Source organism: Pleurodeles waltl, chromosome 7 (assembly GCF_031143425.1).
Source record: "Pleurodeles waltl isolate 20211129_DDA chromosome 7, aPleWal1.hap1.20221129, whole genome shotgun sequence".
NCBI classification, from domain to species: domain Eukaryota; kingdom Metazoa; phylum Chordata; class Amphibia; order Caudata; family Salamandridae; genus Pleurodeles; species Pleurodeles waltl.
The window spans coordinates 1,499,232,491-1,499,299,322 of record NC_090446.1 but is presented as its reverse complement, the minus strand read 5'-3'; the positions used below and the strand labels follow the sequence as shown (position 1 = coordinate 1,499,299,322).

General features: G+C 50.0%; 1 protein-coding gene across 11 annotated transcripts; it reads left to right on the top strand.

Moving 5' to 3' along the window:
• Positions 1 to 6,729: 6,729 nt before the first annotated feature.
• LOC138246582 (uncharacterized) lies at positions 6,730 to 64,280 on the top strand. 11 transcript variants are annotated; one of them, XR_011194316.1, is made up of 4 exons: positions 6,730 to 6,955; positions 23,966 to 24,138; positions 32,754 to 32,836; positions 63,471 to 64,280. XR_011194316.1 is itself a non-coding variant. In XM_069201269.1 (4 exons), the coding sequence occupies exons 1-4, from the start codon at positions 32,287 to 32,289 to the stop codon at positions 63,543 to 63,545; spliced, it is 369 nt and encodes a 122-aa protein (XP_069057370.1). In that variant the 5' UTR covers positions 31,781 to 32,286; the 3' UTR covers positions 63,546 to 64,280. The 11 variants fall into 11 exon arrangements, 1 of the variants encoding a protein (XP_069057370.1); XR_011194313.1 differs by lacking the exon at positions 6,730 to 6,955 and adding an exon at positions 39,865 to 39,903 and having other exon boundaries at positions 22,333 to 24,138; XM_069201269.1 differs by lacking the exons at positions 6,730 to 6,955; positions 23,966 to 24,138 and adding exons at positions 31,781 to 32,458; positions 39,865 to 39,903.
• Positions 64,281 to 66,832: the final 2,552 nt, after the last annotated feature.

The following is a 66,832-nucleotide window of genomic DNA, read 5'->3' as shown; positions in this document are numbered from 1 at the left end:
ACGCCCCCGCTGCACCCTCAACATCCGGCGCGGTCGGGTGGATACCTTACAACACCCACCCCAGAAGCAGCGCACGAGGCGTGAAGCCACCCAGGGACCGGGCCCCCACTTGATGCAGTCTGCACCTCACCGCGGACACACAGACACGGGCGTGAGGCCCCACCGGAGCCGGGCCCTCGGGGACGGAGACACACACTCTGTATCTCACACACACACTCTGTATCTCTCACACACACTCTCTGTCCCTCACACAGTCTCTCTCACACACACACTCTGTCTCTCTCACACACACACTCTGTCTCTCTCACACACACACTCTGTCTCTCTCACACACACACTCTGTCTCACACACACACACTGTCTCTCTGACACACACACACTCTCTGTCTCTCTCTCACACACTCTGTATCTCTCACACACACTCTCTATCCCTCACACACACTGTATCTCTCTCACACACACACTCTGTCTCTCTCTCTCTCTCTCTGACACACACACACTGTATCTCTCTCACACACACACTCTGTATCTCACACACACTCTCTATCCCTCACACACACTGTCTCTCTGACACACACACTCTGTATCTCTCACACACACTCTCTATCCCTCACACAGTCTCTCTCACACACACTCTGTCTGTCTCACACACTCTGTCTCTCTGACACACACACTCTGTATCTCTCACACACACTCTCTATCCCTCACACACTCTCTCTCTCTCTCTCTCTCTCTCTGACACACACACACTGTATCTCTCTCACACACACACTCTGTATCTCACACACTCTCTGTATCTCACACACACTCTCTATCCCTCACACACACTCTCTCTGACACACACACTCTGTATCTCTCACACACACTCTCTATCCCTCACACAGTCTCTCTCACACACACTCTGTATCTCTCACACACACTCTCTATCCCTCACACAGTCTCTCTCACACACACTCTCTATCCCTCACACACACTGTCTCTCTCTCTCTCTCTCTCTCTCTCTGACACACACACACTGTATCTCTCTCACACACACACTCTGTATCTCTCACACACTCTCTGTATCTCACACACACTCTCTATCCCTCACACACACTGTCTCTCTAACACACACACTCTGTATCTCTCACACACACTCTCTATCCCTCACACAGTCTCTCTCACACACACACTCTGTCTCTCTCACACACACACACTCTGTCTCTCTCACACACACACTCTGTCTCTCTCTCTCTCTGACACACACACACTGTATCTCTCTCACACACACACTCTGTATCTCACACACACTCTGTCTCTCTCAAACCCACACACTCTGTCTCTCTCACACACACTCTCTCACACACTCTGTCTCTCACACACACTCTGTCTCTCACACACACTCTCTCTCTCACACACACACACACTCTGTCTCTCACACACACACTCACTCTGTCTCACACGCACACACTGTCTCTCACACACACACACTCTGTCTCTCACACACACACACACTCTCTCTCACACACACACACTCTCTCACACACACTCTCTCACACACACACACTCTGTCTCACACACACACACTCTGTCTCACACACACACTCTCTCTCTCACACACACTCTGTCTCTCACACACACACACACTGTCTCACACACACACACTCACTCTGTCTCTCTCACACACACACACACTGTCTCTCACACACACACACTCTGTCTCTCTCACACACTCTGTCTCTCACACACAAACACACATTCTCTCTCACACACACACTCTGTCTCACACACACTCTGTCTCTCCCACACACACACCCACACTCTGTCTTTCTCTCACACACACACTGTCTCACACACACTCTCTGTCTCTCTCTCACACACACACACACACTATGTCTCTCTCACACACACACTCTGTCTCTCACACACACTCTGTCTCTCTCTCACGCACACACTCACTCTCTCTCACACACACTCTGTCTCTCTCACACACACTCTCTGTCTCTCTCACACATACCCGCTGTTTCTCACACGTACACACACTCTGTCTCTCACACACACACACACACTCTTTCTCTCACACACACTCTTTCTCTCACACACACTGTCTGTCTCACACACACACTCTGTCTCTCAAACACTCTGTCTCTTTCAAACACACTCTGTCTCACACACACACTCTCTGTCTCTCACACACACACACACACACTATGTCCCCCCCCACACACACACACACTCTGTCTCTCACACACACACACACACTCCTTCCTTAAAAAATTAGCAGTCCCTCACCTCGGCTCTGTTGGCATGCATGTAGTGGACTCTGTTGATTCCTGGTTCCGCCACCATTGGCATGCTGAGTCTCTGCCCCCGGGGCGCCTGGCCGGCAGCGCCCCATCTCCCCTCTGCGGGTCCGCCTTGTCCCCACTGTGGGCCTTGCCCTCAGAAGTGCAGCCGGCCAGATGCAGCCCTCCGCCTGGCACCATCACCAGGATCCCGGACATGCCCTGAGTTGCCCGAGGCATTTTGGCACCGAGGTGTGCCCGCAGCGCCCGGAAGAGTCCTCTTGGCCGGGGTCTCCGTTAGGAGTCGGCCATCTTGGTGCCCCAGCTGTGGCATGCTTAGGAGGACAGTAGCCACATTTGCATTCATTTATTGCAGCCTTCCTGTGGTGGCTGCAGACCATACAGTATAGCAGGCTATAATTAAACATTCCTATATTACTGATCTCACGGTGGTTTGAGACTGTTTATCCAGTTATAAAATACATTTAAAAAAACCGGACTGGATGAGCTACTCATGCATGGAATCTGAGGACTGAGAGCTGTGAGCGCCCCTCGAGGCCGGGATGTGTACCAGCCGGGCAGTCGATGGCACCAGTCTCCTTCCCAGGATGCAACAGCCTCCAAGCTGCTCTAGCCTGCCATTGGTGCAGCACAACCACCCTGCGGGAGGTGGGATCCAATGCTTCCTCCTGGGGTGGTGAACCATCATGTCCGACAGATGCGTCCTCCAACTTGATCAACATGACTATGCCCTGCCCTTTCTTCTGCTCCACTGAACCGTCCCCCCACCTGGCCATCTGTTGCCGGAGGTGCAAGTATCTCTGAAAGGAGTTGTCGATAGGGTTCTAGACTTTAATATAGGAGAGGGTTACTACTCTCTATAGACTCATGTCGCAGAAGGATGGGGGGCATCTTACATCTTCGTTCTCGGAATGCTTTCCAACGGAACAACAAATTCAGTATGGCTACATTGGTCCAGATTCTGTCTGTCCTTGACCTGAGCGACTGAATGGTGTCCCTAGACCTGCACAACGCACATTTTCATATACCCGCCTTTCAGTCCTAAAGACATGACTAGTGGTTCTAGGTAGGCCAGGAACACTTTTAGTGGGCATTGCTTCCTTTCAGCCGCACCATTTCTGCTTGGGTTATCAGGAACGCCATATTCGTGGTTGCCCACATATTGCTTTCCCCACCCTCGATGGCTGGCTGTCTAAGGCCGGCTCCCCATAGTCAGTCGCGGAGCACCTCCAGACAAGGACAAACCTCCTGGCATAGTTGAGTGTCTGACAATTTGGTGTCTGTTGCGGGGTCCTCAAGACACACCCCTTGTAAGCTTTACTGCCGGATGGCCTGTTGATTGTTTAGTCTGTGGCCCAGCAACGCCTTGCTGTGGTCACGATTAAAAGTTTGCTATTTTTAACGTTTATCGGACCAACTGCCCTTGTTTATACCACCTGCTGTGATGAAGTTTATGAAAGGTTTGAGGAACGTTTCCTCACAAACCGTTTGTGAGGTCACAGTGGGACCTTAACTTGGGCTTGACATTTCTCATGTGTATGCCCTTTGACCCGATGCACAGCTGCTTATTGCACTGTCTGATCTTAAAGACTGCTTTCCTCATTGCAATCGCTTCAGCTCATTGTGTGAGTGAACTTCAGGCACTGTCAGTGCAACCTCTCATCGCCACCTTTTCCCCAACAAATTGGTGCTGAGGACTTTGGTAGCCTTCTTGCCTAAAGTCATGACTCCTTGCTGTGTTGCGCAATCCATCACTCTATCGGTGTTCTTTTCCCCTCCTCACTCCCTTGAAAGAGGAGAGGCTCCCTCGATTGGACCCCTCAAAAAATGTTTTTACATCAGTCCTACGAGGACATTTGAGTGGACGATCAGATTTTTGTGGAGTCCTCCTGGGCGAAGAAAACAACTCTGTTGAAGTAGATAGTCTTCTGCATTGAGATCTGCTACACACTTCCGATAGGAGGGACATTTCACCCATACTGTCCTGGAGGAATTGGTAGTTTGAGCCTGCTTCACAGACTTTCTACCTTTGGAAGGTACTGCTTTGATATCTATTCTAAAGGTGAAGAAGGCAGCGTTAGAAGTCTCTATCACAAGAGCTAGTTACTTACTTTCGGTAACACTTTTTCTGGTGGATATGCTATTTAACCACAGATTTCTCACTATCCTCCCACTTCCCTGTCCAGTTAAATTGGTTATAAGTTCTTAACCTGCACACTAGTACCAATGATTGTGCCACACTCCGCATCTGAGGGCATAGAAAGAGTCAAGCAAGAAACTGGCGTCAGTGCACAGGGGTGGTGCTTATACGCAGCTCTGCTGTGTCACATCAGGGGTGGTACACGGGAATCGCAGATCCACATAGCACCACCTAGTAGCATGTAGGGCCATTGCTAAAAGGTTTTCAGATCCAGTCTGGCACCTGGGGAATATGTTAGGGGTGAGGAGTTAGCAGTTAAATAGAGTATCCACCGGAAAGATCTTCACTGAAGGTAAGTAACTTGTTCTTATGGTCAGCAGCGATTCTTTACAAACCATATCACTATCGGGACTTTGCACACACACCACAATCACTGCAATCATGCGGGTAAGCCCCCACAGCTATATATTCAGCCTGGACACAAACCGGACACGGCCAAAAGGAACTTCCACTCAGGAATGGAAGCCGTCACCACCTGGATGCGAGTAAGCTGCTTTAAGCTCAACTCCGACAAGACTGAGCTAATCATCTCCGGAAACACCACCTCAGTTGGAAAGACTCCTGCTGGCCCACGCCTCTCAGCGTCCCCCCTGCACCGACTGCGCACGCCCACAAGTTAGGATTCATCCTTGACTTCTCCCTATCCATGACCAGCCAGGTAAACTCTGTCGCCTCCTCCTGCTGGCTCACACTCAGCAAATGTCAGAAGATCTTCAGATGTATCCCAACAGACTGTCACAGGATAGTCACCCACGCCTGCAACAAGCTCGACTATCGCAACGCCCTCTATGCCGTCACCTCAACCAGGAACATCAAAAAACTACAACTCATCCAGAACACCGCCGCCAGACTCATTCTGGACCTCCCTCGCCGAGAACACATCTCCCAACACCTGAGAACACTTCACTGGCTAGCTGTCGAGATGTGAATCACCTTCAGCTTCTCACCCACTCATACAAGGCCATACACAACGCAAGACCTTCCTACCTGAACCACTGCGTCTCCTTCCACACCCCTCGGCTCTGCCCAGATGGCCCTGGCCACTGTCCCTCACATCCGCAAAACCACCACCGGAGGACGATCCTTCACCTACATTGCAGCAAAGAGCTGGCACAACCTCTCCTTGCACCTCAGATAAAGCCCGTCGCTCACCATCTTCAGGAATAACCTCAAGATGTGGCTCTTCCGATGAGGCCCCTCCCCTCCGCGCCTGGAGACCTTTACAGGTGAGTAGCCGCGCTTTACAAATACTGATTGATTGATTGAATCATGGCAAATGTCGGCTAAGCATTAGCACTGCCTAGAAGTCCAAGAAAGGGGAGTGCTGCTGGATTAAAAACACATAACTAGCTCAGGGTGTTTCAGTATGAAGCCACATGGGACCTGCATTAGCCATGCTCAAGTTTTCTAGGTCCACGCGTCTGTTTTTTTTTCATTTGAATTCTGGGATTTGCAGCCATGTTTTATAATGGAATAAATAAATAGGGTGAGGCTGTGGTAGAACAGCCAGAGCTGTCGACTTTGGAGCTGAGGAACCAGGTTAGACTTTCGGCCTTATCTCAGCATCCAATGATTCTGGGCAAATCACTTACTTTCCCCGGTGCCTACAAAGAAATGAATGTGTTCTCGTGTAATGTAACTGGTGCTCAAGTAAAGAGCTCCCATACCTTTGGGTCGAGTCTGCGCTATATATAAACTGCAAAACAAAGAAACTACAAGTCCCAGAATTCAGTGGTAAACCTGTCCTGCAGCAGCACATCAAGCATGGACCTGGTAGTCTTGGCAGGGCTGCAGAGTTTCCCCAGGGTGCCCAGCCTGCTTCTCTGTGCCTTTTGTCTCTATCAGATAACCAGTTGCACCACATGTTTAAGGGACCCATTTACACCTCCGGGCTTCCATTAAAACAATGATTGTTTTGTTTGTTAATCCCTTTGCTTCCCCTGTGATGATCCCGTAGGACTACAGCTCCCAGAATACAACAGTTCGAACAGACATGTGCTCGTGAATCGGGTCTACTTGATGATATGCGCATGCGCAGAACTTTGCGCATGCGCAATAATGTTTTTGTCAATTTCTTTGACTTTAACTGCTCCCCCTCACAGCGCACTTGTAAAGCGCATGCGCATGGCTGCGCGCATGCGCGTTTCGCATTTTTCTGCTATTCTAACGGTCGGCTCAATGCGCTGGGATTGTTGCGATCTCAGTGGCGCTACCAGTCAGTACTTGGGCCTATTATTACGACTTTCCTTTTTAACTGTGAGTTTCTCTTTCACCTCTGTCCTCCTGCTTGTTGCATTTTCACATTTTTCGCGTATTTTAACGGTCGTCTTTGCCAGCTCCCTTCGCGTATTTTAACGGTCGTCTTTGCCAGCTCCCTTCGCGTATTTTAACGGTTGTCTTTGCCAGCTCCCCTCACTGCTCACGGTGGTCTCGTTTCGGTCGCAGCGGCGCTACCTCCACCTTCTTTAAGGTCAGAACTCGTGCTTATTATTTATTCTCTCTCTATATATATATAATTAATACTTTATTTTTTAACGGTGTTTCTTTTGTGTCTCTGCTCTCCTGCATATTAACGTTCCTGTATTTCGTCTCCTTACCCCGTTGCGCTTTTAGAAGCAGCTAGGGCAGTGGTCTCCAAACTTTTTAATGCCCCCACACCCCCTTTGAAAAATAAAAATCATTGGGCCCTCCCTCTGAATTTTCACAATTATTTTAGAAAATGTGGCAATGTTTAAATATGCCTAGCCATATTTAAACATTGAAGTTAAGTACTGTTACCTTTTTAAAAGTGCAATAACATGTTTCTGCTTAAAACAAAACACTGTTATATGTGTAATGCTTCTTTTGGGCAGAGCCTGGTGAGCCCCCTCCCCGGGACTACTTCATGCCCCTTCCCAGTTTGAAGACCACGGAGCTAGGGACTTTTCACGCATTTTCAGAGAAGTAAATAAATGGCAGCGCGATTATGATGATAAAATGCGTGCCTTTGCTTAGGTGGCGCGCAGGCATACAGCTATGAATGAATGAATGTTATTGCTACCCGTGTGATCATTATACAGGGCAGGCCTAACGATCATGGGGACAGCAAGACGCTCGCTTATTATTGCTATGTGTGACATTTGTATAATTTAATTCTATGGGTGACTTTTTAATGGCTACACTTTATCTGTATTAAAATCCAGCTATCTGAAATGTTGGCATCTATGTAGCATGCACCATGGGCAAGAGCCTGACGCACGTTGGTTGTCCACGCCACAGCCTATTTTCTCCTCACTCAGCAGTAACTGAGGGTCTTGTTGTCTGGATCCTTAGGCAGGGCAGGTCTGAAAGTATGCAGTTGTAAAATATTCAGTGTATTTATGAGTGCCTTTTTTTTTTGGGAGAAAATATTGAACAATGAAACCCATGAAAAATATAGATTTAAAGATTTTATGGCATGCAAGTATGAATGTGATATTTGCCTGTGGATTTTTGTCAATGTACGAGTTTACTGTTCATTTAAATACAGGTGGTGTTTGAGGTGTTACACTCCCCTAATAAATGTAACAGTTTTGTTTAGGTGATTTCACCAGCACTTTTGTCACACAGACAACAATGCACACACATTATCCCTTCTTGTTTTGCAAGTAGTCGAAACCTTTTATTTTTACAAAATATTGTTTTCTCTCCCACCAATGTGTATTCCTCTCCCCTTCCACTGCCACATACGCCACTCTCATGCACCCTGCTTCTTCTATAATATATTTAAATATTATGGGCCTCGTTCCAGCCTCGCTGTGGTGGTCCTTCCGCACTGGAGCCACCACATTAAGTTGTGGGGCTTGGTAGACGCCTTATATGCCAGCCTGATTGTCAGAGAAGTGCAAAGGTGATTACTCCATTCTGCACGTCTGCCAGAGTTGAGATGCCTATGGTCCCAACAACAAAACCCCTTCAGAGATACCAACTTTGGGAGCCTATAGCCCTCCCATAAGTGTTCTCTCGATCCATTGAGAACACGTAGCCATTTTAAAAAAAAATTATCTTCCTCCAAGTCCTATCCACCAATTCCTTGCCTGGACAGCCTGTCAATTCCAGTTTACACCTGTACAGCCAAAGTAGGATAGCTTTATTTAGCCATATATTGGTGGTCAGCCCAAAATGGTGGCCTTTCCACTGGGGCATATGCACATTGAATAACTACACAAACCTGTCTAGCCTCATAATACTTGTGAATGTTTTGCAGCTCTATCCGCCTCTATATTTAGACTCCCGGAGAAAACACAGACCTACCATGGCTTCCAACCCATGCATAACAGGGTGCACACCTGCGCTTCAACCCATATAAGGAATGTGTCTGTTATATATAGGGTGTGTTTGGAAGAATGTAGAGAAAGCACAAGGCTCTAATAATCTACTCTACCACTCGCTATGGTGCGTTTTATCTGATGCGTTTGATCTATGTTTTGATTCCACTTGTCCATTCTAGCGAGTGGACAAATAAGAGGTGTTCTGTCCAATCAGAAACTGAATTAGCAATTAGGATGCCTTCAAATCTTATTATTGTCACATTTTCTCTGTGTTCAGAGACAGAGTTCAAAAGTCAGTTTGTCTTCTTGGAGTGCAAATAATTTTCCTTGTGACTGCAGAGTTCCTGGATTTTGTAAGGTAAACTGTCTGACCAAAGTGAAATGAGAGGCTTTTGTTATCTGGTTTTTCTTAACACATTTATTTAACTAAGTCAACTTCGCAAACATTTCAAAATATATTTCGGTAGCTGTGAAAGGCCCTTTTTTGTACTTCTGTGTGAATTAAAAAAATATATATTTTATTAGTATTAAAAACAAGTCATAACACTGTACGTGGTAATGTGCAAATGAAAAATGTTTTCTGAAATCCAATTTTCACAGAATTTTGTTCATACACTACATAGTATTATCATTAAAGTTGTAGGTTAATGAGTAGCTTTTGGGACATTTCTGGGAAATGTACTGTCTGTAAATGACAGTGTGCTACCACATCATGCCCTGGTAATATATTTATTTACAGTGAAGGTTTACACATAAACTGAGAAACACTCCTGCCCTGATGGCCAAGCTATTATTAAACTGAGGCAAGTCATGCATGGATCATGTGTTCCTATATGTGGGTTATATTTATTATACATGGAGCAAACATTTAGTGCATTGAATCAAACAAAAGAGGATTTTTTTTTTTTTTACAGCAGGACTGCTGAACTCGCATATTTGAAGGTGCACTCATATCTGAGAATGAACAAAAAGGCGATTGTAAAATTCAATATTTGCCTAGAAACCCTCAATCTGAGATCCATTTGCAGTTCAAGTATATTCCAGTTTGGTCGAGTAGATTATTCAAGCTACTTGACTTGCGTCTAGTAACATTTTTATGTTTTTTCGATGCCTGGAGCAGGTTAGTGCTCGCATTTTAAAATATGCCACACTTACCTGCGGAGAAATTGACATTGACTGCCATTGCCTTACATTCTTGTCAAAGTGGGCTAGCAGAGGGACCAAATTATCTCCCCCCGATATTTAAATTTAGTCATCTCCGCTGTAAGGGCTAAAGCCAATTGTTGATCAAGTACCTTGTCCATTGTGAACAATAAACATTTGTCCCAAATATCATTAAATCCAGAGACCTTTACAAAGACCTGAAAGATCTCTTGCAACCTCTTTAGTGTTCCAGTCACTTGCGTCTAGTAATAGAAAAATAAAACATAAGCAGCATTCTGGGGAAATTACCCCCCACCCCGTGCATCTTGTTCACCTTCAAATCTGCACACCCACCCGTATCCATTTGATAACACCCTCTACCACCAGCCCAAATATCATCGGCATGAAAGGGCAGCCCTGTACTGCTGGAATTCACAGGAGGCGTGCCCGGTAATTCTTATTCTTGCACAGGGTCTGTTGTACAACAACCTACCATCTCCGGTACTTTGGGACAAAACTACTTCTCTCCAGGGTTCCCAAATGAAATAGCCACTCTTCAGAGAATGTATATGATCGTGTATTGTCTTACATCTGCCCCATTAATGTTTGTTTTATGGAAAGAAGAGTGATCTTCATGTGCATTACGGACATTTGTGGTATGTAGGTGAACCACACTACATAAGTGTGAGGTACTGGTTAGTTGAGGTACATCATCATACTTAGTATAACTCACATATAGTAGGGCTCCCCTGATAATATAGTTGATGTACAGTTAGCAGCCGAACTTAATAATGCATATATGTATTGTTTATGTGTGTATGGGCAGTCAATCTCTTCTTTCAGTTAATTGGTTAGTCCAGTCTACTGGTATTTTTGTACGAGCATCTATCCTATCTGCTCATTTTTTATTTTTTTTTCTGCGGGACATATTGTTACAGTGGTTCAAAAATGAGAATCAAATACAATATCGGAATGTATTCTGTGTTTGCTTATTGTCAAATATCCTTCTCTTAAGGTTCACCCCCAAATTTTGGCCTTCCTTCTTTCTCAGACTTTTTCTTGTTGTCGGGCCTCTGAGCACTTTACCACTGCTAAAGTGTATGTGCTCTTGCATTAAAATATGGTTATGTATGCTTACCCACAGTTGGCATATTTAATGTACTTATGAGTCCCTAAAATTTTTTACTTACCTATGCCCTGGATTTGTAAATTAAAGGCTACTAGTGTGCCCACAGTAATGATTGTGCATCCCAATTAAGTAGTACGTCAACATGACTTGCTTGTCATTCCAGATCCTGTGTGTGCAGTTCTAAACTTCCATTTTGATCTGTCAAGTTAAGTCTTTCCAGGTTCAAACCTTTATTTTTAAAACACATGTAACCCCTTTAGTGGGCCTGGTACAGATCAAAGGGCAGGGGCAAGTTGGACGTGTATTTGTAATTTTAACCTGCTGTGGTAATATAAAAACGATTACACTTGTCTTTCACCACCGCAAGGCCTAACTTGCACTTAAGCTAACATCCGGGTTACCGTGAAGCAGCCTGTCTAATTTCCAATTGAAAAAACAAAATTTGGACTTTGGTGTCTATGGACTCGCAATTCAAAATCACAACTTATGGTCAAGTCTAACGTTCATTTGTGTGGCTGAAAATGTCATATTAAGAAATTTGCTGTTTATTTGCTTAAATATTTACTGCCTACTGGCTGCCCCTGACTACATGTTTGGGTGGATGACGCATCACCTCTTGTGCATTCCCTCCAGACAGGCACACACCAAGGGAGCTCAGGTGTGACTGATGGACCATAAATATCCTGATGGCCCACTCTTGGCAGGATGAAATGGTGCAGCTGGCACATCTAAATGGGCTGGCTATTCTTCCCACACACATGGAAACATAATCCCCCTTAGCAAGTCTGCAACTAGTCACTGCACTTCCTGTCCTATTTGCACTTTCTTCAAAGGCCTCTTTTTTAAGTCTTCCCCCATTTCAGAGGCACCACTGGGCATAATAATTTGACCTTTTTTTCCCTTTCACTTGCTGCTTTTCTGTCCTTTTCTCTTTTTCTCCCTCTTGTGTTTACCCCGCACTGCTGGTGTCCCAGCATCCCCACCTGCCCCATGCAAAGCGCTTCTCCCACCTCTTTATTGCTGGACCACCGCCTCCATACCTCTCTTCCTTAACGACGGCCGCCACGCTAGTGCGCCACAGGGAAGCCTGTTTGTGCATGGACGCCACCCAGCACCAGGGACCCTGGTTCTCACCCCTTCTGCTGGTTTAACGCAAGCACTCTACGTGCCCTCAACCCCATAAGATCATCAGCATGCCACCAAGCTGACCACATGTACAAACATGGATCATTTTCTTGCTGCGCCTGCTCCAGCATACTCCCAAGTACCACCCCATGATTCCTCACTGCTCCTTAACACATGCTCCCTCGTCAAGCATGCACTATAAGTCTGAGACCTCGACTCAACAGCTCTGGACGTCACCATCTCGCTATGAGTTGGATCACCCCTGCAGCTACCACGGACATTGCCACGGCCATTACGCACAACTACAAAATCATACACAAGGACAGAGCCAACCTTCCTGGAGGTGTCATTGCCATAATCTACTAGAACAACCTCCGCCTTTCATCATCTAGTCGCATTCTGTCAACTCATGAGCATCTACATTTCCACATCCTGACCAACCGAAACACCTTCCTACGTGGCACCCTCATCTACAGGCCCACCTGCACCTCAACCCCAGTCTTTACAAGACATTGTCAACCTCATTGCCCCTCCAAGCACTCACTTCCTCCTGTTACATCCCACTCTGTTTTTTCGATTTACAGCTTGATACCCTCAATGACCCCCAATACATCAAACATCCTGTACGACCCCACAATTCTCGGCGTCAAACAACTAGTCATCGTCCCTACCCACAAACCCCTTCACATCCTCTATGCCATTCTCTCAGCAGGGGACAACCTCACCTTCATCTACACCTCCAAACACTGTTGGCTTGACCAAGTGCATCTACTTAACCTACTCAAACACTGCACGCCACCACATTCCCTAACCACCTGGCAAACATTGGGGTATAGTCACGGAAGCACAGATCACCAAACGCTGTCAACCACTCCAATGAATCCGCAGGCAAACTAAAGCGCTGACTCTGAATGTGCAGCCAATGTAGCCCCCCTAAGGAAATTGGCATGGAATCTACATAGCAAAACTTCCAAGTGGTTTACACAAGACCTACATCAATCCAAGCGCGCCTGCAGATGATTGTAACGCAAATGGAGCCTCCGCAAATCCACCAAACTGCACCGCCTGCAAAAATACTGACACAACGTACCACCAGAACATACGAGCCACCCAAAAAGCTGCATTTCAAGCATGCCTCAACACCAGCACTCGCAATATCAAAGAGCTCTTCATCCTTGTCAAAGAGTTCACGAACCGCAGGGCAGAAACCTCATCCATCCCTCCCTCCCAAGACCTCCGCAACGACCTTCCCCACCTTCTTTCACTGTAAGATCTGGGACATCTACAAAGGCTTCAGCATACAGAGCCCGCCTTCACCACTCAGCACCATGGACCTTGCTCCCCCACCAGATACAAACTGCTGAACCACCATTACTGTAGAGGACACCCAAAGAATAATGAACTCCATCCACTTGGGAGCACCCTCAGATCCATGCCCTCATCACATCCTCAAGCTTGTCATTCCCATCCTTTCACCAGAGCTTTGCTGAACCATCAGCCTATCGTTTAAGACTGCCACAATCCCCCCAGACTGTAAACACGCAGAAATCCGCCCGCTACTCAAGAAACCCAAAGCCGACCCTAGGGAGCTGAAGAATTACTGACCCATGTCTCTGCTCACTTTCCCAGCCAAGGTAACGGAAAAAGCCATCAACTATGAACTCGTAGAGTTCCTCGAGAGACACCGTATCCTAGAACTTTCCCATTTCCGATCTGGAAGCAATCACAGCACCGAAACTGCACTTTTGTCCACCACCAACAACATACGCATCATACTGCACAGCGTAGGCACTGCCGCACTCAACCTTCTAGACCTCTCTACTGCATTCTAGACAGTCTCCCACTTCAGCCTCTGTGACAGGCTGCTCGACGCTGGCATCTGAGACAAAGCCCTGAGCTGGATCTGGTCCTTCCTCACCAGAAGAACACAGAGGGTCAGACTACCACCATTCACATCAGAACTTAGACACTTGCTGCAGAGTAGCCCAAGGATCCACACACTGCCAGAAGCTTTTTAACCTCTACATGGCTCGCTCGCTAAAATCATCAAACACGAGGTAAAGATAGTCTCCTACGACAATGACACCCAACTGATCCTCTCCATGTCGGACGACTTTGCTCAAGCCAAGATGCATTTTCCCAATGGGAGGAGAGCAGTCTGCCCTTGGATGGACGTCAGCTGCCTCAAGCTCAACTCAGACAAGAAATGCTTGTGATTGCCTACACCCCATTCTGCCTGGAACGACTCCTGGTGGCCCCCCCACTCATGTTAATGCCCCCGCCCACATTAACCAATTGCGTAACCTGGCCTTTACCCTTGGCTTCTCTATCAATAACACAACAAATTAACACTGTCTCCTCAAAAAGCTTACACACCCTCTGTAGTAAAATGCCTCCTTTTTGCAGTCCACAACCCCCACCTACCCCAAACACTTTTTTCCTGCTATTGATGCTGACTCTACTGAGTACTGAAGTGTGTTGAGATCCTGCTAACCAGGCCCCACCACCAGTGTTCTTTCAGTTAAAATGTACCATTATTTCCCCAAATTGGGACACCCCTCGCACACAGATAAGTCCCTGGTACCGACCTCCAGGACCAAGAGCCCCCTTCAGTGACCCCACCGACCCGGACTCCGCCGCCATCAACCTCCAACAGTGGATCCTCAACTGCGCCAACACCCTCGCACCACTCAAGAGGCCCACCGTCAACCAAGAAAAGAAAAAAGCAGCCTGGTTCACAGATGAACTGATCACCTCCAAACGCACCTGCCAGAAACTCAAGAAAAAATGGCTTCTCGGGCGCACACCCGACAGCCTCGCAACCCACAAGGAAGCCACCCGCAAGCACCACCAACTTATCCGACTTGCCAAACGCTCCCACTTCACAGAACGCCGAAACAACAACGCACACAACAGCAAGGAACTCTTCTGCATCGTGAAGGAGCTCTCCAAACCAAACGTCAACGATGTCCCACCATCCCAGAAACTCTGCGACGCACTCTCCACCTTTTTCTACCAGAAAATCGCCGCCATCCACGACAGCCTCCACACCACAGCCTCAACACCACACCTCCGCCAGACCCCACCCCCAACAACTCCTCCCACGCCGACCGCCTCACCACCTGGACCCACGTAGATGACGCCGAAACCCGAAAGACCATGAACTCCATCCACTCAGGATCCCCCTCAGACCCCTGCCCACACCACGTCTACAACAAAGCCGACTCCACCATCGCCCCCCAACTTCGTAAGATCATCAACCTATCCTTCGACACCGCAACCTTTCCGGACAGCTGGAAGCACGCCGATATCCAAGCCCTCCTCAAGAAACCCAAGGCCGACCTCAAAAACTTCCGCCCGATCTCCCTTCTCCCCTTCCCAGCAAAGGTCATCGAGAAGATCGTCAACGCACAGCTCACCCACTACCTCGAAGACAACTCCACCCTAGACCCCTCTAAATCCGGATTCAGACGCAATCACAGCATTGAGACTGCACTCCTTGCCGCCACAGACGACATCAGACAGCAAATGGACAATGGCGAAACTTCAGCCCTCATCCTCCTAGACCTATCCGCCGCCTTCGATACGGTCTGCCACCGCACCCTACTAACTCGTCTCCACGAAGCCGGAATTCAAGACAAAGCCCTCAACTGGATCTCCTCTTTTCTCTCCGGCAGAACCCAGAGAGTCCGACTCTCACCCTTCCGCTCCGAAGCCACCAACCTCATCTGCGGCGTCCCCCAAGGCTCCTCGCTAAGCCCAACGCTGTTCAACGTATACATGGTACCCCTCGCACAGCTGGCCCGTCAGCATAACCTCAGCATCCTCTCCTACGCCGACGACACCCAGCTCATCCTTTCCCGTACTAAAGATCCACACACCGCCAAAGCCAACCTCCACGAGGGACTGAAATCCATTGCCCAATGGATGAGAAACAGCTGCCTGAAATTAAACTCCGATAAGACGGAAGTCCTCATCCTCGGACGCTCCCCCTCGGCCTGGGACGACTCCTGGTGGCCCACCGTACTGGGTCCCCCACCTACTCCTGCCAACCACGCACGCAACCTCGGCTTCATCCTCTACTCCACTCTCACCATGTCCAAACAGGTCAACGCAGTCTCCTCCTCCTGCTTCAACATCCTCCGCATGCTCTGCAGAATCTACAAGTGGATCCCGACGGAAACCAGAAAAACGGTGACTCAGGCCCTTGTCAGTAGCAGACTTGACTACGGCAACACACTCTACACATGCATCCCAGCAAAAGACATCAAACGACTCCAACGCATCCAGAACGCATCCGCCCGCTTGATCCTCGACATACCCTGCCGATGCCACATCTCCCACAACCTGAAGGACCTCCTCTGGCTCCCCGTGGACAAGAGGATCACCTTTAAACTCCTCACCCACGCGCACAAAAAGCACTACACGACGCCGGACCCGCCTACCTGAACAACAGACTCAACTTCTACGTCCCCTCCCGCCAACTCCGCTCTGCCAACCTCTCCCTCGCCATCGCTCCCCGAATTCAACGCAAGACCTCTGGTGGCAGATCCTTCTCCTACCTCGCCGCAAGACCTGGAACTCACTGCCGACCTCCCTGCGCCAGACTCAGGACCTCCTCACCTTCAGGAAACTCCTCAAGACATGGCTCTTCGACCGATAGCAGCTGCCCCCCCCCCCCCTCAGCGCCTTGAAACCCTAACGGGTACATAGCGCGCTTTATAAATTTAATGATTGATTGATTGGCAAAAGGTACCTGTGGTACCAAGGGCCCTGTGACCAGGGAAGGTCCCTAAGGGCTGCAGCATGTGTTGTGCCAACCTAAGGGATCCCTCACCTAACACAGGCACACTGCCATTGCAGTTGGTGTGTGTTGGTAGGGATAAAAAGGCAAAGTTGACATGGCATCCCCTTCAGGATGGCATGCACACCAAATACTGCCTTGGCATACGTAAGTCACCCCTCTAGCAGGCCTTAAAGCACCCTGCCTTAGGGCTTTATTCCACAGGTGAGGGCATAGCTGCATGAGCAATATGCCCCTACAGTGTCAAAGTCCATTCTTAGACATTGTAAATATAGTGTGGCCATATTAAGAACATGGTCTGTGGGTTTGTCAAAACGAACTCCACAGCTCCATAAGTACTACACTGAGCACTGTGAAGTTTGATATCAAACTTCTCCAAATAAGAAACCCACACTGATGCCAGTGCTGGATTTATTACAAAATGCACTCAGGGCATCTTAGAAATGCCCCCTGTATTTTACCCAATCCTTCAATGCAAGACTGACTGGTCTGTGCCAGCCTGCCACAGAGGGACTAGTTTCTGACCTCCTGGCGTGAGAGCCTTTGTGCTCTCTGAGGCCAGAAACCAATCCTGCACTGGGTGGAGGTGCTTCACACCTCCCCCTGCAGGAACAGTAACACCTAGCAGTGAGCCACAAAGGCTCAGGCTTTGTGTTACACTGCCACAGGGCACTCTGGCTAGTGGAGATGCCCGCCCCCCTGGACACAGCCCCAACTTTGGGCGGAAAGTCCGGCGGAGATAATGAGAAAAACAAGGATGTGTCACCCCCTCAGCCAGTTCCACCCCTAAGTTGAACAGAGCTGTAGTGTCCCCCTCCTTGGAAAATCCTCCATCTTGTTTTGGAGGATTTACCCAATAAGGATAGGGATGTGCCCCCCTCCCCAAAGAGAGGCACAAGGAGGGTGTAGCCATCCTCAAGATCAGTAGCCTACTACTGCCCTTCAGCCCTAACACCCTCCTTTTCCTGAAAACCTAAAGGACTGCTGACCTCAAAACACCCGTGGAGAAGATGGAGACAACAACTGACTTGGCCCCAGCCCTACCTGCTTGTCTCCAGACTCAAAGAACCTGCAACAGCGACGCATCCTGCGGGTCCAGCGACCTCTGCCGACTCGGGGTACTGCCCTTCAACCCAAAGGACCAAAAAACTCTAGTGGATATGGGCTCTGTCAAACAACAAGGAAGAAACGATCTTTAAAGGGACACCCACCTCACTCCTGAAGCGTGAGTCCCCACCACTCTGCACCAACGCCCCCAGCTTGTGTCCAGAGAAACCAACACTGCAGCGTGGACCCCCAGGTGACTCCAACGACGTGGCCACCCGGAGACAATCTCCCTGCATCCCCACGGTGAAGCCTGCAGAGAGAATCCAGAGGCTCCCCCTCACCGCAACTTCCTGCTAACAGAGATCCCAACGCCTGGAAGAAGCACTGCCCCTGCAGCCCCCAGGCCCAAGAGGAACCAACTACCGGTCCAGAAGTGACCAGCAGGCGTCCCTCATCCTAGCCCAGTCAGTGGCTGGCCCAAGAAGAACCCCATGCCCTGCCTGCATCACCAGAGTGACCCCTGGGTCCCTCCATTGATTTCTATTCAAAACCTGACACCTACTTTGCACACTGCACCTGGCTGGTCCTGTGCGCCTGTTTGGGACACCCCCCAACCCAGTGCTGTACAAAACTCCCCGGGTCTGCTCCCTGTTAGCAGAGTGGAACCGGAGCACCCCTTTTCTCCATAAGCGCCTATGCTACTTTGACCTCTGCACTTGACCGCCCCTGTGTTGCTGGTGCTGGGTGTTTGTGGTTGACTTGAACCCCCAACAGTCGGCTGTCTATGCCCTGGAGACTGAACTTGTAAGTGCTTTACTTACCTGCTAAATTAACTTCTACTTACCTCCTACAGGAACTGTTGAATTTTGCAGTGTCCTCTTTTAAAATAGGTTATTTGCATATTTGCCAGAACTGTGTACCTTACTGTTTTCATTCCAAGTTCTATATTTGCTTATGCCAAGTACCTTACAATTTATGTACGTACTTGAATTCAGAATCTTGTGGTTCTAAAGTAAATTAAGAGAAGAATATTTTTCTATATAAAAAACCTATTGGTCTGGGGTTAAGTCATTGAGTGTGTGTTCATTTGACCCTGTCACCAGGCAGGTCGCTCCCCCCATCTGCCATGCAGAACCTCCGTTGCCACTTTTGCCGCCTGACTACTCGCTCCCCTTTTTTCTATTCCCCTGAGCTTGTGCTTCTGTGCCACTTGTTTTTTCCATTCTGTGCCCCTGTGTTTTGCTTTCTGTACCCCTGTGCTCTGTTGTCCCTCTCCCGCCGTCTTTTCCCGCCGTTTTTTCCCCGGGTTTTCCCCTGGGTTTTTCCCTTGCTGCTGAGCCCCTGCTGCCCCGCCCCCTTCACTCCCATTGGCCACCCCGCTCCCACCTCCCAGCTGCTCCCCCCTCTGCCCTCATATGGAGGCCGCGAAGCGGTGGTAGAGGGCGACCTTTGACCTTGTCACCAGGTAGGTCGCTCCCCCCATCTGCCACGCAGCCCCCTGTGGGTTGAACCTCCGTTGCCACTTTTGCCGCCTGACTACTCGCTCCCTTTTTTCTATTCCCCTGAGCTTGTGCTTCTGTGCCACTTGTTTTTTCCATTCTGTGCCCCTGTGTTTTGCTTTCTGTACCCCTGTGCTCTGTTGTCCCTTTCCCGCCGTTTTTTCCCGCCGTTTTTTCCCCGGGTTTTCCCCTGGGTTTTTCCCTTGCTGCTGAGCCCCTGCTGCCCCGCCCCCTTCACTCCCATTGGCCGCCCCGCTCCCACCTCCCAGCTGCTCCTCCCTCTGCCCTCATATGGAGGCCGCGAAGCGGTGGTAGAGAGCGACCTTTGACCTTGTCACCAGGCAGGTCGCTCCCCCCATCTGCCACGCAGCCCCCTGTGGGTTGAACCTCCGTTGCCACTTTTGCCGCCTGACTACTCGCTCCCTTTTTTCTATTCCCCTGAGCTTGTGCTTCTGTGCCACTTGTTTTTTCCATTCTGTGCCCCTGTGTTTTGCTTTCTGTACCCCTGTGCTCTGTTGTCCCTCTCCCGCCGTCTTTTCCCGCCGTTTTTTCCCCGGGTTTTCCCCTGGGTTTTTCCCTTGCTGCTGAGCCCCTGCTGCCCCGCCCCCTTCACTCCCATTGGCCACCCCGCTCCCACCTCCCAGCTGCTCCTCCCTCTGCCCTCATATGGAGGCCGCGAAGCGGTGGTAGAGAGCGACCTTTGACCTTGTCACAAGGCAGGTCGCTCCCCCCATCTGCCACGCAGCCCCCTGTGGGTTGAACCTCCGTTGCCACTTTTGCCGCCTGACTACTCGCTCCCTTTTTTCTATTCCCCTGAGCTTGTGCTTCTGTGCCACTTGTTTTTTCCATTCTGTGCCCCTGTGTTTTGCTTTCTGTACCCCTGTGCTCTGTTGTCCCTCTCCCGCGTCTTTTCCCACCGTTTTTCCCCGGGTTTTTCCCCTGGGTTTTTCCCCGGGCTTTTACCTTGCTGCTGAGCCCCTGCTGCCCGCCCCGTTCACTCCCATTGGCCGCCCCGCTCCCACCTCCTCCTCCCTCCCTCTGCCCTCATATGGAGGCCGCGAAGCGGGCACGCCGCTGGCGCGCCTAAGGCAAGCCCGTCTGCGCCTGGACCGCACCCAGCACCAGAACCCCTGGAACTCGCACCCCCCGAAACGCCAGACTGCACTACGACGCAAGCACCCTTCACGCACTAAACAGCAGACGAGACCACCCCTGCTACCGGGCCACCCCGAAACGCACCCAGGGGCCTTTCACCTGCCGGAACTGCAGATTCACCAGCATCCAACCCTCCACACCACCAGCCAGAGAACCCAACCACCTCCGCTGCATCCTCCTCAACACCCGCTCCGCTCGCAAGCACACCATCGAACTTTGGGACCTCCTAGACTCCACTGCCCCTGACGGAGACCTGGCTGAACGCCACCTCAGCACCAGACATTGCCATAGCCATCCCACAGGGCTACACGATCTCCTGCAGAGACCGCACCAATGGAGTGGGAGGAGGAATCGCCATCATCCACAAAGACTCCATCAAAATCTCAACGAACACCGATGACACCCTCACCACCGCCGAGCATATGCACTTCCAGATCCACACCGACCCCAACACCACCCTCAGAGGAACTCTCATCTACAGACCTCCCGGACCCCGCCCACAGTTCAGTGACACCATCGCTGACCTCATCAGCACCCACGCCCTCGCTTCCACGGACTACATCCTCCTCGGGGACCTGAACTTCTACCTCGAGAACAACAACGACGCCAACTCCACTGCCCTGATCGACAACCTCGCCAACCTCGGACTCCAACAGCTAGTAACGACACCCACTCACGCCGCTGGACACACGCTTGACCCCATCTTCTCCGCAAGCCCCCACGTCTCCTTCAACCACACCACCGAACCACACTGGACCGACCACAGAAGCGTCCACTTCACCTTCTGAAAACCCACCACACACCACCGCACCCAACAGCTACCACGCCGCTGCTGGGGCAAGGTCACCGGGGACCAACTGACTACCGCCCTCGCCCTGAGACCACCCACCGACCCAGACACTGCCGCGACCAACCTCACACAGTGGATCAACGACTGCGCCAACACCCTCGCCCCTCTCAAGACCTTTACAACCAACCACACCAACAAGAAAGCCGCCTGGTTCACCGAGGACCTCCGGATCTCCAAGCACACCTGTCGGAAGCTGGAGAAGAAATGGCTCCACGACCGAACACCAGACAACCACACAGCCCTCAAGAGCGCCACCCGCAGACATCACCAACTCATCAGGACCGCCAAGAAGACCGCCTTCAAGGACCGCCTAGACAACAACGCACACAACACCAAAGAGCTCTTCAGCATCGTGAAAGAACTCTCCAACCCCAGCTCCATCACCAACGACATCCCGCCATCTCAAGACCTGTGCGACTCCCTGGCCACCTTCTTCCACCGCAAGATCACCGACATCCACAACAGCTTCAACCCCGACCCCCCCCGAGTCCACCACCCCTGCGACTACCACTCGCACCAGTCGCCTGACCGTCTGGTCCAGCGTCAGCGATGAAGACACCATCAAAACCATGAACTCCATCCACTCAGGATCCCCATCGGACCCCTGCCCTCACCACGTCTTCAACAAAGCCAGCGCAGCCATCGCGCCCCACCTCCGTAAAACAATCAACTGTTCCTTCGAGACAGCAACCTTCCCAGAAAGCTGGAAGCACGCCGAGATCAACGCCCTTCTGAAGAAGCCCAAGGCGGACCCCAAGGACCGCAAGAACTTCCGTCCCATCTCACTGCTCCCTTTCCCGGCAAAAGTGACCGAGAAGATTGTCAACAAACAGCTGACCCGCTACCTCGAAGTCAACAACATCCTGGACCCGTCCCAATCTGGTTTTCGCAGTAACCACAGCACCGAGACCGCCCTCATCGCCGCCACTGACGACATCCAGACCCTGATGGACAAAGGAGAAACAGCCGCCCTCATCCTCCTGGACTTATCAGCAGCCTTTGACACGGTCTGCCACCGCACCCTATCAGCACGCCTCCATGACGCCGGTATCCAAGAGAAGGCCCTGGCCTGGACCACATCCTTCCTCTCCGGCAGAACCCAGAGCGTCCGCCTCCCACCCTTCCGCTCCAAAACCACTGAGATCATCTGCGGCGTCCCACAGGGATCCTTCCCTCAGCCCGACGCTGTTCAATATCTACATGGCCCCCCTCGCCCACGTCGCACGACAACACAACCTCAACATCATCTCCTACGCCGACGACACCCAGCTGATCATATCCCTCACCGAAGATCCCCACACCGCCAAAGCTAACCTCCACCGAGGAATGAAGGCCATAGCCGACTGGATGAAGGACAGCAGACTGAAGCTGAACTCAGACAAGACGGAGGTCCTCATTCTCGGACCCACCCCATCAGCCTGGGACGACTCTTGGTGGCCCACGTCACTAGGCACAGCCCTGGAACCCACGGACCACGCACGCAACCTGGGGGTCATCCTCGACTCCACTCTCTCCATGACCAGGCAAGTCAACGCCGTCTCCGCGTCCTGCTTCAACACCCTCCGTATGCTCCGCAGGATCTTCAAATGGATCCCCCTCGACACGAGAAAAAACATTACCCAGGCCCTCATCACCAACAGACTCGACTACGGGAACGCCCTCTACTCAGGAACTACAAACAAGCTCCTGAGACGACTCCAACGCATCCAGAACGCCTCGGCCCGACTCATCCTCGATGTCCCCCGCCGCAGCCACATCACACTCCACCTGAGAGGCCTGCACTGGCTCCCCGTCAACAAAAGGATCACCTTCAAGCTCCTGATCCACGCACACAAAGCACTGCACAACACCGGACCCACCTACCTCAACAACCGACTCAGCTTCCACACCCCCACCCGAAGCCTCCGCTCAGCCAACCTCGCCGTCGCCACAGTCCCCCGCATCCGAAAAACCACCGCCGGCGGCAGATCCTTCTCCTACCTCGCCGCCAAGACCTGGAACACTCTCCCCACCATCCTACGACAGACCCAGGACATGCTGGCCTTCAGAAGACTCCTCAAGACCTGGCTCTTCGACCAGTAGCACCCCCCCTCCCCAGCGCCTTGAGACCCTTGCAGGTATGTAGCGCGCTTTACAAATGCAGTGATTGATTGATTGATATTTACTGCCCGTGTGTGTACAACAAATGTTCCATTTAATACTTGTCTTTTAATTAAACATCACACGCAAGATAGAACATAGTGTGTCAAAATAATAGTCTTTCTTAGAACTGTAGTCTACAACTGTTTGTGTGGGCTCTTTGTCTCTTACCCACTATTATTCCTCAGTCTAGTGTGGTGACATACAGCCTGCTAGTCAATATGAGTCTTTAAAGTCACAACATAATCTGGCTGAGGTCTATGCGTTTTTGTGCCCTCTGTTATAAAGTTTCAGTTTTAGACACCCACAGGCTCTGCACAAGAAAGTTCAAGCTTGTACACACCATGGAAGATCCACAGGCAGCTATCAAAATGTTCTGCACTTGTGTGACTAACGCCTCAACATTTGGTGCTGGCAAGGAAGAGCAGGCTATGTGGAATCGGCTCTGGATGTGGATCTTCGCAGACTTGACGGTAAAGTGCCTTTGGCTTGGTATTTTTTATTTTTTCAGTGCCAAGGTTTGTGCTGACTAACAGAAATGGGAGGGAGTCATTGGGAGGGATGGAGATGGCAAAAGCAACAGCAGTGGTCATCTACGTTTAGAAACCTGCGAAGCTCATGACCTGTTGCTATGTTCATTCAGTGTCTGATGGAGAGCTAATCTTCCTTGCTCCAGCGGGTGTTTCCATCTCTCTTCTGCACAAGCGCAGAGTAGGTTGTCCTACCTCCAGAGATAGGTTGTGGTTCCTTTTCTTTTTCATTTCTTTGTGCACAAAAAAAACTAAAAGGTCCTTTTGTTTTTTTGGTGATCAGTCAACAGCTACCTCCACAAAGACAATTTCTAAATGCACACCCTGGCTGAGGTGTTGTCAGTGCTCAAACAGGATACTTTATAGTAGTGCTGGACCTTCACAATGCTTATTCACACACCCGCATCCTGAATTTTTCACACATGTTAACTGTGTTTCAAAGTGAGCAAGTAGCTTTTTAAGTTTACTGTGATCCTCTTTCGTGTCTTCACAAAACTGATGATGGTGGTGTCAGCTCATTGACGTGGGACTATAGTCATCTTTGAGCACAAACAAAGGTTATCTTTCAGTGTTTCCAGCCTGTTTGCGGGTGCCTGACCGATCTTCCATGTTAGTCACCAGCTGTCGATAGTATTTCAAGCAGCTTGTTTCACTAGCAGCCTAAAAATGTTTTTTTAGAGCACACTGAAATCTTACATTTGTTTTTTGAGATTTTCTCGTGAACGCCATTTGAGCATAATCACTATGGCCCTCATTACAACATTGGCGGTAACACCAAAGGTCAATGATAAACTTGCGATAACACACAGCCGCGCTCAAAATACACTCTCTTACAAAACACAAGCACATTGGACAATTCCAAATACACGCACCTTATACACATACACACACCACTCCCACATCACCCACAAACCCTTACTACCTAAAATATTGACGAAGGCCAGAGAGACAGCACAGCAAAGATGACACCATACAGAGGCACAAAACACCATCACACACACATCCACGCACAAAACACCACACACCCCTAAACATCACCTCAGACATCACCCACACCACCCCATGTTCACCGCAGGTTTTCTGAGGAGGAGCTCAGGGTCATGGTGGATGAAATCATCCGGGTAGAGCCACAGCTATTCGAATCACAAGTGCAGCACACCACCATAGCTAGGAAGATGGAGCTATGGCGCAGAATCGTGGACAGGGTCAGCGCAGTGGGACAGCACCCAAGAACACGGGATAACATCAGTAAGAGGTGGAACGGACCATGGGGGAAGGTGTGTTCCGTGGTCTCAAGACACCACATCGCGGTTCAGAGGACTGGCGGCGGACCCCCACCTCCTCCCCCACAACTAACATGGGAGGAGCAGGTCTTGGCTATACTGCATCCTGAGGGCCTCACAGGAGTAGCTGGAGGAATTGGTAAGTCAAAGCTTTCACTACTTCATCCCCCACCCTACTTGCATGCAATCACATACCCTCACCCTCCCCCCCCCCATCACTCCAACTCCTCACAGATGTCCCACTATCACAAACCACACATCCCAACACCAGGCCCTTCATTCAACAACAAAGCATGGGTACCCATCATAAATGCATGTCCACTGCACATACCCACACAGACCCCTAAACATCAAGCGCACAAGCTCCTACACAGGAATGCAACCACTGGGGTACAGGGTCACCCACCCATTGCACACCATGGAACACACAGATAAACTAGGCCTTTAAACCCCCTGCAGGACCCCTAACCAACGTCACCGGACAGGATGTTCCAGACATGTCCACTCCACCCACAGAAGAGGCCCACATTGATGACAGCAGCTCTGTCCAACTGGATCTAGATGACCAGCCCGGCCCATCTGGCACCTCAGGACAGTCGGTTCCCCTCACACTGGCAGAAGCCACAACAGAGCCTCCCCCCTCTGGAAACACCAGCACCCACCGGGCCCATACCTCTGTCCCCATGACACGTCAAGCAGCAGTGTGCCCACCACTTCAGGGAACTCAGGCTAACCCACCACCCCAAGAACAGCAGGGACTTGGGGGCATTGGCAGTGGGCACACGGTTCAGGGGACAGAGGCCCAGGAACACAGGGGAACTGGGAGGGCTGCTGGGCAACAGAACAAGTGTATCAGATGTAGGAGGCAGTGATGTCGTCTTACCTGTGTCTCACTGGAAGTATTGATGAATCACCTTGTTTCTGTTGTCGATTTCCTGTTCTGCTTCCTCGTCTTCACTATCCACAGGCTCCACAGCTGCCACAAGACCTCCTTCAGGACCATCCTCCTGCAGAAAAGGCAGCTGTCGTCGCAAAGCCAAGTTGTGCAGCATACAGCAGGCCACGATGATCTGGCACACCTTCTTTGGTGCGTAGAATAGGGAAACACCTGTCATGTAGGCACCTAAACCTGGCCTTCAGGAGGCCGAAGGTCTTTCTCTATAACCCTCCTAGTTCGCCCATGTGCCTCATTGTAGCGTTCCTCTGCCCTTGTCCTGGGATTCCTCACTGGGGTCAGTAGCCATGACAGGTTGGGGTAGCCAGAGTCATCTGCAAATGTTGTTACAACTGTTAGACACACACTTACCCTTAGGGGCAACCCCATTCCCAGACACCTAGTCACACTATACAGGGTCCATGTCCTCACCTAATAGCCACACACAGTGTCTCTGGAGTTGCCCCATCACATAAGGGATGCTGCTATTCCTCAGAATGTAAGCGTCATGCACTGATCCAGGAAACTTGGCATTCACATGGGAGATGTACTGGTCGGCCAAACACACCATCTGCACATTCATTGAATGGTAGCTCTTCCGGTTACTGTACACCTGTTCACTCCTGCGGGGGGGGGGGCCAAGGCCACATGTGTCCCATCAATGGCACCTATGATGTTGGGGATATGTCCCAGGGCATAGAAGTCACCTTTCACTGTAGGCAAATCCTCCATCTGAGGGAGCACGATGTAGCTGTGTATGTGTTTCAGCAGGGCAGACAACACTCTGGAGAACATAGGCTGGGACATCTCAGAGGCTATGGCCACTGTCGTCTGAAAAGACCCACTTGCCAGGAAATGGAGTACTGACAGCACCTGCACTATAGGGGGGGATACCTGTGGGATGGCGGATAGCTGACATCAGGTCTGGCTCCAACTGGGCACACAGTTCATGGATTGTGGCACGGTCCAGTCTGTAGGTGACAATTACATGTCGCTCTTCCATTGTCAACAGGTCCACCAGCGGTCTGTACACCGGAGGATGCCGCCATCTCCTCACCTGCCCCAGCGGACGTACTCTGTGGAGGAGAACAGCGAGCAGAGGGTCAGCCAATACTGATGTACGAAAACACAACTTTATTGCACATATTTTTCAATCCGATATGTGCCTGTCTTAGTGTGTATGCAAGGCCTAGGTATGTGTGACGCATTTAAACATAATGCCATGTGGCCCCCTGAAATGGCGGCTGCCTGACCTGTAAGGTGGGACAATGGGATATGAGGTAACTGCGCTGGCGTTGTACACCGTCGCAGTAGGCGGTCGAAGACCGCCGCGCAATCCTGCATTGGGCCCTATGGGTCCCAGGAGCCAATGACGATGTACGCTGGCGATGACGGTACGCACCGCAGCGGACATGACCGCCGTTTTCTATCTGTTCACTCACTTGATACCTGATGTTCAACAGGAGATGACCTACACTGCAAGTGCTGCTGTGACCTCAGTCTGGAAGAGACAATAGCTCATGTGTCTGGGAAAAGGGCCCCTGCCTTCACCACGGAGGAGTTTGAGAAACTAGTGGATGGGGTCCTCCCCCCCCCCGTACACGCTGCTCTACGTTCCTCCAGACAAACAGGTAAGTACACTGTGAGCATGCTGTATGGGCAATGCCTGTGTGGATGGAAGGGGAGAATTAGGCGTGGATGAAACGACGGTGAGTGTATGTGTGTCATGGCAAGTGTAGGAATGCGGGCCAATGACTGTGACGGTGCGGACGGTTATATCTTCTCCTTATTCCTGTAGGTCAGCGCCCACCAGAAGAAGGATATTTGGCGTGTCATCGCCAAGGAAGTCAGGACCCTGGGTGTCCACCACAGACGTAGCACCCACTGCCGGAAAAGATGGGAGGACATTCGCCGCTTGAGCAAGAAGACAGCGGAGGCCCAGCTGGGGATGGCCTCCCAACGTGGGGAGGGGTGCCCGTCGCACCATGACACCCCTGATGTTCCAGATCCTGGTGGTGGCGTACCCGGAGTTGGATGGGCGCTTGAGAGCATCACAGCAGCCACAAGGGGGTGAGTACGCTCTCATTCAGCTGATTCAGCGCACATTGGAGGTGTCTGGTTGGGGGAGGTGGGCTGTGGGTACCCCTTGGCCAGGACGAGTTTTGTAGGTATGTTCCCTCCGTAAGGCAGGCTATGTGGCACCCCACCAGTGTTAAGAGCCATCTACACCTAGTCAGGCTCCTGTGACTCGTGTGTAGCAGTCGGGCATAGGCTTTGTACCCCATGTCCCTGTGATTAATTAGGGAACTCTAAGTGCATGGCGTAGTGCAGAGGGCTGCTGTGTCTGTAGCGTCCGCCAACTGTAGCGGTATTGCATGCACTGAACATGTCTTTCTTCTGTCTTCCCCACCTTTTTGTGGTCTACCTGTTCTTGTGTGCATTAGCATCATCAGGCAGAGGAGCAGTGGCACCGGAGCAGGAGGGAGCTGCATCCCACATGGCCCTGGAGGGCGAAACGGCGGGCGAGGGGAGGTCCACAGCGGGGACAGGAGCTGAGACCAGCGACACGGACTCCTCCTCTGATGGGAGCTCCTTTGCGGTGGCGGGCCCCTCTGTGCCCCCTGCATCTACAGATACAGCCGCCACCCCACCACCCCCAGCACCGCCCTCACAGCAGCACCTCAGCCCCTGCCCCTGTCAGCCCTGCTGCCCTCAGTGAGGAGGCCATTGACCTCCTCAGATCCCTCACTGTTGGGCAGTCTACCATTCTGAATGCTATCCAGGGTGTAGAGAGGCAGTTGCAACAGACAAATGCATACCTGGAGGGCATTCATTCTGGTCAGGCAGCCCAACAGCAAGCTTTTCATACGCTGGCCTCAGCACTGATGGCAGCCATTGTCCCGGTGTCCAGCCTCCCCCCTCCAACTTCCTCCACCCAGACCTAATCCCCTGTACCTCAGCCTATCCCAAGCACACTATCAGACCAGCATGCACACACCTCAACACACAAGGGTAGCTCTGGCAAACATAAGCACCACACATCCCACAGGCACTCACACAAGCATCATACCCATGCAGACATAACCAACATCCACTGCCTCCACTGTGTCCCCCTCCTCCTCGTCTCCCTCATCCCTCCCTGTCACGTCTCCACTCACACCTGCATGCACTACATCTTCAGCCACTACGTCCATCACCACACACCGCTCATGTGCACTCACCACACCACTACCAGTCACACATCCCCAGTTTCCTCTCCCAGTGTGTCTGTGATCCCTCCTCCCAAAGTACACAAACGCAGGCACCCACCCACCCAACACCCATCCACCTCAACAGCCTCCAGCCCATGCACCTTCACCCAAATTCAGCAGATGTACACCTCCTACAACCACTACCTTTTCCTCCACTCCCAAACCCCCTCCATCTACCCTTCCCAGTGTGTCTAAAACTTTTCCTGTCAAACCTTGACCTCTTCCCCCTCACCTCCCCCACCCCTTCCGTCCCCTGTGGCACGGCTTTCCAGGTCACAACCCAGCACCTCAGCCACCACATCAACGGGAACAGTGGTGCCAGCAGTAACCGGCTTCTGGAGTGCGCCAAGCAGCAGGGCAGCCAGTGTGCCAAGGAGCCAGACCACAGACAGTCCCCCACCTCAGAAACATAAGAAGTTGGCCACAGCCCGGAGGGAGAAGGGCAAAATACCTGCCACCAAGGGCTCTCCCAGGACTACAGTTGGGAGTGTGAAGACAGCTGCGCCACCATCCAAGGTGGGGAAGGGGCACAGAAAGAAAGGGAAGTCGCCGCCAACCTGCACGGCGGACAAGACCGCTTCCCAGGACACCGCCGCCACCAGCACTGCTTCCCAGGACACCGCCGCCACCAGCACTGCTTCCCAGGACACCGCCACCACCAGCACCGCTTCCCAGGACACCGGCGCTACCATCACCGCGTCCCAGGACACCACCGCCACCAGCACGCTCACTGAGCCACCCACCAGCACTGCAGGCCAATGAGCGCCGCAAGCACCGCCGCTACTGAGGCTGCCACAATCACTGCCAGTGGACACGCCACATATGCCAGTGGCACCACCGCAGATATGGCTGCCACCCTCCGTGGTCAGTCGTACGGAGCTGGTGGTCAGTTTCAGGGGCCTGGACAGCTTCCATGGCCCACCGTGAGTGGAGATTCACATCCACTACCTCTGTCCTTGGCAGGATGAAGCACTCTGGGCACCAAGCCCCCTCCTGAACCAGTGGAGATTCACATCCACTACCTCAGTCCTTGGCAGGATGAAGCACGCTGGGCACAAACCCCCCTCCAGAACCAGTGGAGACTGTTATTCACTTGTGAGACTGTGGCTTTGCACTCCCCAGGATGCAGCAGTGGGCAAACCACCCACTGAAAAGACTTGAGACTGTGGCGTTGCACTCCCCAGGATACATCAATGGGCATGGAGGCCCCTCATGGATCTGGCGTTGTGCACTCGTCCGGCTGAGGTGCCCCCCCTTCCCTTCCCCCTGAGGTGCCTGTTGTATTTCGATCTGATGCCCCTGCAGTGTTCGCTCCATTTTTATTGGATATCTTGTGTGGGCCTCGCCCATGCATTTTGGGCCCAGTGGTCCACGGACTATGTATGTGCAGCACATGGACTTTAATTCTTGGTGTATATATTTGTTAATAGTGTGTGTATATATATATATATTTATGAGTACTGGATTTTTATTGATCAGAATCGTTACAGTCATTTCCATTGTCCTTGCCTTCTTCCGGGGGCCTTGGGGGGTGTAACTGTAATGTATCAACATGTATTTGTGTGTGTGTGTGCTGTAGTGGGTGAGGGTGGGGGTGTTGCGTGTGTGTGTCACTCTTTTCCCTCCCCCCTCCCCTGTGTCGTAGGTGCAATACTCACTGTGGTCTTTGCCGCTGGCGTTCGTGCTCCTGGTAGAGGAGCAGGAAGACAATGGCTGGTAGAATATGGAGTTCCGGCTCCATGGCATCCTGGTTCCTCGTATGGTGTGTAGAGGTGAGCATTTTTCCTTCCAAGTTCTTTTTCCGCCGTGTTTTTGTTCACATTGAATCCGCCCCTGAAAAGGTGGCGGATTAGCCTCTCATGATACTGTGGGCGATACATTGTCTTCCGCCTGTCTGTTGGTGGTGACCACCATGCTGTTTGTTTGTACCACTGTGGCAGTCAGAGTGTTAAAGTGGCTGTCTATGTTGGCGGTTTCCACCACGTTGTGATTACATTTTTTTTACAGCCGGCCTGTTGGCTGTTTTACCGCCGCTTTAACACCGACCGCCAGGGTTGTAATGAGGACCTATAGGTTTGTTGACTATACAATATTCTTTTTTTCCGTAATTACTTCTTACATAAGGGTTAACGAGCATCTAACCCTCTCTGTAGCCACACATTTAACTACCATCTATTGAGGCAAGCTGGTTCTCTTTTTCCAAAAGTGTTCACTCTTTCACGTTGGTCTAAATATTGTCCTGACGACTTTTTCTCTACCTCCTCATTCTTACATATATTTGACCCACAGCGGTCATTCATTGTACTAAAGAACGCTAAATGGATGATCAGCTTTTTATTTGCTTAATTGCTGTGAAAATTAGGCAAGCTGATGAGAGAAGAGGACCATCTCCAACTATCTTTTTCTTCCTATTAAAAGGTGCAATGCCTTGGCGAAGAAGCAGACTTCTGATGGCTTATGTGCTCCTCCCACCAGAGCGGAGGCAGCTACTGTTGAGAGATATTCTTATGGTATCCATTCTCAAAAAACGAATGTGTGGGTGCAAATTGTCAATCAGAGGAACACATTATTTACCTTTGTTAATGTATATTCATCCATGTGATTTTATTTTTTTACTATTACGATGTTTAGATTTTCTTCAGTTTATATTTATTTTGTTATTGTAAAGAACAATGGATGCTACAAAGTACAACCAGATTCTGAATTTTATATACGCAGTAATGTGTTCCCTGATGATTTCAGTAAAATAATGAAGCATGGATTACGGAGACTTTCCAAAAAAATCACCATTGATGGTAAGTTATTTTTCAAATTACTTTGGAATTAGAAAATTGTTATACATTCATACAATTTACTGTACTTGTTTGAATGAAGCTTCATGAATTGGTGATCCTTTCAATTATATTGATCTACCTACTTATGTGTTAACAAATATTGTTTAGTCTGATTCATTTCATTATATTTTATTTTTTTTAATGATTGTTAGCGTGTGTATATATATATTACGTGCTTTTAATGTATCTCTCGTGCAACATCTGCAGTAAATAGAAATCGTCCTTTAAACGTTCTCATGTTTTTTTGGCAAATTAGGTGAAAAGGTGTTCTTTGTAGGAAAGGGGAAGAAGGCACAAGTTATCGTTGGTGAAGAATTGGCAAAACACATTTTTAATAAGGTACATTCTTCACTAATTGGAGATCACTCTGGAACTAACAAAACTAAAAAGAGTATTGGCAGCCATTTCTAGTGGCCAAACATGACTGATATTGAACAGTGGGTGAGTTATGTGTTGCTAATCTTTCAAAATAACTTCTAGGTAAAACATTTATTTTCTTTTATGTTTTTATTGAGACATACTTGTAAAGCTATTATTCGGCAAGTTTTTCATTCCTAATAAAGGTATTTTTGCACACATCAGTCATTTGAGCAATCAGACGCTTTTAAAGGGTGGCTTATCACCCATGGAGGCTCAAATAGCTGTTGCGGACGTGCTGCACACTCTGCGATCCATGTCTTTAGATCCTTTGTGAGCTGGTTCAGTGAGTCTGCATGTCTGAGTTTGAGTGGAAGCGTGTTTGACTGGGCTACAAGGTAAGAAAACCATCTGCCTTCAGATGTGCTCTTCCTGATTCTGTGGATGGCAGCAAGGGTGGGTTTGGAGGATAAGATCTGCCTGGTGTTCTTTCCCTAACCGGTACCCACAATTGGCACGGCACGGCACACAGATATGTCCATTGTAAATGGTACACCTGGTACCAAGGGCCTGTTGCCAAGGAAGGTCTCTAAGGGCTGCAGCATGCCGTATGACACCCTGGAGACCCCTCACTCAGCACAGACACACTGCTTGCCAGCTTGTGTGTGCTGGTTGTGAGAAAATGACTAAGTCGACATGGCACTCCCCTCAGGGTGACATGCCAACCTCACACTGCCTATGGCATAGATAAGTCACCCCTCTAGCAGGCCTTACAGCCCTAAGGCAGGGTGTACTATGCCCCAGGTGAGGGAATAGCTGCATGAGCACTATGCCCCTACGGTGTCTTAGCAAAACCTTGGACATTGTAATTGCAGGTTAGCCATAAGGGTATAAGGTCTGGGGGTTTAACAAGCACGAACTCCACAGTTCCATAATGGCTAAACTGAAATATGAGAAGTTTGCTATCCAACTTCTCAGCACAATAAATGCACACTGATGCCAGTGTGGTATTTGTTTTAAAATACACCCAGAGGGCATCTTAGAGAGGGACCCGGAATACCAGTCCGACTCCTAGTGCTAGGCTGACCAGTTTCTGCCAGTCTGACACAACCAGACTAGTTTCTGGCAACATGGGGAGAGTACATTTGTCAATCTGTGGCCAGGAACAAAGACTGTACTGGGTGGATATGCTTCTCACCTCCCCCTGCAGGAACTGTAACACCTGGCGGGAGCCTCAAAGGTTCATGCCTTTTGTTACAACACCCCAGGGCATCCCAGCTAGTGGAGATGGACTCTCCCCCGCCCCCACTTTAGGCGGCAAGGCTGGAGGAGATGATGAGGGAAACAAGGAGGAGCCACCCACCAATCAGGACAGCCCCTAAGGTGACTCTTAACTTTTATAATTCCTCCATCTTGAGATTGGAAGATGCCCCCAAAAGCAATATGGATGTGCCCCCATCACCTAAGGGTGGAGGCACCAAGAGGGTGTAGCCATTGGCTACTGCCCCAAGACCTAAACACCCCCCTAAATTGAGTATTTAGGGGCGACCCTGAACCCAGGAAATCAGATTCCTGCAACCTGCACAAATAAGTTCTGCTGACCTGAAAGCCCCGCAGAGATGACTGAAACACCAACTGACTTGGCTCCAGCCCTACCGGCCTGTCCCCAGACTCAAACTGCACAGCGACGCATCTGTCGGGGAACAGCCACTCTTGAAAGAACTCTCCCTTCCCGCCAGAAGCGTGAGACTTCTCACTCTGCATCCAATGCCCCCACCTCGAGCTCCAGAAAACAAATACCGCAGAGGGGACTCCCAGGCGACTGCGATAACGTGAGTAACCCGAGTTGAATCTTGTGGTTCTAAAATAAATTAAAATATATTTCTGATGGATACAACTACCTGTGGATTCCTCACCTTATGAATTGTATCCTTGCGCCAGCATCCGACGGAAAGTCTTCTTCCTAGCTGTCTACGTCGACGAGGACGTCATAATGGCATGGCTCCACGTGACTCCGTCTGACGTCAACGTGCCAATCATAGGTCCTTGTCGGCGTACTGACATCAGTTTTCCTTTTTTCCGTGTCTTCGCCAATGTTTTTTCTTCCTGGCTCGTTGTTAACTGTAACGATTTTCGGTGGTTACAGTGTCGCCTCCGAAGAAGTCCGGTTTCCAGCTGTGTAGAGAATGCGGGGGTCGGATGTCAGTGACCGACCCCCACTCGGACTGTATTTGGTGCCTTAGTTCAGAGCATGATGTGGAAGGTTGCTCTTCGTGTCAGAGCATGAATCCAAAAGCTCTGAAGGAGCGCAAAGCGAAGCTCTTCTTAGCCAAAGCAAAGAAGAAGGGCCATAAAAAGGATTCCTTCCATGTTTCTCCCAAAAAGCATAAGAAGCAGCGTCATCATGACTCTCGGCGCCGTTTGGAGCGGAGCCAATCGAGGTCGAGGTCTCGATCTTCACGATGCCAGAAGACATGGGAGATGAGTCCTACTGTCACGCCTCAGCAGGAGAGTCCGGAGTTGTCACTGGTCCCTTCAGTTTTTGAGGTCGCTCAAAGTAGCCCTCACTTTTCGCCGGTGCCGAGGGATCCTGATGTTCTGCAGGCAAACTATTGGACTTGGGTTAAGTCTTTTGAGTGTGTGTGTTCCTCATTTATTGCCTGTGTGTGTACAACAAATGTTTAACACTACCCTCTGACAAGCCTACTGCTCAACTACACCACCAAAAAATAGAGCATTCAAATTATCTAATTTTCCCACTATCAACCTCTAAGGGGAACCCTTAGACTCTGTGCACACTATCTCTCACTTTGAGATAGTATATTCAGAGCCAACTTCCTACATACATCAAAATAGAACCTCATATATTGTAAATGTGAGGGTGTCGCACATTATTTCCATGAATAGTAGTGAGATGCTCCCGTGTTACAATAATGGAAAGACCTCCCTATCCCTGAAAATGAGATGTTAAAACTTTTAGAATGTAGACCAGTGTGCCAGTGACCTGGCCAAAGAGCAAAAGGCAGAATGGGAAGGGGAACAGGGTCATAGAGAAGCAATCACCAGGAGAAAGTAGAGAAGAAAATGAACCTGCAAGGATAAAATAAGGATAAAGGAAGAGTAGGACGGTAGAAGAAAATGGGATAAGGTGAAACCAAGTAAGTCTTGTTTGCCTTGGAACTGAGCAGCCCTATATTTAACATGGGCGGTCATAATACATTCAATGGCAAGATTTTTTTGGCACCACGTGCCATACTCACAAATTCATCTCAACTCCCAGCCCGTCCTCCTTGTGTAACATTGCAACCAATTAACGAACATCACAAAAAAGTCATACTCACACTTGTACTTAGCTGTCCGTCCCTTGCCCCCTCCCAACTTGTTGCCAAGTTTTGATGCAGCTTTAACTGAAGTTCACTGGCTTCCTGGTAAGCTGGTCCCCAGTGCCAGTCTTTCCCCAAAACAAGACACCTGATCCTTTGATCCCAAGTGATAAGGCTCTGTAGCACCCTTCTAAGTCCCATAGTAAGTGTTACCTAGAGTGCCTCGGTACTGCAGAGGGTCGCTAAGAGCTGTAGCAGAACTTGTTCTTCTCTAAGGGACCCAGCACTGACCTCATGCAGACTGCTTGACAAGGTGCCCCCTAAAAGTGAAAACGCAACATAAATTATGGACTGTGTGCCATGTCCCCAAAACATTGCATGTAATATTTGTAAGTCACCCCTATAGCAGGCCTTATAGCCCTAAGGCATGGTGCATATTATTATATGCGTGGTCATATCTGCAAGAGAAGATATGCCCCTGCTAGGTCTGTCGTTTCTTAGATATATTAGGTGAACAGGGAATCCATTTTAGTTGGCCACTGATTAATACGAGTTGCCCAGCTCCATGATGTCTTTAATGAAAATAGGGATGTTGAACCTCTCAGGTTTTATAAGCCCTGGCGATGGATTTATTAATGCACGCATCCAGAGTGTACCTTACAGTTTCCTCCTGAAAACATAACAACTGCTTCTGAGCTAACTGACCAGTTCTAGCCAGTTTGCCACCAACAGACTAGAGTGAGATCCAGGGGTGAGATCCTTTGCTCTTTGGAGGTCAGACACAAAGCTTCTCAGGGTGAGGTGTTGGACACCCCTTCCCATAGCATGATCTGCATTCCGAGACAGATCTAGTCTCTGAAAGGGAGATGCCCACCCCCAGACCCCATCTGGCACCTGGATATTCAGGAACATTAGCTATGTAGGAGGCATTTTGCATTTCGAGGCTGGACACACCCCTAGGGTGACCAGCCCGAAATGGACACAGCCTAGGAAATTCTACTTGTGTCTGGTGGAATTTAGGACCTCTGGACATGGTGTTGCCCACTCCCCACAGAAAGTGGTCATCTACAGGGTGTTGTGACTCCAGGGTATGTAGCTGTAGCAAAGTACCCTTATTGTGGCATGGTTACCCCCACTTTTTGCTTGTCAGTATGCTAACCAGGACCCCAGTTACTGTGCACTCCCCCTGTACATTTGTTTGCTATGACTTCATACCTCCCACATTTGCATACTGGTGCCCCCATGTAAGTCCCTAGTATATGGTGCCCAGGGCGGGGAGACACCAGGGGTTCCCCATGGGCTGCAGCATGTTATGCCACCCATGGGGACCTATGTAAAATGTGTTTGCAGGGCTGGCATTGCAGCCTGCATGTAAAGGTGCATGCACCCTTTCACTGAAGATCACTGCACCAGGTCCCTGTAAGTCACTCCTAAGGCAGGGCCTCCTAGCCCAGAGGGCCTGCTGCAAGTACCGATGTCGGAGGGCACCCCTGCATGAGCAGAGATTCCCCCACAGACTCATCTCCATTTTCCTGGACTTCATTAGTGCGGGGATGCCATTTCACGCTTGTACTGGACATAGGTCACTACCTTTGCCAGCTACATAAGGGTAACTCTGAACATGGGCATGTTTGTTATCAAACATTTCCGACTTGTAGTCCAGGAAGGCAGAACAAAAGAATTTCCTTTAGGTGACGGAGTCAACACCCTTTGCCTTTGGGTAGAAAAAAGGTGTTAAATGACTTGTGAGGGGTAGCCTCGCCAAGCCACTGGTATGCTTTGATGGCCACCATTGGTGCCATCCTCTCATAAAACCAATCTGCACCAGTTGAGGGACCCCTAATCCCTGCTCTGTCCTGGAACTGAACAATGGAAATGGGAATGACCACTCCCCTGTCTATCACCACCCCAGATGGCCCTTTGATTCTGCCATCTTGACCTTAGGGTGGGCAGAGGCCTCTGGGGGCATCTTAGTGGCCATGTGGTTAGGTGACCAGTTCCCCTTCCAGGGCTATTTAGGGTCTTCCTCATGGGTGGGTTCCCAGATTCGACATGCAAGACTCCAGCAGGAATCATCTGCATTGTTTACTGAAACTTCTGGCCTCTCGAACCGCAGCTGGACTCCACAGGGACCCACAGTCCGCATCTACAGCTACGCCTCTGCTCTCCAACATTGTTTCTCTGGCTTCTTCTAGCAACTGCAACATTTCCCCGGCTGTGCATCATATGAGGGTGGCGAGTCTTCAGTCTGCCCTAAGAAGCAAACTTCCCGTGGAATTAAAGAGTCGCTCCTGTGCATCTGCAGGCATTCTGCTGCAATGATGACCGGCTGCATGGATCTCCTCTTCTATGGATTTTGTGGATCCTGCATCACAGTTGGTGGTCCTTTGTGTCCTCCCTACCAGCTGTCCAACTTGGGTGAAGGTAGGACCTTCCCTTCTCCATGCACAGTGTCTCTTGCAACTGACAAGGCTTGATGGCACCGCCTCCAGGGGAACTTCAGTCTTTGTGTTGCTCCTGTCCACATCACTCTTCCCTGTGACGCTCAGCCCTTCGCATGGTTATTCAGCGACGTGGGACTCCTTTTTAAGTGTCCTGCATGGGCCTCACCGTGACTCCTGTGCTCCTTGCCTGCGAGTCATCTGTGTGGGCTGCATCTTCTTCTTTGGACTCTCCGCACTGCCGAGGGTCGCTACGGACATCCCCTGTGGGTTTAGTTCCCTCTCCCCCTCACTTGGCCTTCCTGGACCCCAACAGCTCCACTGCTAGCAACTGCGATATTTTCCTTTTTCAGGTCTTGTATGTGTTTTTTTCACTCCACAGACTGACTGCAATCCTTCATCCAGCGTGGGACGTCGACCGCATCAGCCAGGAACTCTTCACCTGCCCCAGTGTTGACCGTCTTCTTTCCACCGTCGACCAACTCCTGCATCCACCTAACACCAACACCACCCCACCCCCACTCCCCCTGGTCTAGAGTTTTGTCTGCTGTTTTTCAGTGTTCTCAATTGCTTTTTAAGCCTATTCCTGATTGTTACTGTACATGTGTAGTATGTTTACTTACCTACAATTAGAGTATTGCCTAACTAGTGTTTGTATTACTCTAATAAAGAGCCTCTATTTTCGTAGCACTGAGTGCCTTCTTTCATTTGTGTAAGTGCTGTATGACTACAGTGGTATTGCATGAGAGCTTTGCGTGTCTCCTAAATAAGCCTTGGCTACTTATCCACAGCTACCTTTAGAGAGCCTGGCTTCCTTGACACTGACTCCACTTCACTCATAAGGGATACATGGACCTTGTATAAGGTGATCATACCATAGGTAGTTAGCACACACCAGGCCAGATTCCTACAGTACTCCAGTGATTGCTACCCTTCACTCTCAATACCGGTTCCCCTAAATTGACTATTTAGGGGAACCACTGATACAAGATTGTAGGAAGATGGCTCTGGATATGCTATATCAAATCGAGATATAGTCTGTACAGGGATTCACCAGAGTTTAGAGGCAACAAATATGATACTAATGCTGTTTTGTTGTACTGTGGTCGAGCAGTTAGGCTTATCAGAGGGTAGTGCAAAGCATTTTTTGTACACACAGGTAATAAATGAAGCATGCTCTCAAAGCCCTAATTTCAGGGCAATTCTTTTTAGATACCAAAACTTGTTTTTGTCCATTTATTTCTAGAACCACAAGATTCAATTTGCAAGGAAAGCACATTTACAAGTAAGTATCCAAAATATGTATCAATACCGATTTGTTTTAATTTGGCAATATAAATGGCTTATTTGAATATAGCAAATATGTTTTAAAAGTTGACACACTGCAATTTTCAGGAACAGTTCCGTAGGGAATAAAAGAAAGTACAGTTATGGCGGTAAGTACCAGACCTACATTCCATTCTCTGGGGGTTATAATACCATGGGTCTGAGTTTGAGTTAGTGCCAAGCACCCTCCACCAGCCACACGGGGCTGGCTTTATGCAGAGGTCAACGTTGCTGCCGGGTTTTACAGTGGGAACCTATGGCAACTGGGGGCGCTCAGAATCAGGCCTGCTTCTAGGTAAGAAGCCTGATCATTTGAGGCTCACCTCCAGGTGTTAACAGTTCCTGCAGGGGGAGGTGAGAAGCACTTCCACCCAGTACAGGCTTTGTTCCTGGCCAGCAACATGTCTGGTCTGTCGCAGGCTGGCAAAAACTAGTCCGCCTACACTAGAATTCTGGTTGGCATTCAGGGGGCATCTCTAAGATGCCCTCTGGGTGTATGTTACAATAAATTGCACACTGGCATCAGTGTGCATTTATTGTGCTGATAAGTTTGATACCAAACTTCCCAGATTTCAGTGTTACCATTATGGAACTGTGGAGTTCATGTTTGACCAACTCCCAGACCATATACTCTTATGGCTAGCCTGCACTTACAATGTCTAAGGTTTTGCTTGGCCACTGTATGGGCATAGTACTTATGCCCTCACCTGTGGTAGAGTGCACCCTGCCTTAGGGCTGTAAGGCCTGATAGAGGGGTGACTTACCTATGCCACAGGCAGTGGGAGGTAGGCATGGCACTCTGAGGGGAGTCCTATGTCGACTTAGTCATTTTCTCCCCACCAGCACACAAGCTGTGAAGCAATGGGCATTAGGGGCAATAGGATTAGGGATGTGCCCTCCTCCCCACAGGGAAGAGGCACAAAGAGGGTGCAGCCACCCTCCAGGACAGTAGCCATCGGCTACTGCCCTCCCAGACCTAAACACACCCCTAAATTTAGTATTTAGGGGCACTCCAGAACCTAGGAAACTAGATTCCTGCAACCTGAAGAAACGAGGAGGACTGCTGACCTACAAGCCTGCAGAGAAGACTGGCGACCACACCTGCTTTATCCCCAGCCCTACCGGCCTGTCTCCAACTTTGAAAACCTACGACCAGCGGCGCATCCATCAGGGACCAGCGACCTCTGAAGCCTCAAAGGACTACACTGGATTAAAGGACCAAGAAACTCCCTTGAACAACGGCCCTGTTCAAAACCAGCTACTTCTTTGCAACAAAGAAGCAACTTTCAAAGACTTTACGTTTCCCGCCGGAAGTGTGAGACTTTACACTCTGCACCCGACGCCCCCGGCTCAAGATCCAGAGAACACAAACTACAGGGAGGACTACCCGGTGTCTGCGAGCCAGTGAGTGACAAGAGACGACCCCTCCCTGAGCCCCCACAGCGATGCCTGCAGAGAATCCAGAAGCGCCCCCTGACCGCGACCTCCAACAAGGGTCCAGGGCCTGGAACCAACACTCCACCCTCAGCACCCAGGACCTGAAGGAACCAAACTTCAGCGCAGGAGTGACCCCCAGGTGACCCTCTCCCTTGTCCAGGTGGTGGCTGTCCCAAGAACCACCCCCTGTGCCTGCCTGCACCACTAGAGTGACCCCCAGGTCCCTCCATTGAAACCAGACGCCTGCTTTGCACACTGCACCCGGCTGGCCCTGTGCTGCTGAGGGTGTATTTTGTATGCCTACTTGTGCGCCCAATCCTCCCTCCCTTTCCCCCCCTCCATTCCCCCCCAGTCTGCCCCTAAGGACGCAGGTACTAAATTGCTGGCAGACTGGAACCGGAGCACCCCTGTTCTCCATAGGCACCTATGTGTTTTGGGCACCACTTTGACATCTGCACCTGACTGGCCCTGAGTTGCTGGTGTGGTAATTTTGGGGTTGCCTTAAACCCCCCCAACGGTGGGCTGCCTATGCCCCAGAACTGAGACTTGAAAGTGTTTTACTTTCCTCCTTATCTAACCTTTACTTACCTCCCCCAGAAACTGTTGATTTTTGCACTGTCCATTTTGAAAATAGTTTATTGCCATTTTTGCAAACAGTGTATATGATAGTGCTTTTATTCAAAGTTCCTAAAGTATCTAAGTGAAGTACCTTACATTTAAAGTGTTAACTGTAAATCTTGAACCTGTGGTTCTTAAAATAAACTATGAAAATATTTTTCAATATAAAAACCTATTGGACTGGAGTAAGTCTTTGTTCCTCATTTATTGCCTGTGTGTGTACAACAAATGCTTAAGAGTACTCTCTGATAAGCCTACTGCTCGACCACACTCCCACAAATAGTGCATTAGTATTATCTGATTTTGCCACCTTCTTACCTGTAAGGGGAAACCTTGGGATTTGTGAAGACTATTTCATACTTTGAAATAGTATACACAGAGCCAACTTCCTACACATGGCCACAGAGGTTCACACTCCTACTAAAGTCTTCTGCCCACCTCAAGGACCGTGTGAATCCTAAGGACTTGCGGTTCTTACTCCCTATCAGTTGGTGGATACTGCTCAGAACTCCGAGGCTACAGCTCACTGTTAGGTGCCTTTGGATTCCAGCTCATCTTCTGATCACCTGATTTCATTGGACGGACTGGATAAGAACCAGTTTTTTAATCCATACAATGTGATTCATAAAACTTCTTGGTACTAGAAATTGTTTATCCTCCAAATCCAGAGGGTAAAGTACATTGCGTATTTTGTTCCTCATCAGACAACCACATGAAGTCTTGTGTTTTTCCTTCACTTTCTTTTGCCTGTTATTGAAAGTCTTACTGTTACAGAAGCGGCAGCCTCCACTTCATATGTTCTGGAGAACGTAGCAAGGGTGAAAAGGACACTTTGTGATTTCATACCTGAAACGCCCAAAAAAGGCTCAACCATGTTGTCCTTCTAAAGTCTGACCTAAGCAGGGGAAAAGGCTGTAGAGTGTTGTTTGCTGCCCCCAGTTCCCATCTCAACCAGACCTGTATTTTCCTACTTGTATCTTGTTGTATCATACAAAAGTTAAGTACTTCGAAATTGACTGAGGTTTACCTTCCATTAGAGAAACCTTTCAAAAGTCTGTGTATGGATACCTACCTTCCATAAGCCACTACTTTGCCATGCAATCATCCACAACATTTTAGTTCCACTACTTGAGGAAATCGGCGTAGTGACGTCTGTTCTTTTCTGTGCCACACGCTGATGTGGAGAAGAGATACCCTGTTAATTTTTTAAGTGTATTGGACCCTTTTGTCTGTTTTTTGTGTTGACCCTTGGCGCCTCATGATGTCCCCGAAGAACGGGTTCAAGCCTTGCGAGGCCTGTCACCATATGATGTCTGGGACAGATCGGCATCCGGTCCGTTTGTGTTTGTAGTGCAACCCGAAGTTGTGCTTTGAGTGCCAGGCCATGCACCCGAAGGCTTTGAGGGAGCGGTCCCTAAAGCTCATGAAGGCCCGACGCTCGACTCTGCATCGTTCATGGTGTCACTCATGAGGAGTGTCTTGAGACTGTTCGCGGAGTCACCACCACTCATCATCATACTATTCGTGTCATTCAGGTCAGAGAAAGAAGTCGTCAAAGAAGGCCAGGCGTTTTCCAACTTCACCGCATCGCTCAGCCGATGCGACGTGGGAGGAGTGTCCTTGCTGTGCTCCGCACCTCCTTAGTTTCCGTGAGCCAGGGCGACCCTTGCCAAACTCAATGTGTTTTGAGGCCATGCGCCTCATATTTGGTCATTCTGACCCTTCTGTGGCACCTTCGAGGCCTAGGGGTTCATATGAGGGCCCTTTTGGTTCCACGCCAGCGTCTTTGGCCTCTGCCCCCAGTGGTCCCTCTGGATCCTTGCTGACCCTGGTCGTGCCATCGCGACCTTCCCCGACACCAGCTAGGTCATCAGTGCTTCTGACATTGGTGGTGCACACGATCGACGTTGACCCAATTCTTACCCACGATGACCCGGAGAAAGAACGGCGCCTGCCGACGCTGCTTCTGACTTCGATGTGGTTCTCACCCCAGATTGGGTTTGGACCCTTATTACTATGGGTACAAATACAAGGAAGGATAGGAGGGGACGCTGGACCCTTTAGAATACCAGCTAGATAACCCTGATTTGGACTGGGCACAGGAATAGGGTGAAGCTAATGGTCTGGATACTTCTCCAGACGCTGGCATGCATTCTCCTCCTACCGTGGCTACGGCGGAGGGAACCTCTTATTCTGTTGTGGTCAGTAGGGTGGCTGAGGTCATTGACATGGAGCTGTCCACTGTAGCGGTCAGGACGAATCTCCTGACGGAGGTGCTTCAAGCTGGGGCTTCTACCGCCGAGCCTCCCCTTCAATGAAGCCCTTATTGATGTCCTTCCGGGTACTTGGTCCAGACCCAGAACATGGGCTCCTGTAAACAGTAGAATTGCTCGCCCCCATCTGCCTGCTCCAAACGACCCTAAATTCCTGGCCCAACACCCCTCACCTGAGAGCCTTTTCATCCAGGCATCATTGTCATCTGGTGCATTACTTTCCACTCCCCCGGATAGAGAATCAAAGACTAACTTGGTAAGAAGATGAGGTTTTCTTCCTCCAGTCTGGCGTTGCGGTCGGTGAGCACTGCATGCCTTTTGTGCTGCTTTAACCACTGCTTGTGGGATACGGTCGTGCAAGTTCTGCCGCAGATCCTGGAGAAGACCCGGGCTAACATCTCCCAAGCCTTTGCTGATGGGAGAGATGCAGCTAAGTTCACCATTCCCTGTGAAATGGACACAACCAATTCTACAGGTAAATGGGATGCGTTGACGGTGGCCTTGAGGAGCCATGCCTGGTTGAGGGCATCTGTTTTTCCAGGAAATGTCCAACAGACCCTCATGGACCTGCCCTTTGATGGCACCTGTCTCTTTGGGGACAAGGCGGACTCAGCGCATGAGAGGTTTGAGTGCCGGGCTATGGCTCGATCCCTTGGCCTCTCTGTTTCACCTCACCACCAACAGTCCATATTTTGCCCCTTTCGTGGCAACGGAACGGGCTTCCTGTTGGGTCCCTTTTACAGCCACCGGGGATGCAGAATCCTGCAGGCCCATGGGACAGGAAAACACAGGTTTTCCCACTTCACCCTGGTGCAGCCTCCAAATCTTCCTAGTACTGACTAGAAAGGTTCGGACCCTCCTATATACCAGTTGGTGGCAGGATTCGCATTCACCTGCCCCACTAGGAGACCATCACGACAGACAGGTGGGTTTTGCATATCATACAAAGGGGGTAATCCCCACCGGCCATGCCTCCATCTTACGGCCCCTTACCAGATGATCATCTGGCAATTCTCTGCTAGAAAGTCACGCCTCTCTTCGCCAAAGGTGCCATAGAGAGTGTCCCTGTGCCAGAAGTAGGTTGTAGTTGTTATTCCTGCTACTTTCTGGTGCCCAAAAAAGGCAAAGACTTATGTCCTATCCTAGACCTTCGGGCCCTCATTCTGTTCTGCAAGAAGAAGTTCAAAATGATCACTCTGGCTCAAGTCTTGTCTGCCTTAGACCCAGGAGAGTGGATGGTAGCGTTATACTTGCAGGGTGCTTGTTTCCATATTCCCATCCTGCCTGCCCACGGGTACTGTCTACGATTCCTAGTAGATCACGAGCACTTTCAATTTACTGTGATCCCTTCGGGCCTTACCAGCACCCCTCGGGTGTTCACGAAAGTGATGGCGGTGGTTGCAGCTCATCTGTGCAGGTTAGGGGTTTCGGTCTTCCCCTATCTCGATGACTGGCTGTTGAAGGCAGACACGCCCCAGAAAGTTGTCTCCCACCTTCAGACTAAGGCGAACCTCCTGCATACATTGAGGTTCACTATAAACATGCCAAAGTCTCACTTGACTTCCTATCAGATGCTCCGTTTAATCGGGGCTGTTCTGGACACAGTGCAGTTTCTGACCTATCCTCCCAAAAAGCGAATCAAGAATATTCATGCTAGGATTCTGATGTTTCAGCCTCTATCCTGGCTTTCAGACAACTCAGAGGCTGCAGGGCCTCATGGCGTACTGCATCCTGCTAGTGACACATGCCAGATGGCATATGCGGGCTTTTCAATGGGACTTAAGTTCCAGTGGGCACAGCATCAGTGTAATCTCTCCGACATGGTCTAGATCTCGGAGGGGACTGTGAAAGATCTGCTGTGGTGGCTTTGGAATCTGGATCTCTTGCTTCCCCCAACCAGATATCTCAGTAGTGACAGATGCCTCACTACTGGGATTGGGCGGCCACATAGGAGAGGCGTAGATCATAGGCCTCTGGTCTCATGCGGATTCTGGGCCCAACATCAACCTTCTGGAGCTCCAGGGAATCACGCTTGCATTGAAATACTTCCCTCTCTCAAAGGGAAAGTAGTGCAAGTGTTCACAGACGGCACTACTGGCATGTGGTACTGCAACAAACAGGGTGGAGTAGGGTCCTGGACACTTTATAAAGAGGCTCTGTGATTCTGGACATGGCTGGCACATCAGGGCATATCGCTGGTGGTTCAACATCTGGTGTGATCCCCAAGCGTCAGAGCAGACAAATGCAGTCATTGAGTCAGTCGATCTAGAATGGCGTCTACATCTAGAAAAGGTGCAAGGTCTCTTTCACAAATGGGGAGAGCTTTGGTTATCTGTTCGGCTCTGTAGAGAGCACTCAATGTCAGCTGTTTTGCATGTTGAAGTTTTCATGACTGCACTCGCTCTGCAACGCTTTTAGTCTTGAGTGGATCTCGGGCTTCCTTTACGCCTTCCTGCCGATACCACTTCTGGTCCAAGTAATCTTTGTGGCTCGACTGGGCACGGAGAGTACGGTATCCAGAGCTATTGAGCATGGCCACCCATCTTCCAGTCAGACTGCAAATTAGGGAGGCACTTCTGGTGCAGCAGCAGGGGATGGTTCTCCATCTGAAGCTGTCCAATCTTCGCTTTCCATGTGGCGATAGAGCGGCGGCAGTTGACGGCTTTTGACCTTCCACACGAAGTCTGTGAGTTTATCTTGGCAACCAGGAGTCCCTCCACCAAAATGGTATACGCTTGTCGGCATCAATTTGTGTCATGGTGTAGAAACAAGTCTCTTGATTTCCTCCATCGACCCTTTTCTGTTACCTGTATCATTAGCTCTTCGGAAGGTATGTATTTCCAGGATGTCTGCTCCGAAAAAGTCGGGGTTGAAGCCTTGCAGGGAATGTGGAGGTTGCATGTCTGTGACTGATCTGCACAACGATTGTCTTTGGTGCCTCAGTTCCGATCACGACTTCCAAGAAGGCGGATCCTGCCAAAAGATGAATACGAAGGCATTGAAGGAACACGAGGCAAAGCTTTTCTTGGCAAGGTCCAAGAAGGAGAGGAAGCAGCACCATCGGTCCTCTTCTGGAAAGTCATCCCATAAGAAGTGACGTCATTGTGACTCCCGACGTCAGTCCAGAAGTCGGTCGAGGTCTCCATCGTCCCGGCACCAAAGGTCTTGGGAAGTGAGTCCGACTGTGTCCCCCTCAACCTGCGACGCCGCAAACGTCCCCGGCCCCGTCAGTCTTTGAAGTTGTGGATCCTCAGTCATCTGACTTCGCCGGTGCATCCTGAACCTGAAGAGTCCAGCCCGGCACCGGCTCCACAGGCTTATCCTTCGTTCCCGGCTCCGGGTACGGATCCTGCGGCATTCCTTAATGCCATGTTCCAGATTTTTCAAAATATGGCTCCGGGAGGTGGTGCGCCGGCTGGCCCTACTGGTCCCCTGGCTTTCAATCTCGTTCCAGCTCCATATAAACCGACGCCGTTTATACCATTTTGTTTGGCTGGAGATTCAAGTCAGGCCCCTCTGCCGACAGTGCAGCCCTCGACGTCGAGGGAGAGACCTTTGATGCTGGTGTTGGAGGTGATGGGGTCGGATGTCGGCATCGGATGCGGGTGCCTTCTCCATGGCGCTTATGGATCCATCTGCGGCGTCGGTGGATCCGGAGAACCTGTCATGACGCCTTCCCGGCGCCATTCACCGACGTTGCTCTGCTCCATGACTTAGACTTTTAGAGGAGAGGGAATATCAACAGCAATTCCTCGAAGAAGGGGAGATCACTGACCCCCAGGGTGATTTCCCTGGGTTGGACACAGCAAGTGGTCTTGAAACCTCTCAAATATGATCTGCCATCCCCTGATGAATATACAGAGGAGGCAGCCTCGTACCAATCTTATTAGGAAGGCCGCAGCATTTCTGGATCTTCCTTTACCGACGGCGCAGGTGAAGACCAACCTTTCGACTGAGGATTTGCATTCTGCTACAGCCGTGGTGGATCCTCTTTTACCATTTAATGAAGCCCTGATGGATCCGATCGAAGAGGTTTGGAAGAAGCCTGTTTTTTTCTTTGGCTGATAGTAGGTCGGTGGCCAGGCATTATAGATCTGCGCCTGGGGACCCGGAGTTTTTATCCAAACACCCTTCACCAGAGAGCTTGGTGGTCAAGCATCCTGCTCTTTGAGGTCGGCCCCTGGTTCGTTTCCGGGAGTACCCTCGGACCGGGAATCCAAATGGATGTACCAATCGGCCAGGAAGGTGTGTTCTTTTTGCAGCATGGCTCTAAAATTGCCAATGCAACATGTATTCTGGGCAGGTATATCCATGCCATAATGGATGCGACGAAGACTGTACTTCCGGACATGTGCCAGGATTTGTGTAGTCTTCTTTCGGACGCTCGGGTGGCGGCTACACAGGTTATTCAGACAGGGCTGGATACCACGGACTCTATTGCAAGAGCCATGGGGACTTCCGTTGCCTCCAGACGGCATGCGTGGTTACGCACTTCCGGATTTTCGACAGACGTCCAGTCTATGTTGCTGGATCTGCCCTTTGATGGGGCAAAACTGTTTGGTTCAAAAGCGGACTCTTCGCTAGAGCGCTTTAAAGAATGTAGGGCTACAGCTAGATCTTTGGGTCTGCAGGCTGCTGCTACCCCATTTCGATCTCTTAGACGGCTGCATGTTTTTGGAAGAGGTTCTTCCTTTCGTGGGAGATCGCAGCAGTCCTCCAGCCTCCCTTATCGCTCATACAGGCGGCGGGGTAGAGTCGGCACAAGAGGTGCCACCCAGCAGCAGCACCCTTCCTCTTCCGCTGGAGGGTTACCTCAAGGAAAGAAGCCCTAGTTCTCTCACCATTGTTTCTTATACCTCTCCGGTAGGGGGAGGCTTTCACTCTTTCTTCCCATATGGGAGTCTATAACAACAGACTTCATCAGTTTGGTGAGGAGAGGTTACGCCCTTCCCTTTCGGGAGATCCCACCTCACTTCCCTCCCCGTCTTTCCTTTTTGTTCAGAAGATCATCTCTTGCTGTTACAACAGGAGCTTCTCTCCCTATTATTGAAAGGTGCAGTGGGGTTGGTTCCAGAGTAAGAAAGGGGTCAGGGGTGTTATTCCAGGTACTTCCTGATCCCCAAGAAGGATGGTCATCTGAGGCCTATTTTGGACCTGAGGATTTTGAATTGGTTCCTCAAACAGGAGAAATTAAAAATGCTGACTCTATCACAGGTGCTTTTGGTGTTGGACAAGGAGGATTGGATGGTGTCGGTCGGCTTGCAGGATGCTTATTTTCACATTCCCATTCTCAAGTCGCACAGGAAGTATCTCCGGTTTGTGGTAGGATCGCAGCACTACCAGTTTGCGGTCCTTCCTTTTGGTCTTACTTCCGCACCACGGGTCTTCACGAAGGTGATTGCAGTTGTTGCAGCACACCTCAGGAGAAAGGGAGTAGCAGTATTCCCTTACCTGGACGATTGGTTTATCAAAGCTCGGTCTCCGGGGCTTGTGCTGCGTCATCTGCAGCTGACAACCCAGTTGTTGTTCAGTCTGTGTTTTACAATAAATGTGCCCAAGTCTCACCTAGAGCCCTCTCAACGTCTCCTGTTCATAGGGGCAGTACTGGACACAACATTGAATCGAGCCTTTCCTCCGCCACAGCGGATACAGGACATTCAGGCGCTGGTTCTAATGTTTCAAGAAGGAGCAGTAGTTCCGGTCCTCAAGGTCCTTTGTTTGCTCGGTCTGTTCGCTTCTTGCATTCTGTTGGTCACGCATGCACACTGGCATATGAGGGCTCTTCAGTGGTGCTTCCGCAAGCAGTGGCTTCAGCACAGAGGAGATCTCGGGGAATCGATGAGGGTCTCCAGAGACACTGCAGCGGATCTCCGATGGTGGGCTGTGGAAGGCAACCTTTCTCAAGAGAAGCCGTTCTCGCAGCCAACTCTGGTGGCCACAGTGATAACGGATGCCTCCACCGTAGGGTGGGGAGCTCATCTGGAGGATCTGGAGATCAAGGATCGTTGGTCTCCAGTAGAGCAGAGGTTTCATATTAATCTGCTGGAACTACGGGCGATTCGTTTGGCCCTCAAGGCCTTCCTCCCTTCCCTTTGCGGTCAGTCAGTTGAGATTCTGATGGACAACACAACTGCGATTTGGTATATCAACAAACAGGGGGGTGTAGGGTCGTACCTTCTTTGCAGAGAGGCTCTGCGACTCTGGTCCCGGGTGCGGGACCATCGGCTTTGTGTAGTGGCAAACCATTTGGCCGGGGTCCTAAAAGTACATGCGGACAAGCTCAGTCGCTTCTTCTCGGACAACCACGAGTGGTGTCTGCATCCGGATCTAGTTCTTTACATCTTTCGGATGTTTTTTTTTCCCTGAATAGACCTCTTTGCCACTCGAGAATGCGCATTGTCAGTCGTTATGCAGACTCCAGTATCCGATGCAAGGAGCGTTGGGGGGCGCGTTTCAGATGTCCTGGTGCGACCAGTTGCTTTACGCGTTTCCTCCCATACCCTTGATTCCTCGGGCCCGGTCTTGCCGAATCTTCCCCAAAACCCAAGTCATTCTGAAAGCTCTGGATTGGCCATGAAGGGTGTGGTATGCAGACCTTCTCCGACTCACTGTACCCTCCGCTCCGTCTCCCTCTCAGGGCAGACCTCCTTTCGCAGGGGCAGGTTCGACACACCACCTCCAAAGCCTGCAGCTTCATGCCTGGCGATCGAACGGGGCAACCGGAGTTCCTTTTCTCTCCCACCGAAGGTGGTGGACGTTCTTTTATCAGCCAGACGACACTCCACCAAGTTGGTCTATGCAAGTAGGTGGGCTAATTTTGTTCGTTGGTGTGGGGAGAAGAAAATGTATCCCTTAAGTGCCCATCTTTCTGATGTTTTGTTGTTCGCGTTGTCATTGGCTCAGCGTGGTTGTGCTTTGCCCACGGTTAAGGGCTATCTTTCGGCCCTTTCGACTTTTTTTATATCTTCCAGATCAGCCCTCCCTATTCAGATCTCCTTTTGTTGTTCGATTTTTGAGGGGGCTTACTAATAAATTTCATCCCAGGCCTTTTATTATGCCGCAGTGGGACTTGAATTTGGTGTTGACTTCCTTGCTGCCCATTAGGATATTTGTTTTTCAAAACGGTGGCCATCACTTCGGCTAGACGTGTTAGCAAACTGCAGGCTCTTTCTGCTCACCCGCCTTTCACCACTTTTTATAAGGATTAGGTGGTTTTGAGGACCAGGGTGGCTTTCCTCCCCAAGGTGGTGTCTCCATTTCACTTGGGACAATCAATAACTCTCTTGACATTCTACCCTCCTCCTCATCCATCTAAGGAGGAGGAAAGACTCCATCGTCTGGACCCTAAGAGGGCTCTCAGTTTTTATGTCGACAGGACGAGAGAGTTCCGGTTGGATGAACAACTCTTTATTGGATACGTGAGGAAGGGGAAGGCCGTCCACAAGAGAGCGATCTCCAGGTGGGCCGTTCTTTGTATTAAAATATGTTACTCATTGGCAAAGAAGGATCCTCCTGAGGGGATCAGGGCTCATTCCACCAGGGCCAAGTCAACCTCATCGGCTTTGGCCAGAGGTGTTCTGATGGTGGACATCTGCAAGGCTGTGACTTGGTCTTCCCTCTACACCTTTGTGAAGCATTATTGTTTGGATGCAGAGGTGCGAATGGATGGCAATTTTGCGCAGGCGGTGCTGCAGGATTTCCTGGTTTGACCAGACAGACACCCTCCGAGGTGGTACTGCTTTGGGACTCTATTCATTAGGTGAGGAATCCACAGGTAGTTGTATCCATCAGAAGAGCAAGTTACTTACCTTCGGTAACGCTTTTTCTGGTGGATATATTAGCTACCTGTGGATTCCTCACGGTCCCTCCCGCCTCCCAGTTGTCTGTCTGGTCATACCAGGATCGGCATGGGTGTGAAGAGACGAAGAAAGGGAAGGCGGTGCAGAAGTGTAACATCTCACGATGGGTGCTTCTTTGCATCAAAAAGTGCTACGCTTTGGCTAAGAAGTTTAAAAAAAAAAAAAAAAAAATACGTATTTATTTTTATTTATATTTTTGCCAACTTCATAGGGATTCGAGAGGTACCCATAGTTTGTGGGTTCCCCTGGAGGAGAACAAGAATTTATCCCAGACGACTCGGAGAGGCATCGGTCGACTGCACCATCGGCTTCAGTGGGGCCTATTCACCCAAGGTCTGATTGGACCCTTTTTCCTATGGGGAGGAATTGGATGGATCCCTGGACCATTATGAATACCAGGATGACCATGCTGTGGACTGGGAACAGGATTTGGGTGAAGCCAGTGGTCTGGATACTTCTCCTGACGCTGGCATGCTGTCTCCTCCTAGTGTGGCTACGGCGGAGGAAGCAACTTACAGTATGGTGGTCAGTAGGGCAGCTGAGGTCCTCAGCCTTGAGCTACCTACTGTGGAAGTCAGGTCTAATCTCCTGACTGAGGTGCTTCAGCCTGGGGCTTCTACTTCAGAACCCCTTCTCTCATTCAATGAGGCCCTCACCGATGTCCTTTTGGGTACATGGTCCAAACCCAACACAGGGGCTCCTGTGAACAGGACTATTGCTATCCGCCATTGGCCTGCACCGACCGACCCAAAATTCCTGTCCCAACACCCCACTCCTGAGAGTCGTGTTATCCAGGCTTCCACTTCTTCAGGTGCATTCCCTTCCGTACCCCAGGATAGTGAATCCAAAAGGCTGGAACAATTTGCCAAGAAGTTGTTTTCTTCCTGCAGCCTCGCACTGCGGTCTGTGAACACTGCATGTTTTTTGTGACGTTATACCCACTCCCTGTGGGTTACAGTTGCGCAAGTCCTGCCGCAGATACCGGAGGAGGCCCGTGCTATCGTCTCCCAAGCAGTGAAAGATGGGAGAGATGCAGAAAAGTTCACTATCCGTTGTGGGCGGGATACGAGAGACTTTCTGGGCAGATCGGTTGCAACAACAGTGGTCTTACGGCGCCATGCCTGGTTATGCACTTGTGGCTTCTCGGGGGATGTCAAACAGTCACTCATGGACATGCCCTTTGATGGCACCCATCTCTTTGGAGACAAAGCGGACTCTGCCTTGGAGAGATTCAATGATTCCCAGTCTACGGCTCGGACCCTTGGTCTTTCCTCCACCACTCGCCCACCGCATTCAGCTTTTCATCCATTTCGTGGAACACGGAAGGGGCACCCTGTCATGTCCTCAACCCAGCCATTGTGCCACGCACGCTGGGCAGCCTATGCATGGCCGAGGTCGCGGAATTCCACGTGGCTGTGAGACAGGGAACCATAGGTCTGTCCATTCCACCTCTGCCCCCCCCCCCGCTGCAGTCTCCAAACCCTCCTAGTCCCGTCACTCCTACCCAGTTAGGGGCAGGATCCGCCATCACCTGCCCCTCTGGGAACTTATCACCACTGATGGGTGGGTTTTGCAGATCATTCGGAAGGGCTACTCCTCCCCACCCTCCTTTGGAATCTGCAGCACCACACATGCCACCATCCTCCCATCATCTTCCGGAGGATCATTTTGTGCTTCTCCACCAGGAAGTCATGGCTCTCTTGGCCAAGGGAGCTATAGAAAGAGTCCCTGTGCCAGAAGTGGGTCGTGGTTGTTATTCCTGCTACTTTCTTATACCAACGAAGGACAAGGGCTTACACCCAATCCTAGACTTTCGGGTCCTGAACTACTTCCTCAAGAAGGAGAAATTAAAAATGGTCACCCTGGCTCAGGTTCTTTCTGCCTTAGACCCATGAGACTGGATGGTAGCGTTGGACTTGCAGGACGCTTATTTTCACATCCCCATCCTGCCTGCCCACAGACGTTACCTACGATTCATGGTAGGTGACGAGCACTTTCAGTTTACCAAGCTCCTTTTCGGCCTTACCACCGCCTTTTCTGGTGTTCACAAAAATGATGGCGGTGGTTGCAGCTTATCTGTGCAGGTTAGGGGTCTCAGTTTTCCTCTACCTCAATGACTGGCTGTTGAAGGCGCCTTCTCCCCAGACAGTCGTCTCTCACCTTCAGACTATGGCGAACCTCCTGCACAAGCTGGGGTTCACTATAAACGTGCCGAAGTCACACCTGACTCCCTCTCAGACGCTCACTTTCATTGGAGCTGTTCTGGATACAGTGCGATTTCTCGCTTATTCTCCAGACAAGCGAGTCCAAGACGTTCAGGCTATGATTCAGATCTTTCTTTCAGCCTCGGTCTTGGGTTTCGGTGAGTGTGAGCCTGCTGGGCCTCATGGCCTCCTGTCTCCTGCTAGTACACATGCCAGATGGCATATGCGCACTCTGCAGTGGGACCTAAAGTTCCAGTGGGCGCAGCATCAGGGAAATCGCTCAGACATGGTCCATATCTCGGAGGGGACTGCGAAAGACCTGCAGTGGTGGCTTTAGAATCCAAATTGTGTCAACAGCAGATCCCTCTCCCTTCCCCAACCAGATCTCTCTATAGTGACAGATGCGTCACTTGTGGGTTGGTGTGGCCACATGGGAGAAGCAGAGATCAGAGGCCTCTGGTTTCCGGCGGAGTCGGGCTCCACATAAAAATGCTGGAGCTCCGGGCAATCAGGCTTAGGTCAAAAACATTCCTTCCCTCTCTAAGGGAAAGTGGTGCAGGTGTTCACAGACCACACTACCGCCATGTGGTACTCCAACAGACAACTCGGGGTAGGGTCCTGGACCCTTTGTCAGGAAGCACTACGCCTCTGAACATGGCTGGAATATCAGGGCATTACGCTGATGGTTGAACATCTGGCAGGCTCTCAACGCCAGAGCAGACAAACTCAGCCGCCGACGCACAGTCGATCACGAATGGCGTCTCTATCTGGAGGTGACGCAAGGTCTCAAGTGGGGAGAGCCTTGGTTAGATCTGTTTGCCTCCGCAGAGAACACGCAATGTCAGCTGTTTTGCACGTTGGAATTTTCGAAGACGGCACTCGCTCGGAGACGCTTTTCATCTCGAGTGGAGCTCCAGCCTCCTGTACGCCTTCCCGTCTAGCCCTCTTCTACCCAGAGTTCTCAAGAAAATCAAGTACGACCGGGCCCAAGTTATCTTGGTGGCTCCGGACTGGGCTTGAAGAGTGTGGTATCCAGAGCTATTGAGCATGTCCATCCATCCTCCACTCAGACTGCCTCTTTGGGCGGATCTTCTGTCACAGCAGCAGGAGACGGTTCTCCACCGGCACCTGTCCAACCTCCACCTTCATGCGTGGAGATTGAGCTGCAACAGTTGAATGCATTTGCCCTTCCACCTAAAGTCTGCAATGTTTCTTGGCAGCCAGGCATCCATCGACTAAAACTGTATATGCCTGTTGTTGGAATAAATCTTGTGGCATGGTGTACCAACAAATCTGTTGATCACATTTGTGCCCCTCTGTCAGAGGTTCTTCTGTTCATTATTTAGCCCAGCAGGGCTCTGCTTTGGGCACCCTTAAAGGTTACCTGATCAGCCCTCACTCTTTAAATCTCCTATTGTCAGTAGGTTCTTAAAAGGGCTCACCCACTTAATTATCTCCCACTCCATTTATTATGCCTCAGTGGGATCTTAATCTTGTACTTACTTATTTAATGTGTACCCCCTTTGAGCCAATGCATAATTGTCCCTTGCGGATCCTCGCATTCAAACTGTCTTTCTTTGTCGCTATCACCTCTGCTTGCAGGGTAAGTGAGCTCCAGGTGCTTTCTTCAATGCCTCCAAACTTGTCTGTACACCCTGACAAAGTGGTGTTACACATTAGAGCTTCATTCCTTCCTAAGGTATTTACACCATTTTATGTAGGCCAGTCCATCACTTTGCCTACCTTCTACACACTCCCACACCCTTCTCATGAGAAGGGGAGAGACTCCACTGTCTGGACCCAAAAAGAGTGTTGGTGTTCTACCTCCATTGTACTAAAGATTTCCAGGTGGACAATCAACTCTTTGGCTATGTGGGTGCTAAGAAAGGGAAGGCGGTGCTAAAGCATATCATCTCTCGATGGGTGCTTCTTTGCATCAAAATGTGCTACACTTTGGCTAAAAAGCAACCTCCTGAAGGCTTGCGTGCTCATTCCAACAGAGAAATTGCAGCTTCCACTGCGTTAGCACGCGGAGTTCCTGTCCTGGATATCTGTCGGGCAGCTACATGGGCATCCCTGCACACGTTTGATAAGCATTACTGCCTGGATAGTCAGGTCCGTCGAGGCGGCTACTTTGGTCGTTCAGTCCTGCAAGACTTTCTAGTATGATCTTTGTTCGCAGCCCACCACATAGGATGGCATTGCTTGGGTATCAATTCTAAGGTGAGGAATCTGCAACTAGAAGTCTCTATCAGATGTACAGGTTAGTTGCCTTCGGTATTTGAAATATCTGGTGGGAGACACATTCTAGTTGCAGCTTCCTTACCGCCCGCCCATCCTCTCCGCTTTGCGAAATTATTTCTGGGGACAGGTGTTCCACCCTTTCAGGTCCTTAGCTCTGTCACACCAATCTCAGTGTTCTTAGCGGCTCTGCGCTCTGGCGTGGAAAGTCGTTAAAAGAAACTGACATCACTGCGGGAGGGCGGCGTCAGTGTACTACTCCAGACGTCATCAAGGCATCAGTCGATGCCTGCGGAGTCGAACAACGCCACCTACAGACGCCCAAGGGTATTGCTCAAAGAAAAATCTCCAGATACAGTCTAACGCCTGGGGGGAAATTCTAAGGTAAGGAATCTGCAACTAGAATATGTCTCTACCAGATATTTCATTACCGAAGGTAAGTAATTTGTACTTTAGGCCATTTGTGAGCTTGCATAAGGGGTCGCACCCCTTATCAGTATAAAGGTTTAAACATTTTTTTAAACAAACCCTGGTTTCTAGTGGCTTCTGCACCCCACCCCCTGCCAAAAGGGGCAGATCGGCCTAATTAATAAAGGCCAATCTGCCCCCTGGGGGGGGGGGGGGGGCAGAAATGATATTTTTTAAAAATTGCTTGAGGGGGGAACAACCCTTGCCGAAGGGGTCACTCCTGTTCTCAATATAAATAAAAGCATCCCTGGTGCCTAATGGCTTCTGCCCTCCCTGGGGGCAGATCAGCCTATTTCTGATGGATACAACTACCTGTGGATTCCTCACCTAATGAATACTCCCATTGCGCCAGCGTTCGATGGAAATCTTCCTAGCTTCTGCACGTCGACGAGGACGTCACAGTTGCCCACGCGACGCTGTCTGACGTCATACAGGCAATAAGAGGTCCTCGCCGACGTCCGTTCACTTTTTTCCGTGCCATTCGAAAAGGTTATCTTAGAGGGAGCTACTGTTGCTGTTCGACAGTGAGTGTGTTTTTTGGATCTATTTTTTTCTTTGAGATTACAATGTCGCAAAGGAAGTCAGGATTCAAGCCCTGCCGTGAGTGTGGGGGCAAAATGTCGGTAACTAACTAAGACTGTTTGTGGTGTCTTAGTTCCGATCATGATGTTGACAAGTGCGATTCGTGTCAACATATGAATCCTAAGGCCCTGAAAGAGCGCGAGGCTAAGCTTTTTCTGGCGAAGTCGAAAAGGAAGGAAAAGAGATGTCATCGAAAATCCTCGTCACCGAAGTCTCATCGGCGTCATCGGGACTCCCGGCGTCATCGAGAATCACGGCGCCGGTCGAGTAAAGAGAGGTCGAGGTCACTATCAACTCGACGTCTGAAGACTTGGGAGGTCAGTCCCACTGTCACTCCCCATCCGTCGACGCCGTTTCCTTCTCCAGCCTCACCGACTTCGCCCGGGTCATCGGGCCAACCACCTTCAGTGTTTGAGGTTCCACAGCCTCAAATATTTTCTCCGTCGTTGCAGACGTCGAGGTCGGTGTCGCCTTCGAACCAGGCACCCCAGTACCCGGCTTTCCCGGCCCCTGGAGCTGATAGTACCGCATTTTTAAATGCGATGTTTTCTATCTTCCAGCAGATGGCTCCAGGTGGTGGACCGGCTGGTCCTTCGGGCCCTTTGGCCTTCAACATGGGTGCTCCGGCTCCGCTTCGACCGGCACCCTTTATGCCCTTTCTCCCCCTGGGGAACGTGGGCTCGGCGCCGGTATCGGCTCCGGTGGCTCCTGAGACTTCGGCTCCGGTGGCTTCGATGTTTCAACCAGTGGCGCCGTCTAGACCTCCTGCAACTCCGAAGCAGTCTTCTCTCCATGCGACTCCTCGATCGGCGTCGTTCTTCAACATCAGCTGACGCCATGTCGACGCCGAGGATAGAGGAGAGGCTGCACTCGAGGAGACTTGCTCTCCACCTCCTTGAAGAGCAGGAGTACCAGAGACAAAACATGGAGGAAGGAGAGATTGAGGACTCTCGTGAGGGTCTCCATGGGCTGGACACTGCTAGTGGCCTAGATACTTCCCCCGAGTGGGACTTGTCATCTCCTGGGAAGTATACAGAAGAGGCGGCCACTTTTTATTCTGTTATCAGGAAGGCAGCCAGCTTCTTGGATCTTCCTTTGCCGGTAACTGAAGCCAAGCAGAATTTGTTGACAGAGGTGTTGCACCCGGCCTCTACATTGGCAGAACCACTTTTGCCGTTCAATGAGGCTTTGCTGGACCCTGTTTTGGAAGTCTGGAAGAAGCCGGGGTCTTCTTCAGCTGTTAATAGATCTGTGGCTGGGAGGTATTGGGCTGCACCGGCTGACCCTGGTTTTCTTACCAGACATCCAACACCTGAAAACTTGGTGGTCCAGGCTTCCTGCTCGGCAAGGTCTGCTCCTGGCTCTTTTCCATCTGTGCCCTCGGATAGAGACTCCAAGAAGATGGACATGGCACCCAAAAAGGTGTTCTCTTCATGTAGCACGGCATTGAAGTCCTCCAATGCTACATGTATTTTAGGAAGATACCTTTATGCCCTGATGGACGAGATTGCATCAACGCATACGGAGGTCCCTCAGGGGCTGTTAAATCTAGTATTGGACGCTCAGGCAGCTGCAACTCTGGTTATCCAATCTGGGTTGGATACAACTGACTCCATTGCTAGGGCAATGGGCACTGCTGTAGTTACGAGGAGGCAGGCTTGGCTTCGTAACTCATGATTTTCCTCTGATGTGCAGTCGACCCTACTGGACCTTCCTTTTGTTGGGAACAAGCTCTTTGGTGCCAAGGCGGATTCGGCCTTAGAGAGGTTCAAGGAGAGCAGGGCCACGGCCAAGTCGCTGGGCTTGCAAGCCACTTCTTCTGCCTCCTCCAGATTTTTTAGGAGGATTTGATTGTGGCTCCTCCTCCTCCTTTCGAGGGAAATTCCAGAAGCCTACCTCTGCTCTCTCCTATAGATCTTTTAGAGGGAGGGGTAGGGTCCGTACCAGGGGAGCCTCTCAGCAGCACTCTGCCTTTTCCTCTTCCTCTGGAGGGGTGCAGCAGGGGAAGCAGCCTTAGGCTTCCAACAATTACCACTCACTCCACTCCTGTAGGGGGGAGGTTACTGAATTTTCTCCACAAGTGGGAGGTCATAACTTCAGACTCCTGGGTTACCAGCATTGTGAGAAAAGGCTACACCCTTCCCTTTTGGGACTTTCCGCCCCCCATCCCGCCCCGCCCATCTTCTTGTTCAGAAGAACACCTCCTGTTGTTGGAACAGGAGATTCAAGTCCTCCTTTCAAAGGGCTCGGTGGAGTTGGTTCCAGAGCAATAAAGGGGTCAAGGTTGTTATTCAAGGTACTTCCTGATTCCCAAGAAGGATGGTCGTTTGAGACCAATCCTGGACCTAAGTATCTTGAATTGGTTCCTCAAACAGGAAAAGTTCAAGATGCTGACCCTAGCTCAGGTGCTTTTGGCACTGAACAATGGAGATTGGATGGTGTCTGTCGACTTGCAGGATGCTTACTTTCATATCCTGATACTGAGGTCGCACAGGAAGTATCTCCGTTTTGTGGTGGGGTCGCAGCACTATCAGTTTGCGGTCCTCCCGTTTGGTCTTACTTCAGCACCTCGAGTCTTCACGAAGGTGATGTCGGTGGTTGCGGCAGAGCTCAGAAGGAATGGGATAGCAGTATTTCCTTATCTAGACGACTGGTTGATCAAAGCCAGGTCTCCGGAGCTCGTGTTGCATCACCTGCAGTCGACAACCCAGTTGTTGTTCGACCTGGGCTTTTGGGTGAACATGCCCAAATCTCACCTAGAGCCCTCTCAGCGCCTCCTGTTCATAGGGGCAGTACTGGATACAACATTGAACCGAGCCTTTCCTCCGCCTCAGCGGATTCAGGACATTCAGGCGTTGGTTCCAATGTTTCAAAGTGGAGCAGTCATTCCAGTCCTCAAGGTCCTACGTCTGCTCGGTCTGTTTGCTTCTTGCATACTGTTGGTCATGCATGCTCGCTGGCACATGAGGGCTCTTCAGTGGTGCCTCCAAAGGCAGTGATCTCAACACAAAGGGGATCTCGAAGGCTCGGTGAGAATCTCCAGAGATGCTGCCATGGATTTGAAATGGTGGATTGCGGACGGCAATCTTTCCAGAGGAAGGCCGTTCTCGCAAGCTACGCCTGTGGCCACAGTAATAACGGATGCTTCCACTCTAGGGTGGGGAGCTCATCTGTGGGACCTGGAGATCAAGGGACTTTGGTCTCCAGTAGAACAGGTGTTTCATATCAATCTGTTGGAGTTACGGGCTGTACGTCTGGATCTTAAGGCCTTCCTCCCGTCCCTTCTTGGTCAGTCGGTTCAGGTCCTGACGGACAACACTACTGCGATGTGGTATATAAACAAACAGGGAGGGGTAGGGTCGTACCTTCTCTGCAGAGAAGCTCTACGGCTATGGTCCTGGGCAAAGGACCATCAGATTTGCTTGGTAGCAAATTATCTGGCCGGAGTCTTGAACGTACGTGCGGACAATCTGTCGCCATTTCTCAGCCGATCACGAGTGGCGTCTCCATCCAGATCAAGTCCGGTTAATCTTCCAGATGTGGGGGTTTCCTCGGATAGATCTGTTTGCCATCCGGGAGAATTCGCACTGCCCGTTATTCTGCAGCCTCCAGTATCCGGTACAAGGAGCTTTGGGGGATGCGTTTCAGATGACCTGGTGCGACCAGTTGCTTTACGCGTTTCCCCCCATACCCTTGATTCCTTGTGTGTTGAGTCAAATTTGCCAAGACCGGGCTCAAGTCATCTTAATTGCTCCGGATTGGCCAAGGATGGTGTGGTACTCGGACCTTCTCCAACTCTCACTGTGCCCTCCGCTCCGTCTCCCTCTCAGGGCAGACCTCCTCTCGCAGTCGCAGGGGCAGGTTTTACACCCCGACCTCCAGAGCCTGCACCTTCATGCCTGGAGATTGAACGGGGCAACCTGAGTTCTTTCTCTCTCCTGGCTGATGTAGTGGATGTTATCTTATCGGCCAGGCGACACTCCACTAAATCTATCTACGCTAATAGGTGGTCTAAATTTGTGGTTTGGTGTGGAGAGAGGCAGATTGATCCCTTACGTGCTCATTTGTCAGATGTTTTATCTTTTGCTTTGTCTTTAGCACAGAGGGGTTGTGCAGTGGCTACTGTTCAGGGTTACTTGTCTGCCTTGTCAGCCTTTCTCTGTCTTCCAGACCAGTCTTCTTTATTTAAATCACCAATAGTACTTAGATTCTTGAAGGGCCTTATGAATAAAATCCCTCCAACTCCTTTCGTTATGGCTCAATGGGATTTGACTGTGGTTCTAACTTTCCCTATGGGGGGCCCCTTTTGAGCCTATGCATTCTTGCCCCATAAGATTATTGGTTCTTAAAACGGTTTTCCTGGTTGCAATTACCTCTGCAAGGAGAGTGAGTGAGTTGCAGGCTCTATCGGTAAAACCCCCTTATGCATCTTTTTATGGGGATAAGGTGGTGCTGAGGACGAAGGCTGCTTTCCTTCCGAAGGTTGTTTCACCCTTTCATTTGGCCCAGACAATTACTCTATCCACGTTTTATCCTCCGCCTCATCCGTCAAAGGAAGAAGAGAGACTACACCGCTTGGACCCAAAGAGGGCGCTAAGCTTTTATATAGACAGGACAAAGGATTTCAGGCTGGAGGATCAGCTTTTCATCGGATACGTGGGAAAGAGGAGAGGAAAGGCAGTCCACAAGAGAACACTCTCCAGGTGGGTTGCTCTTTGCATTAAAATGTGTTGCTCTTTAGCAAAGAAGGATCCTCCTGATGGTATAAGAGCTCATTCTACCAGAGCTAAGTCGGCCTCTTTGACCTTGGCTAGGGGTGTTCCTGTGGTCGACATCTGCAAGGCCGCAACTTGGTCATCCCTTCATACTTTTGCGAAGCATTACTGCTTGGACTCTGAGGTCAGAAGGGATGGCCATTTTGCACGGTCAGTGCTGCAGGATTTCTTGGTTTGACCATTCAGGCACCCACCACCGAGTGCGGTACTGCTTTGGGACTCTATTCATTAGTTGAGGAATCCACAGGTAGTTGTATCCATCAGAAGAATGAGTTACTTACCTTCGGTAGCGACTTTTCTGGTGGATACATTAGCTACCTGTGGATTCCTCGCGGTCCCACCCGCCTCCCCGTTGCCTGTTTGGTCTAACCAAGTAATTCTTGAGTGTGCTCCTCTTGGTTTTGAGGATTTGTATATATTATGTATATATGTTTATATCTATATATATAGTTAATATATTTATTTACTTGTTTAAAAAAAAAAAAGGGTAGGTTGAATTCTCAGAATGATGTGTTTGTTTGGAATATCATTAAATATTACTATTGTTCTTTCATCTCAATGGCCTATTATTCTCAGGCACGTAAAAAATGTTGGTACTGACGTCGGCACGTCGGCGAGGACCTCTTATTGCCTGTATGACGTCAGACGGCATCGCGTGGGCAACTGCTCGTCGACGTGCAGAAGCTAGGAAGAAGATTTCCGTTGAATGCTGGCGCAATGGGAGTATTCATTAGGTGAGGAATCCACAGGAAGCTAATGTATCCACCAGAAAAGTCGCTACCGAAGGTAAGTAACTCGTTCTTTAATAGCATTATGTCCATGGCAGTGAAGGGCTTAAGGACATGAAGACAACACCCGCTTTAGCAAGAGGTTTCTGTTGACCCGGTGACAAAGTTGATGCAGGATACATTTGGGACTTTCCTATGGTAGTAGTATGACTGTTTTGCCATTATCATGCTTTTGAATACTGTATTTGAGATTTAAGGTGACATTGCTATTTGCGTGCCCTCCACTTGAACGTCATATTGGTTCTGCATGGAATAGTTACAAGGTGTATTTTCTCTTCTAGGGAATGACGGCTCCAAACGGGAATGAACAAGAAGGAACTGACCATTTTTATCTCACGAAGAAAGAGGGGACATAAACATGGACTATGTTATGAATTTAGAGTTTGATAAGTTATGTGGAATACCCCTTCCCTAAGATTTCTGTGAAATAAAGTTTTTTTTTTCTAATTGTAAAGGCTGCTGATTAATAAAATGGACAAAGGAAATGCATAATCCATGGCTCCGGTCTTGAGATTGAATCATAGTTCATAATTTCAATAATTATCAAAAGTAAATGTGCTTTGCTAATGTGTCCCTCATTAGTGCTGACCTACCATTAGTATTTTTTTAGTGAAAGCTAACTACCCAACTGCATCTCCAATAACTTTTTTTTTAACCAGTTTTAAATTGCATTTTCAATATCACAATCTTGAATAAATTACATCTATGAAAGTTACATTATCATTAGTAAAATCCGCAATCCAGCTACATCGTCATTAATAAAATAGTTTCACATCAGTATCAGCAGGAGTCCTTGGTTCAGTCCTTAAACAGCAACATTGGAAAAAACAAGTCATGTGTTGATGTTAACTCACATTCTGCCATTACCATAAGTGCTATTCAATCTTCCTATCTCAAGCAGGTACTGCAAACATTGAAAATCAACAGTGACATCCATGAAGCTATAATGGCCACTAGGAAGCTATTCGGGGACATCAAAGGGTGTAACAGAAGGGTGTTGTCACTCACCCATGGACAGGCTGGAAGGGGTTATGATGGAGGTGTGGGAATGTGGATAAAAGGGGATGGGGGAGGAGGGGGTTATGTCCCCGCCAGGGTAGGTTTAAGTATGGGCCACCAACTCTTGAATGTGTGCAAGTCAAGTAATAGTGCTTCCCATTCCACATTTCTGGGGTATTTGCGTAGTCCTCATATTTCTTGCCTCCTGAGCTCCTCTCCCTGTCCCCACTTCAGTATTGCCGCACACCAGTGGGCTATATCTAACAATACCTGGGCTTTCCAGTGCATGGCAATTAGTCTGCATGCTATCAGCAATGCTTGGTTTATAAACCGGTTCGCAGCTTTATCTGTTTTTGAGCACCTGAACAATCCCAACAATCCCAACAGTGCAACTTCCATTGTGAACACATCCAGTCACCTCTCAGCAAGTTGGACACTGACACCCATAAGGTTACAGACTGAGCAACTCCAGAATACGTGCATCGTGTCAGCACCTGCATGTTGGCATCTCGGGCAAACAGAGGAGGACCCAAACATTTAGGACAGAGTTGCAGGAGTGAGGTAGGCTATATGAAATATATTATGCAGGATCTACTGAACTTGGTATTCTGCATCATCCTGGGGTATGTAAGTACTGTTTCCAGTATTTCCTTGTCGACTCGCCACCTAAGCCCCACTCCCTAAGGACTACATTTAACAGGTTGTGTGCGGTGTATGCTAGTGCACAAACAAACCAGGTGACAAGTCTACAGCCTCAACCCATTATATACAGTGTGTGTATGAGAGGGTGTTTATGGGGTTGCCATGGAGCCAAAGATGGCAGCCGTGGAGTAAATTTGCTCCAGGACCTGAATGCCGCAATCAACATTAATCCTGTCATTACACACACACACACACAGAGACAGACACAGTGCTGCATCAGACTGTCGACTGGCCAGAACCAACCTTGCATACCATACCGGGCATGCCCGGCACAGGGGGAGGGGGAGGGTGTAGGGAGCTGGCTACTACAAAGACCACAGCTGACACTAGCAGACTTTTACCCCACGGAACATGATTTTAGTCATCCTGCATACAATGATCCAGTAACGTATTGGCGCGGTAGACTGGGAACACACCATGGGTAAACCGAAATCACCAAAACCTCACCCCGTCCACCCTATCCCACGCTCCATCATGGGGAGGAGCCTTGACACGGGCAAAGACCTCCAGCTCTCCACAGGACTTGGGTGAAAAACAGGCCACCATCCTACTTACCAATAAATCCTCTTGCTCATCAGTAGAAGCGCACATAAAGGAGATGTGTGGAATTTGGTCTCCTTCAGAAGGACCTGCGAAAATTGACTTCCCGGTTCCCCAACACAGAACGTAATATCACAGAGATGGTACCACAGCTGAAGACCCAAAAACAGACCACCCAAGACCTTCTGGACAAAGTGCACTTGTTAGGTACATGCTGAGTCATGCCAGGCTAACGCCAAGTGAAGCATGCCAATGAAACTCATGACCAGGTTGTGACCCTGCCATTAGCAGACTACCTGTAAAAACCAAAGATCACGGGCCAGCCCATCCACTTCTTTCTTCAACACTGTAGGTGGCTTTTTAATCAGTCTGCTCCACACTATTAACGAGGGCTTCCTGAGGCACCGTACTGCAGTATCTCTCGGATTGCCAGCCTAACTCTAGCAAATACACAGCTCGAATCCACTCATAAGGGGACAAACCTTGATAACTGCTGGTGTGGTGGTCCCCTACAAGAACAGAAATGACCCTGCCTACAGGCTGGATATTACAATTGCAATCTGCCATTCTTCAGTATGTATCACTCTGACCTACACAGCTAACTGGCCACCCCTATAATATCCGTCGCCTATTCAGTGTAATAGACCAGGCATCCACACTATATACTAGATCAGCCTAATAGTCTGTATTGATTGACTCTTATGGAGCACCTGTTTGCGACCCTATCATCCTTCGTTCTAGGCCCATGCCTCCTAGCTTACATCAAACTACTAAACCTAAACCTCTCTTCAAGGGTCCAAGAGGGCTGCCTAATATTGCCCCCCTTTCCTGTTGGTCGTGGTTAAACAGGGTTGTCCCATCTCCCCAATCCTGTTCTCCATATCCATGTAGCCAATGGCGCACTGCCTCAGTTGGAAGAGCCCCGTTTGTGGGGGGAGGGGGGGTGAATACAGCTGCACGGAGGAACTTAGTGTTCCTTTATGCAAATTATGTTCTACTTTACATCTGAGATATGAAAATCGACACCACCTGTTCGACATCTGCCTTTCAGGACTTCGAAGCGGTGACTGGGCTCCAAGTTAACTAGGGAAAATTCTATACTTGTTCCGAGGTGAAAACCCACACCGCCAACATTGCCCCTGCAGTCTTAGCTTGGAAGTCCACAGCCTTCCGTTACCTGGGGTGCCACTTCACCACTTGCAGGAAGACAAATTTGAGGGCAACTCTGTCAGCAGCTCCCCAGAGCCCTCACCGGCAAGATTGCATTCTCAAAGATGATAATCCTTCCCCAATTGCAGTATTTTGTCAACGTACCAGCCTTTCCACCATACCACTTCTGTGATCTAGATCATTTGATGGGGATACAATTTGGAATGATGGGTTGATAGTGGTTCAGGGAGGT

Excerpts from the sequence above, each read along its gene's own strand:
- LOC138246582 (XM_069201269.1), top strand. The coding sequence starts at position 32,287 with ATGTTTAGATTTTCTTCAGTTTATATTTATTTTGTTATTGTAAAGAAC. Across the intron at positions 32,459-32,753 it reads CAAAAAAATCACCATTGATG|GTGAAAAGGTGTTCTTTGTA; the intron begins GTAAGTTATTTT and ends TTGGCAAATTAG. Across the intron at positions 32,837-39,864 it reads CAAAACACATTTTTAATAAG|AACCACAAGATTCAATTTGC; the intron begins GTACATTCTTCA and ends ATTTATTTCTAG.